The sequence below is a fragment of the Anomaloglossus baeobatrachus genome (genome assembly GCF_048569485.1).
Source record: "Anomaloglossus baeobatrachus isolate aAnoBae1 chromosome 1 unlocalized genomic scaffold, aAnoBae1.hap1 SUPER_1_unloc_5, whole genome shotgun sequence".
In the NCBI taxonomy this organism is placed as follows: Eukaryota; Metazoa; Chordata; class Amphibia; order Anura; family Aromobatidae; genus Anomaloglossus; species Anomaloglossus baeobatrachus.
In genome coordinates, this window is record NW_027441778.1 from 14,657 (window position 1) to 86,745 (window position 72,089).

General features: G+C 44.8%; 1 protein-coding gene across 1 annotated transcript; it reads left to right on the forward strand.

Moving 5' to 3' along the window:
* The first annotated feature begins 26,944 nt into the window (after positions 1-26,944).
* LOC142258681 (uncharacterized) lies at positions 26,945-35,932 on the forward strand. Its single transcript, XM_075331309.1, has 7 exons — positions 26,945-27,008; positions 27,206-27,301; positions 27,423-27,565; positions 28,230-28,497; positions 28,747-28,925; positions 35,379-35,437; positions 35,782-35,932. The coding sequence occupies exons 1-7, from the start codon at positions 26,945-26,947 to the stop codon at positions 35,930-35,932; spliced, it is 960 nt and encodes a 319-aa protein (XP_075187424.1).
* The last annotated feature ends 36,157 nt before the right edge of the window (positions 35,933-72,089 follow it).

A 72,089-nucleotide genomic window follows, 5' to 3' on the forward strand; every position in this document is an offset into this window, starting at 1 on the left:
GACTTTTGTTTTGTCAAACTGAAGGGCTTTTCTATAAAGAACAAACATAACATTAATTACCCTGAACTTGAATCTGCAATTAGGCCAGTTCCACATGATGGTACCTTGCCAGTTCCTGTACCACCATTGTCTGGATTGGATGAAAATGAAGTAGAAGACAATGGATACCTCAAGTCAAGATGACTATGTACCTGAAGGAGCAGACAGAACGCTTTATTCAACATGGATTAAATTATCTCATTAGAGACCTTTCATTGTCAAAAGATAAAGCTGAACTTCTTGCATCTAGGTTGAAACAGAAGAATCTTCTTCATGATGATGTCAAAGTGTGTTATTACTGAAACAGAAGTAACACTTTAACACAATTTTTCACAGTTGATGGACCAATGGTGTACTGTAACAATGTGAATAACCTCTTTGAAGAACTGAATCAAGAGTATTTTGTTGCAAATTGGTGATTGTTTATTAATTCATCCCAGAGATGTATGAAAGCAGTGTTGCTTCATAAATGGAAATATGAAACCATCAATCCTTATTGCTCACTCATGTCATCTAAAGGAAAGTTATCATAATCTGTCAGTTGTTTTGGATGCTATACAATATAAGCATAATCAATGGAATATCTGTGGAGATTTGAAAGTGATTTGTCTGCTAATGGGAATACAAGGAGTTTTCACAAAATATTGTTGCTTCTTGTGTTGATGGGACTGTAGAAATACAGTAGAGAATTATGTTCATCATGTTTAGGGACAGAGAAACATCTATGCTCCATGTAGAGACAATGTTCAGCATAATCCTTTAGTTGCTCCAACAAAAATCTTTCTTCCTCCTCTACATATAAAGTTGGGATTGATTAAAAACTTTTGTGAAAACCATGGCAAAGACCAATTCACAACAGTTCCAGTACAATTCACAGAAATTCTCCAGCATTTCACCAGCAAAACTGAAGGAAGGGGTATTTGTTGGTCCTCAGATCAGAGAGCTTATAAGAGATGATGTGTTGAAGGAACTCTTAATGATAAGGAATTGAGGTCTTGGAAAAGCTTCAAGTGGATCTGTGAAAACGTCTTAGGAAAAAATAAATCTACAGGATATGTTGAAGGTGTTTGAGGAACTGCTAAATGCAACCAGTGTCTTGGATGTCACATGTCTCTGAAAATGCATTTTTTGCATTCACATTTAGATTTCTTCCCTCAAAAACTTGGGGATATAAGTGATGAACAAGGCAAGTGGTTTCACCAGGATATTAAAGTAATGGAACACCGCTACCAGGGTTTTTGGAATGACTCAATGATGGCAGATTACTATTGGATGTTATATAGGGACAACCCTGAAAAATCGTATCAATAGCAGTCTAATGTCAAGCACTTTTAATATCTGCTCATATTTTGGTTTCTATTTTGCATGTGAAATTATTTTGGTTGAATAAAAACTTTTGTAAGGTGAAGCATTTTTTCTGATATGTAGAATACTGTTTCTTAACGTTGGCAGTATATTTCCTACACCTTATAATAATTACGCTGCTCCATGGAAACTATACATGCTACAGAAAAACTATATACATTTTTGAAATCAGGACAAAAAGATGATTCAGAAAAGTATAAAGTCACCTGCGATGATTGCAAAAAATATTTTTTGTAGACCTGTGTTATAAGAATTCAAAAATCAAGTGTACAGAAGCAGTCTTCGTATTTGAGGCCTCCTGGAATCGCTGCTGCTGCCCTTTTTAAGAACTACCAGGAATACTCAATGAATATCTATAGATGGATCGTATTCATCGGACTCCTAAGGAAGGCCCCTTTCAGACATCCGTGTTTAAACAGTTGCAAGCCCAACGTACCACCAGTATGGTCATCCATATGACATCTGTGTATCATACATGTGACATCCGTATGACTGGTACCAGTAAAAAATGTATGATACTGAAATGAATAGTTTTTTAATGTGTAAAAGATGGGCAAAGTCTGAAAAATTATAGATATAGAAAGAAAGAACAGATTAGGTAGATACAGTGGGTATGGGAAGTATTGAGACCCCTTTAAATTTTTCACTCTGTTTCATTGCAGCCATTTGATAAATTAAAAAAAAAGTTCATTTTTTTCTCTCATTAATATACACTCTGCACCCCATCTTGACAGAAAAAAACCCAAATGTTGACATTATTGCAAATTTTTTAATTAAGAAAAACTGAAATATCACATGGTCATAAGTATTCAGACCCTTTGCTCAGACACTTATATTTAAGTCACATGTTGTCCATTTCCTTGTGATCCTCTTTGAGATGGTTCTTCTCCTTCACTGGAGTCCAGCTGTATTTAATTAAACTGATAGGACTTGATTTGGAAAGGCACACACCTGTCTATACAAGACCTCACAGCTCACAGTGCATGTCAGACCAAATGAGAATCATGAGGTCAAAGGAACTGCTCAAGGAGCTCAGAGACAGAATTGTTGCAAAACACAAATGTGGCCAAGGTTATAAAAGAATTTCTGTGGTACTCAAGGTACCTAAGAGCACAGTGTTCTCCATAATCCTTAAATGGAAGAAGTTTGGAACCACCAGAACTCTTCCTAGACCTGGCTGTCCAGACAAACTGATCAATCGTGTGAGAAGAGCCGTGGTGAGAGAGGTAAAGAAGAACCCCAAGATCACTGGGGTTGAGCTCCAGAGATGCGGTAGGGAGATGGGAGAAAGTTCAATCAAGTCACTGCAGCTCTCCACCAGTCGGACTTTTATATCAGAGTGGCCCGACGGAAGCCTCTCCCCAGTGCAAGACATATGAAAGCTCGCATAGAGTTTGCAAAAAAAAAACCACGATGGACTCTCAGACTATGAGAAATAAGTTTCTTTGGTCTAATGAGACAAAGATATAACTTTTTGGTGATAATTGTAAGCGGTATGTGTGGAGAAAGCCAGGCACTGCTCATCACCTGCCCAATACAATCCAAACAGTGAAACATGGTGGTGGCAGCATCTTGCTATGGGGGTGTTTTTCAGCTGCAGGAACAGGACGACTGGTTGCAATTGAAGGAAAGATAAATATGGCCTAGTACAGAGATATCCTGGAAAAAACCTCTTCCAGAGTGCTCTGAACCTGAGACTTGGCCAAAGGTTCACCTTCCAACAAGACAATGACCCTGAGCACAGAGCTAAAATAACAAAGGAGTGGCTTCAGAACAACTTTGTGACCATTCTTGACTGGCCCAGCCAAAGCCCTGACCTAAACCCAATTGATCATCTTTGGAGAGACCTGCAAATGGCTGTCCACCAACATTCACCATCCAACCTGACAGAAGATCCCCAAATCCAGGTGTGAAAAACTTGTTGCATTATTCCCAAGAAGACTCATGGCTGTACTAGCTCAAAAGGGTGCTTCTACTCAATACTGAGTAAAGGGTCTGAATACTTATGAACATGTGATATTTCAATTTTTCTTCACTAAAACATTTGCAAAAATATCTACATTTCAGTTTTTTTCTGTCTAGATGGGGTGCAGAATGTACGTTAATGAGAGAACAAAATTAACTTTTATGAATTTACCAAATGTCTACAATGAAACAAAGAGTGAAAAATGTAAAGGGGCCTGAATACTTTCTGTACCCACTGTAGTTGAATAGATATATAACAGAACAGATTAGATAGATAGAATGGACAGTTAAAATAGAGATGTATAAAGATAGAAAATAAGAAAGAACACATATGTGACGCCCTGGCAAAGCCAGGTTGTCACAGAAAGAGTTAATCCTCCTTGGTAATCTGATCCCACATGGTGCAGCAGGACAAACCACCCTCCCCCAGTGTAGGAACAAGACAGAGCAGGAGGGGAGGGGCTAGGCAGAGTGTTTGGAGAGGCAGACAGAAGAGGAGTCTGGAGTTGTAGCTCCCAGGCTGATAGTGAAGCGTGCTCCGAGAGGGCTGGGACAGGCTGCGAGTGAGGAAGGGGCCAGAGGTAGCCGGGCAGGGTAGTGGCCGCCCGGTACCTGGGTGACCCGGATCACTACAGGGGAGTGGATTCCCCGTTCCCGGCTGAGGAGAAGGAGGAAGAGAGTGAAGAGAAAGGCACCTGGCTGCAGGGAAAGAACAGGAGCTGCTGCACCGTGTGTGGGACACTAACACCCCCGTACCGAAGGCTGCGGACACCGGCAATTCCTAGTTACCAGTGACCCTGTGTGAACTACTTGTGAGTACGCCCGTGCCCTCAGGCACCGCACCGCAGCACTGCGCCCTGCTCCCTGCTTACCCCATCACTGGGCCCCGGGACAACCAACCCCCTACCCACGGAGGGGAGATATAACAACCAAGCTGCTCCCTATCACTGCTCCCGGGATCCCCATAAAGAGCAGCGGTGGTGTCAACAAATCACCACAACCGTGGGTGGCGTCACGGACAATCTCCCTTAACAAAACCCCTTTTACTGTGGAGCCTGGGATCACAGACCGGGTCACGCTACCGTGATACCCACAGAAGTGACCTCGTGGCCCGGATCTGAGTAACCCCTGGTCCCCGGGCGACACATTTGGCGTCACGAACAGGATCGAACCCATCCAGTTACCTGGAGGAAGTGCGCCTTGTTCTGGACTGTCAGCGGTGATCCGCTGCAAAAATTTTGAAAGTCGCCATCTTTGCCGCCATTTTGGGCGCGAAAATCTCCCGCCCAGCGCCTTCTTCCCCAAGCGGTGGGCGCGAAAAAGAGGCTCCGCCCCCTGAGAACGCGGGCGGAAGTGAAGCTCCGGAGGACCGGAAGCGAAAGGAAAACTTTAAAAGTTTCTGGAAGGACTGCTCCCGAGTACCAAGGGGGAGCAGGAAGAAGGAACCGCAGTTCATGTGACCAGGACTGTAAAGGCAGGGACACCAGGACTTTGCCTAATTCCGTTCCTGGACAAGCAGTAGCCGCAACCCCGATGACATCTTACCCGGCTCCGGCAGTCCGCCCGGCCGCAACGGAGGTGGCACCCAATTGGAAGTCTGCCCCAGATGTGGCGCCAGCCGCTCCCAGGTACCCCGTCACGGCTGTGGAGCAGCCAGAGTGCACCTGCAGAGAGGAGGAGCAGGCCAATGAGAGATGGAGCCCTCGGCAGTTAGCGAGGCCAGTTATAGCCGGCGCCGAGGGCATCTAAGTGGGCCTGGCTTCTGAGCAGGACGCAGAGCACGGAACCCGTGCCCCGTACTGGGAGTGGCGGCAGCGGCAGCGGTAGTGGAGCATGGACGGCTACCCACAAGTTAAAAAGTTGACTGTGTTATGGACTGTCACCCCTGTTGAACGCCCTCAAGTTCAGGAGGAGGCCATCTGCTCCGCAGGTGTGGGGTGGCAGAACGGTTTAAAGTTTTAGAAAACGTACCTCCCGATGTGGGAAGATGTATGATTGCAATGTGTTGTTTTTTCCAGTTTTAATAAATGTTGGTGGCCAGACGGCCCGAGGACGGGCCGTGTTTTACCAAAGGGGTGTGTGACGCCCTGGCAAAGCCAGGTTGTCACAGAAAGAGTTAATCCTCCTTGGTAATCTGATCCCACATGGTGCAGCAGGACAAACCACCCTCCCCCAGTGTAGGAACAAGACAGAGCAGGAGGGGAGGGGCTAGGCAGAGTGTTTGGAGAGGCAGACAGAAGAGGAGTCTGGAGTTGTAGCTCCCAGGCTGATAGTGAAGCGTGCTCCGAGAGGGCCGGGACAGGCTGTGAGTGAGGAAGGGGCCAGAGGTAGCCGGGCAGGGTAGTGGCCCCCCGGTACCTGGGTGACCCGGATCACTGCAGGGGAGTGGATTCCCCGTTCCCGGCTGAGGAGAAGGAGGAAGAGAGTGAAGAGAAAGGCACCTGGCTGCAGGGAAAGAACAGGAGCTGCTGCACCGTGTGTGGGACACTAACACCCCCGTACCGAAGGCTGCGGACACCGGCAATTCCTAGTTACCAGTGACCCTGTGTGAACTACTTGTGAGTACGCCCGTGCCCTCAGGCACCGCACCGCAGCACTGCGCCCTGCTCCCTGCTTACCCCATCACCGGGCCCCGGGACAACCAACCCCCTACCCACGGAGGGGAGATATAACAACCAAGCTGCTCCCTGTCACCGCTCCTGGGATCCCCATAAAGAGCAGCGGTGGTGTCAACAAATCACCACAACCGTGGGTGGCGTCACGGACAATCTCCCTTAACAAAACCCCTTTTACTGTGGAGCCTGGGATCACAGACCAGGTCACGCTACCGTGATACCCACAGAAGTGACCTCGTGGCCCGGATCTGAGTAATCCCTGGTCCCCGGGCGACACACATACAATAGACAGAAAGAACAGATAGAATAGCTCAATAGATAGATAGCTTGGCTAGCTGTTTTGCAGCATGTTTATTTTTTAATTAAAAATTACTAACCCAGTAGTTGAAAGAAGAATAAAAACGTTTATTTGAACAACCCCCCCCGCCCCCGAGTCCAGCCCTCATTCACGACTTTATTTCTTTGTTTAAAAATAAAAAAATACAAATAAAAAAATGTTCCCCAAAAGCAAACCTGAAAAGACAAAAAAGATAAAATCATTCAATAAATAAGGACAAGAAATACCCTCTTTTCCAATTTATTTCACTTTAGAAGCCTTAATCCTGGTCCAATGTAATCCAATTAGGGGGACCCAGGTCGATCACATACTACTGGCACATTTAATGAAGAACAGAATGTTCCCCATTGATTGTGAGAGCAGCTCTGCAGACACACACACTGCTGTGTGTGCTTCCCTGCGGTGACCTGCATCTCATAATGTCAGCCCAGGTCACCGCATGGGAGCCTTCAGCAGTGTGCGTGTGGCTGCGGCAGGGACGTCACAGGTTAATGGGTTCATCGGAGTTCCCAATGAACTCTGATGACCGCCTGACAACATCTCCATGACACCCGCGCTACAGCGGGTGTCGCAGAAGTAACGTCACGGGTTTATCAGAGTTCATCAGAGTTCACAATGAAACTTGATGAACCCATGAAGTCACTGTTGTGACACCAGCGGTAGGCACGGATGTCACGGGAGTGTCATCAGGAGGTCATCAGAGTTGATTGGATACTCTGATGACCTCCTGACTTCACTGCACACACTGCTGGATACTCACCTGTCCCTGGCAAGGCAGTCCCCAGTGCTGCTGCTTCTGGCTCGAGGTGCCGTGCATAGCAATGAGCTTAATTAGTTGGAAGCAAGTGACAACAGTGCCGATGACTGAAGCAATGGAGACAGATGAGTATAGAAATTAATTTTATTTGAAAGGCACATTTTTCTCCGGTATGTGTCACTGATGTCACATGGATCACAGTGTGCGATCCGTGTGACACCCGTGCTGCTGGAGAAAAAATGGACATGTCTATGTGTGTGCCTGCGGGGCCACATGGTCTGTGTGAAAACTCAAATGTGTGAGTAACATCACAGAATAGCATGGGTATGTGTGTCATTCGTGTTAAAAACGGATGTCACATGTCCCTGAAACATGGACGTCTGAAACTAGCCTAAATACAATCTTGATGGCCCAGCGAGAGACTTCCTCCTTACTCTTCATTACTATTATACCATGTAATAACTTCTGACAGTGGCACTGAAAGCATCAACCTTGACGTTTGAAGGTAATGCATATAAATTGTTCCCAGATCTGGCTCCTAATACTATCTCCAAGCAGTCTGCCGTGAAACTGCATTTGGAGATTCCACATTGTAAGAACGTTAAATAAATGTTGGAGAATCCTATTTAAGGAAATCTTCACATATCTGGATATTGTTCACATGGTTCTTTCTCCAGATGGCCACAACCTTGTCTCATCATTCTTCACCTGATGGAGCAATCTCCCTCTTCCTCTCCATTGAATTCCCCCCCTTTCACAGCAACCCAACAATCGTTGCTCCAGTTACAAGAACACCCTTTCTCCACCTTTAACATCCAGGTAACCATCAGCTAGCTCCAAGTCTCCAGAGAAGTTTTAGACCTCTTGCCACTGAACAGTTTCCCTAGTTTACGTATTCGATAAACTATAATGCCTATACACTTTTTATGAATCAAGAGCACTGAACAAGTGGGGTACACCTCAGTTTGCAAATCCTACTCCAGTCACTGCTGGAGTAAGATATGTGGCATAGCGAATGCCGCTGCTCATTATGATTTTGACAAGCTGCAGTCGCCATGCTCCTATCCCACCCTGGTTCTACCCAATTTGTTGGAGCTTGGCGAAAATGGAGTGAGAATGCAAAAGTCGCTACATTTTATCACACCCTGAAGTTGCACCATGGTTTTGCAGCCTTTCACAGCTTGTTACGCCAGTATTCTGGTGTAACATGTTTGCTGAATGAAACCCTATGTTTTTGGCGTCCCTCAAGGACTGATCAGAACGCTTTTAGATACCCTTTCAATCCATCACTCTAAATTTAAAGACCTAAACCTTAAGGTCTCATTCACACGTCAGTATTTTCTATCACTATTTGTATGCCGAAACCAGGTGTGTCTTCAAAACATTACAGATGTCCATCTTTCAATTATAGTTTTCTTTGAGTTCAACTGGCTTTGGCATACAAACATTGATGCAAAAATACTGGCGTGTGAAGGAGGCTTAAGTCCCTACATTAATAACCAAATGTCCAACCTTAAATCCCAAAAAGCTGTCTGCAATTTCCTTATGTGTTTTATGTATCGCATTACCTCTCACAAGCCTTTATGTACGTGCTGCTGCTAAGCACTATGGGCTTAGCCATTTTCTTTATCTGTCAGTCCCCCTCCCCTCCAATATCTGTACTACACAGTATGGACCACCACAATAGTTTACTATGGCTTCTCATCCCTTCTCTCCTATTCTTTGGCACCTTGTTCAGTTGTATACTATATATCCCCACCCTGTCCTACCTTATTTGCTTGAGACAGAGTCTACCACACTAACTATCTTGAGGGATACCTACAGCCCCAGCTTTGCCCACATAAGCAAAATCAATTGATAATTCAGTGACTTATGTTGCCATGCCGTTAACTATGCTTTCAACTTAAAGGGACTGTGTCACCAGGTTTTTGCTACCTCATCTGAGAGCAGCATAATGTAAAAACATAGGCCCTGATTACAGTGATGTGTCCCTTACTGACCTGTTTGCTTTAATTTTGATAAAATCAATATTTTCTCTGCTGCAAATGTAGCAGTTATGCAAAGCTCATGAATTTGCTGGACTACCTGGCAGCAGGCCAAGTAATCCTCTATTGATAATCTACTGCTGATTAAAAAGAGATTTCATCAAAACTACAGTATGCAACCCAGTAAGTGACACATCGCTGGAATCAGGATCTCTGCCCCCATGTTATGCTGCACCTGAGAAGCATTTGCATTCAGGTAGCTACCCATAGTAATAAAAAGAATGGTTATCCAAAACAGCAGAACTGAAGAGTAATGCCTGCTTTACATGAGTCGATCTATCGTGCGATAGCACGAGCGATAGTACCTGCCCCCGTCGTTTTTGCGTCATGGGCAAATCGCTGCCCGTGGCGCACAAACTCATTTAACCCCCGTCACACGTACTTACCTTCCGGACGATCTCACTGTGGGCGACAAACGTCCACTTCCTGAAGTGGGAGGGACGTTCGGCGTCACAGCGACGTCACACAGCCGCCGGCCAATAGAAGCGGAGGGGCGGAGATGAGCGGGACGTAAATATCCCGCCCACCTCTTTCCTTCCGCATAGCCGGCGGGTGCCACGGGACGCAGGTACGCTGAGTTCATTGTTCCCGGGGTGTCACACAGAGCGATGTGTGCTGCCCCCCGGGTACGATGAACAACCGGCGCCATTTTAAAGAAACAATATTTTGAAACTGAGCGACGAGTACACGACTCACGATTTGTGAGCGATACTGCATCGCACAGAGGTGTTACATGAGACGACGTCGTGAATGATGACGGATGTGCGTCACGAAAACCGTGACCCCGACGATGCATCGCACAATAGCTCGACTCGTGTAAAGCACCCTTAAGGCTATGTTTACACACTGCATCTTTTTTCTGAGTGCATCTTGACTGCATCTTTTTCCTATGGTCACAGAAAATGCAGATTGTGGCCAAAAAAATGCATGAAGTTTTGCCGTGTATTTATAAATGCGTTTTTTTAAACGACAAACAAAATATGATAGGATAGGATAATTGATAGATAGGTAGATAGATAGAAAAAATACATAAAAAGAATAGATAGAGAGAAAGAAATTAGAACATATAGAATAGATAGAAAGAAAGAACATATAGAATAGATAATAAAAAAGAACAGATAGAATAGACAGAAAGATATAACAGAATAGCTGGATAGATAGAGGGATAGCTAGCTTGGCCAGCTTTTTTTTTTGGTTAAAAAAAAGATGTGGGGTCCCCTTAATTTTTCATATCCAGCACAGGAACAGCAACAGCTGCAGGCTGCAACCCTCAACTGTCTGCTGTACCTTGGATGGTTGTGAAAAAACAGAGGGGATCCCAAGCATTTTTTCTTTTTAAATTATTTGATTTATATTTAAAAAAAAATGACATGGGGTCCCCCCATTTTTCTAAAACTGGCCAAGGTACAGCAGACAACTGGGAGCTGATATTATTAGGGTGGGAACGGACATGGTTATTTGGCCCTTTCCAGCCTAACAATAGCAGCCCACAGCCGCCCCAGAAGTGGCACATCCATATGATGCGCCAATTCTGGCACTGGACCCGGCTCTTCCTGCACCAGGGCAATCGAGAAGAGCCAGGTAAAGTGCCGGAACTGTCGCATCTAATTGATGCAGCAATTCTGGGTAGCTGCTGGCAGATATTTTTAGGTTGGTGGGTGCTCAATAATCATGGGTATCCCCAGCCTGAGAATACAAGCCAACAACTGTTGGGCTTTATCTGTACTGGCATCATAATATGGGGGGATGCTACGCCAATTTTTTTAATTTATTTATTTTACTCTAAGATTTTGACCCACCCACCGGAGTCTGTGATTGGTTGCAGTCAAACAGCTGTCACTCAGAGTGGGGGCTCATCTGACTGCAAGCAATAACAGCCACCGGTCAGTAGGGGAAGCAGTGCATATTCAATGAAAGTAATGAGCGGTCCAGGAAGTGAATGAGCGGTCATAGGAGCAGTGTGACAGCAGTGCCGGTGATTCGGTAAGTATGAAGCTCTTGCTCCTACCCCTTTGTGCCAGATTCTAGTCCCCATAGTCTTGGTCAGAATTGTAAAAAAAGGCCTGGTCAGAAAAGTGTTTTCAGGCCTGGGGCTGAAGGGGTTAAAGGGCCGGGGTACTTTTCATCCGCCTTCTCTTTCTGGAGGGGGGAGTTTGGCAAAGCTCTTCCCAGGGCACAATCTAAGGCTGGAGTCACACTTGCGATTGACCCGCACGTGACTCATGCGAGCCTCACATCGCATCACCTGACATGGCGGCAGATTCTCCGGACAGGAGCGGGTCAGCTTCATGTATTTCTATGCAGCTGAGATGCTTCTGTCCAGAGAGAAGCAGATCATGCCAGGTGAGTCAATCGCAAGGGTGACTCTGGCCTAAGAGGCATTCTGCCAGTGTCACACTGACAGGTCTAACACATTATACCAGTGATCAGACTAATAAACATTAATGTCCCATAGAGAGGCTAAGTAAAAAAGTAAAAAAAAAAATAAAGTTAAAAAAATTGTAGAAATATTTAAAAATTTCCCAAAATTAATTACAAAACAAATGTAAAAAATATTAGACCAATAAACACGTATAGTTATGTACAAATAAAAATAAACAAAAAATGTACAGCTTTCAGAATAAAGCAATGCAAAAATAATTATTTTTTTTCTACAAAACAATGTTGGGTAAAAATGATAAGACATATAAAAAAATATATGGTAAATGTTCTATCACTGTAAATGTACTGATCCATAGAGTAAAGTTGTTATCACTTTTTACCACATTGTCAAAGGGGAAAAAAAACAATTCCTGAATCGAAGTTTTATGTCTATTTTGTTTTCCAATGATCATAATAAATAGCAATCCAAACATGTTATGTGCCCGAAAATGGTACCAATAAAAATATCAACTCATCCAGCAAAAATCAAGCCCCCTCCTTCTGAGCCCCAGTGTGCCTAAACCACATTTAGAATCCACAGAATCATGGCCTTTCTGTAGTGAGGAGAGCCCGCTTAATTTACAATGTGCATGTCTCCAGATGCCTGAGCTGGGGACAATGTACTGGGCACAATGTTGGCCCTATAAGGTAATGGGCAACATAGCGGCAGATTTGTAATTTTCACTCAAAAACATCCATGGCCTACAACCTGCCGTAACCCTCAGTCTGATACAGCGCGGCACAATCAACTCTACCCTAACCTACTGTATCCTCACCTATCCCTTGTAGACTGTTTGTCCTCGCGGGCAGTGACCTCTCTCCTCCTGTACCTGTTTGTGTCTTGTACTGTTTATGATTATTGTACTTGTCCCTATTATGTACACCCCTTTCACATGTAAAGTGCCATGGAATTGATGGCGCTATAATAATAAATAATAATAATAATAATAATAATAATGGCTGCTTGTTTTTCTGGAAAACACCCAAGGAGTCAAAATCATCACTACACCTGTAGATAAATTCCCAGAGGGATGTCTGAGCAATAATATGGCACTCCTTCCTGTCTGAGATTTCCACTGTACCTGAAAAGTAGTTCCCGATTACACAAAGGGTGTTTAGGAGAATTTACACCAAAAACTGTGCAGTCCATTTTTTCTATTAGTCCTAATAAAAATTTTACAATTGGGGCTAAACAATATTTTGGTGTTAAAAATGTAATTATTCTTTCTTCACCTCCCAATAGTATAAAATTCTGTGAAGCACATGTGGTGTCAACATGCTTATTTCACCCCTAGATGAATTTATTGAGGGGTGTAGTGCCTAAATTGGGGTCACTTATAGGGGTGCCTGCTTCTGTGGCATGTCATAAGCTCTGCCAATGTCACATGGCACCCTCAAGCATTCCAACAAAATCGGCACTCCAATATGGCGCACCTTCCCTTCTGAGCATTACACTGCCTCAAAAATAGTTTTCGACCATATATGGGGTATTGGTAAAACTCAGGCGACTATGTAACAAATTGTAGTGTTTGTTTTTTCCCAATTACTCCTTTTAAAAATTAAAAACTTGGGGCTGAAGAAACCTTTTTATTGAAAAAAATGAGAATTTTTCATTAACTCAGCACAATGTTAAATCTATGAATTGCCTGTGGGTTAAAAATCCACTCTACCTACTTATATAAATACCTTGAGAGGTGTAGTTTCTAAAATGAGGTTACTTGTGGGAGGGTTTCTACTGTTTAGGCACATACAGAGCTCTGCAATCACAACATCAAATCCACTTTCGATTCCAGCCAAAATGTCGCTCCAAAATTGAAATAGCGCTTCTTTCTAAGCCCTACCATATGCCCAAGCAGTAGTTTTCCACCACATATGGGGTATTGGTGTACTCAAGAGAAATTGTACAACAAATTGTATAGTACATTTTCTTATGTTACCCCTGTGAAAGTCAAAAATTTGGGGCTATACAAACATTTTGTGGGAAAAATATATTTTCTCATTTCCATAGCTCAAAATTATTGTTATAAAATTCTGTGAAGCACCTGCGGTTCTAGGTGCTTATCACACATCAAAATGATTTCCTTGAGGAGTGTAGTTTTCATAATGGGGGTCACTTATGGGGAGGTTCTACTGTGTAAGCACATCAGGGGCTCTGCAAATGCGGTATGGCATTCACTATCTATTTCAGTCACTTTTGCACTGAAAAAGTCAAATGCTTCTCTTACTGTTCTGGGCCCTGCTGTATGCCCAAACATTCGTTTTCCACCACATATGTGATATCGGTGTAGTCAAGAGTAATTGGACAACAAATTGTATAGTCCATTTTCTTTTGTTACCCTTGAGAAAATGGAAAATTTGAGGGTAAAGCCAGATTTTTTTTCTTCCTCATTGCTTTAATTCTTCTGAGCACCTAAAGGGTTAATAAACTTCTTGGGTGTGATTTTGAGCATTTTCAGGGGTGCAGTTTTTACAATGGTGTCACTTTTTGGTATTTTCTGTCACCTAGGCCCTGCAGTCACTTTAAATATGATGTGGTCCCTAAAAAAATTTATTTTGTAAACTTTGTTGCAAAAAATGAGAAATTGCTGATAAACGTTTAACCCTTCCAACTTCCTAACAGAAAAAAATTATTACAACAAATGCAATTTATTATTAAATTATTATTATTATTATTATTATTATTATTATTATTATTATTATTATTATTAAAACAAATGTTATTATTAACTATTAACTATTGTTTATTAACTATTTAAAAGTTATTTATTAACTAGTTATTTATTAACTATTTGCATGACATAAATCTGGTTTGAGGACATTAAATGTAAAGATTGAAAATTACCTAATTAACTGCTCCCATCAGCAGCTCTTTTACGAGATAGCAGGGCATCGATGGTTTATCATGACATCCAGGGGTCAGCCGATGATCCCTGTGTCTGTCATGATGAACTTCCTGTGAACACTGGCTGTGAGCCGAAGTTCATAGGAAGTGATCATTTCTGCCGCACAGAGAAGTGCTGATGCCTTGATCTGCTCAGAATAAGGCTGGGGCCACACGGGGATTACTGCGGATCCCCACGCATGACACTCGGCTCACGCTGGCAGTACAGCAGAGCCGAGTGTCATGCGAGTGACCCTGCGACTGAGTTCCGATCGTGCGACTGGACATCAGCTGCGGGGGGCGGGCTGGCACTGAGGAGGTGCGGGCCGGTGCTGCAGAAGGGCAGGAATTGCAACTGTGCAATCGCACTTTTTTTTAATTTCACCGCATTTAGAATTTTTTTCCCCATTTTCCAGTATACTGTGAGGAAAGAGTTAACCTTTTCCACTGACTTAGAAAAATAATAGAAATTCATTCTCCCTGGCAAGACCAAACCAGACTTATTTGCGTAATAAACTGTGAGACCAACTTCAAGGACGCAGAATGTTTTGACTTAGAGACGACTGAAAAACATCTTGTTATTGGAGTATAAGTCATTATATTAATTTCTCTTGCTGGGAATATGTAATTCACGCCTTTAATGAATATGTATGTTGCATAGTTACGCCCTAATCAACTTTGTATAACTTTGTAATGTAAAAAATACCAATACACTTTCTATTCGGAGCCGCACATCTCCAGTCTTATGTGTATAACGGCGTTCGCTTGTTTTCATTGAGACGGAGTAGCAGAGGGGGGGTCACCGGTACCTTCTCTGCATTCGGACATCGCTGGCAACAGCTGTGACCGTTAGGTCAACCTAACATTATCTGGCGCCCGAAAAGCAGGGACCCGTGTTTCTAATCCCAGGACGCAGTGGACTATCTTGCCATTCAGAGGAGGAGTGGACCAGACGTGGGGACCAGAAACACCTGGCCAGGTAAGAGTTGAACCTTATTCTTCTCTTTATGCTCCCCACATCTGATCTCCCCTCTCCTCAACGCGCAAAATGGTACACTGTGAGTAGAAACTGGGTTATTGGCGGGTTTCCACTGAACTCTGAGAGAGCCTTGCCAGCTGATGTTTTCTGTGCCTTGTTTGTTTGTTTCTCTGTGTTTCTCTGCCTCTCCGTGTGTCTGCTCTCCTGCGCTTTACTTCTGTGCCGTTGTCCTTGTTGGTTGTCATAGATCCCATACATCAGTGAGTGTTGAAAGGGAATAGTGTACCTGCTCTGTCCAATGGATGTGATATTCACTGCCCTAGTGTTAGTGGGAATAGCCCTGTTTGCCATTGCTATCGGATATAGAGTGTATCTCTGTTACAAGAAGGGTAACCCAGCGCCATTCAACATTCTCAGCCCCCTCTGAAGTTAGGACACCACCTTTCAGTAGGAATACAGATTAAGAGTCAGTCTCTGGGTACTTCCAGGAAAGGTGGTTCTAGACCTCACCTTAGGTAGGAATACAAAAGGAGTTAGTCTCTGAGTATCTCCAGGATAGGTAGGTTTAGTCCAAAGGACGTTCAAGGGTCTAAAAGCTGAAGAAGATAGACGAAGAATGGGGCAACGAATATCAAAAGACAGAAGAGCTGGATGCACCCTGCAACATCTCATTACGTGTTATCATGGCAAAAGAACAGCCAGTCAGTCCAAGGAAGTTTTCAAGACATTTGGATTGAAGGGGAAGGATCAATTGGACCCCAACAAATGGGATACAATAACAGCTACTAGAGCAGGAGTGATAGCAGATAAATCATGGACTGAACTAGTCAGAACTCTTTCTGACATGGCAAAAACAGCCCACGATCAAGGTTGGATATACCATGAAGAATCAGACACATGGGAAGAAGCTGCGAAGAAGGCTAATAAGAATCAGCAGCCTCCTCCGTACCTGTCAGCTACTCCTGGAACAGCTCCAAAAATAGCAGGATCCCCGGAATGGACCTGCACAAACTGTAGCCAACAAAATCCGGACTGGAGTGAAACATGCCTAGCCTGTGCAGCCCCACAGCACAAGCTACAAGCCACAAGCCACAGCACCAGTGCCTCTTTATCCCGTAGTGGAAAGAAGAGCAAAATGCTCCAGACCCGACTAGAAACCCAGTCAGTTTTTCACGTTACCTGAACCAAATACAGGTCTCCTACAGAAGCACTTGGTTGGACATGGAAGGTTTGTGTAGAGTTAAAATGTCTCCCGAACTGTATGCCAAACTCACTGCCCACCTGACAGGACATGCTCCGGACGATACCCGTAATGTGGAATCGGGCCAAGACTTCATGATAAGACTCAGTCTCTTCTGCGCCCAGGAGCAAAGAACTAAGGGCACAATGGGACCAGTGCATCAAGGTCCTGTGCAGAATGTCAGCTTATTTTACTACAGATTGATGCAGTCATTCGCAAATGAAGGGCTGGACTTACAAGCGGGTGCAATACGTCGCCTGATGGTAAGATCCTTCATGGATGGAATACATGCACCTCTGGCAGAAAGATTGAAAGCGTGCTGCCCAGAATGGAGGAACATAGAAGACATAGATCTTCTAGTCAACAAAGCAAGTGGCTTAGAAACCGACGCAAAGGATAAAAGGAGCAACAAGAAAGTTGTCATAGCAGCAGTGGACGGCCAGCCAGAAGGTACAAGAAAGAAGGCTCCGACCTGCTACTATTGTGGAGTCAGAGGACGTGATCAGAGACTGTAGAAAGAAGAAGAGGGACACTCAAAACCGACCCGAGAGTCAGGAGGAGAAGACTGCCTGACTTGCGGCAGCACGGGATAGGGATGCCAGAGGTCCATTTATACATGTCCCCCTTCACATTGGCAACAAGGAAATAAGAGCTTTGGTGGACTCAGGAGCCTCACGCTCCTGAACCCCAGGAACCTAGTGCCTGAAGGATCCATCTCATCTGAAGCTACTGTAGTATCCGGATTTGATGGACAAGCCCAGATAATCCCAATAACACATCCACTGAAGGTGAAACTGGGACCACACATGTTCGTGTCTAAATTCTTAGTGTCCCCCCTGGGTGGAGATGCCCTAGTGGGAGCCGATCTACTATCAAGACTACAAGCTCAGATTGTCTACAATGAAGATGGATCTGCTATCCTGCAAATTCCAAAAGATATCCCAGAAGAAGTCCTGTGCACTCTCCAGATGATAGAAGATCAACCAGAATCTGATGTTACACATGAAGTAAACACGGACCCAATACTTCTACAAGTTCCTGCAAAACTCTGGTCCACATCAAAAACTGACCTCGGCACACTACCCGTGCCCCCCGTAAAGGTTTCAGTCAAGCCTGGAATTATACCACCGCAGCTGAGACAATACCCTCTTAATGTTCAACAGGAAGCTGCCCTAGATTACCAGATAAAAGAACTGTTGAAGTCTGGAGCCCTCAGAATTACTAAGTCTCCTTACAACACTCCGTTGTTTCCTGTTAAGAAGAGACAAGTAAAAAAAGGTGATCCAGTTACGTACCGGATGGTACACGATCTGAGGGCAGTGAACTCAATACTGGAGCCCCTCACCCCTGTTGTACCAAATCCACATACGCTGCTTACACAGGTGCCGGCTACATCCACCCATTACACGGTCATAGACCTTGCTAATGCTTTTTTCTCAGTACCACTGGACCCAGCATGCCAAGATTTCTTTGCATTCACGCACAAGCAAAATCAATATACATGGACACGCCTGCCTCAAGGTATGCAACATTCTCCTACGCTATATACTCAGGCAATGAGCAATGTACTTCGGGGCTGGGAACCCCCTGAGCACTGTGTCCTTCTTCAGTACGTGGATGATTTACTACTGTGTTGCCCTAATGAAGAAATCTGTAAAACGGCTTCAATAAGTCTTCTTACCTTTCTGGCAGAAGTAGGATGCAAAGCGAGCAGAGATAAGTTGCAGTTCTGCAAAACGAGGGTCACTTTCTTGGGTCATTGCCTTTCTGCGGGACAAAAACACCTCAGCCCGGACAGACAAGAAGTTATCAGGAAAGCAAGCATTCCTAGAAATCTCAAACAACTCAGAGGATTTTTAGGGCTAATATCTTTCTGCAGACAGTGGATTCCCAATGCATCGCTACTCATGCAACCGCTGTATGATTGCACAAAGAATGTTCCTTTTTCCCTTACAGAAGAAGCTTGACAAAACTTTCAAAAGCTCAAGGAACTAGTGATTGATGCATCTGCTCTGGCACTACCAAACTATGATCTCACCTTCAATCTGTTCGTAGCAGAGCTTCAAGGATTTGCCGTAGGAGTACTCACCCAGAAGACAGACAAACATCACATAATCGGGTACTACTCCTCTCAACTCGACAACGTTACAAAAGCAGCACCAACCTGTGTCCGTGCCGTTACAGCAGTTTCAAATATACTGCAGAAAGCATCTGAAATCTCACTCGATTTCCCGACTACCATCCTTACCAGCCATGACATCTATGCTGTTCTCAATCAAGTGCAGTTGAAACACCTCTCCATGGCAAGACAGGTCAGACTCCAGTGCACGCTGTTGCTACCCCCAAACATCTCATTTGCTCGAGTTACAAGTCTAAACCTTGCTGATCTGCTGATCTTTACAAGTTTAGAAGGGGGGACAGAAGAGAGGACAGAAGAGAGTGACAAACGTACCAGTGCACCATTTGATCATGATTGTCAGGAACTCATTGAACATGAGGCAAAGCCCCTGCACAATATACAGGCAACACCGCTTACAAATCCAGACTTTGAACTTTTTGTGGATGGTAGCAGATACGCTGATGAAGCAGGCAAGTTCCACACCGGATTTGCAGTAGTGACTCTATATGCAGTCTTAGCCAAACAACCGCTACCTCCACGCATATCTGCTCAAGAAGCAGAACTTCTTGCCCTCATCTGGGCAATTGAGTTTCTGGAAGAACGAACAGCGAACATCTACACGGACTCAGCCTATGCACACGGCATTGTGCACGATTTTGGCACTATCTGGCAGACAAGAGGATTCCTGACAGCAACAGGAAATCCCATCAGGCATGGAGCCTCAGTGAAGAAACTAATGGAAGTAGCCTTGATACCAAAACAGCTAGCAATCATAAAGGTTGCTGCCCACACCAAGGCTCAAACACCCGAGGCAAGGGGAAATCGCTTGGCCGACCAAACAGCAAAACAAGCAGCCTTACTCCCTTTGAAGGAGACGGAAACAGTGTCAACGACGGAGGAAGAAATGCAGAACCTCTTTGAGACACAAGAAAACGCCTCTGAGGAAGAAAAGGCCGGATGGCGGGCCAAGGGGGCAGAAAAGGTGGAGGGGATTTGGCGCTTAAACGGACTTCCCGTCCTGCCACGCAGTTGGTTCCCTGCCATTTTCCAAGTACTCCACTACCCCACACATGGAAGCACAAACTCAATCATGAACCAGATGCAACCATATTGGGTAGCCCCCGGCTTCAGACAATACGCCTCCCAGAGAATAAAGGATTGTCACATCTGTCAACAACACAATCCAGGCCAGCTAACTAAAACCCCGCAAAGACACATGCCAAAGACGTTTGCCCCATTCCAAAGAGTACAAATAGACTATATACAGTTGCCAAGACATGGCATCTACGAGTTTGTACTTGTCTGTGTAGACCTCTTCTCAGGATGGCCAGAGGCCTACCCTGTCAGCTCAGCCACGGCCCGTATTACAGCAAAGAAATTGGCCTGTGAGCTGGTACCCCGGTTTGGACTCCCTGAAGTCATAGAGTCAGACCGAGGTACTCATTTCACTGGACAAGTTTTCCAGAACACCTGTGCCCTGTTAGGCATTCAGTCAGCCTTACACACACCTTACCACCCACAGTCATCAGGGAAAGTGGAAAGGTTAAATGGGACTCTAAAGCTCAAACTAGCCAAGGCAGTGGAGGAGACTGGTAGACCATGGACAGAATGTCTCCCCATAGCTCTTTACTCTATAAGGACTACCCCGCAGGGAAAGCACAGGCTCTCACCATTTGAAATACTCTTTGGTAGTGCACCCAGATTAGGATGCTACTTCCCGCAGGAGTTACACCTGCAATGTGATAGCCTAACATCTTATGTTGTTTCCCTGCAGAACAGACTAACTGAAACCCACCAAAGGGTCTACTCTTCTCTACCTGATCCTGATGCCATTCCAGGAACCCACTCTCTAAAGCCTGGTGACTGGGTCTACCTAAAGAAGCACGTGAGAAAGACCCTTGAGCCACGATTCGATGGGCCTTTGACTGTCCAGCTGACCACTCCAACCTCCGTCAAACTTGAGGGGAGATCGACATGGGTCCATGCCAGTCACTGCAAGAAGGCCTAATACTGCTGATAAGTATTTCTATGTGTACTCCCTTTTTGGGGCCTTCTACACCACGGCAGAATTCATTTGAGACCCATCATGAAGTGTTAGCTGAAAAACTTGAGATCACAGACTGCTGGATATGTACACACGCACTTGTGACAGCCTCTTCCATGCCATACTTAGCCATACCAGTCCCAATAAACAAAGTGTTTCAATGGGGAGGCTGTTACAACAGACTATCAGTGTTCCAAGTGTTACTCTGTTTACTAGTTGCTTATGTAGTGTTCAAGTTGCTAATGGCTTTGTTTTCCCGCTGCTTGAAGCAATGTAGATACAATGATTATTCAGCACCCGTAAGAAATCACTAATATGCCTTTTTTCTCTTCTCTACTCTTTCCTCTAGAAATCACCTTGGCGTATCATGATGAGACTCCTATCGAGAGGCATGCAGGCAGTCCTGGGTGACGGATGTGAGACGACACTCCCTGAGCACACCCGCGGCTCAGAAAGTATCTGGAGGCTAGCCTGCTTTCTCTATAGTCCAAAGCTTCTCGATGGCCCCCTGTCCATCAATCACGCCAATAGGGGGGATTGTGAGGAAAGAGTTAACCTTTTCCACTGACTTAGAAAAATAATAGAAATTCATTCTCCCTGGCAAGACCAAACCAGACTTATTTGCGTAATAAACTGTGAGACCAACTTCAAGGACGCAGAATGTTTTGACTTAGAGACGACTGAAAAACATCTTGTTATTGGAGTATAAGTCATTATATTAATTTCTCTTGCTGGGAATATGTAATTCACGCCTTTAATGAATATGTATGTTGCATAGTTACGCCCTAATCAACTTTGTATAACTTTGTAATGTAAACAATACCAATACACTTTCTATTCGGAGCCGCACATCTCCAGTCTTATGTGTATAACGGCGTTCGCTTGTTTTCATTGAGACGGAGTAGCAGAGGGGGGGTCACCGGTACCTTCTCTGCATTCGGACATCGCTGGCAACAGCTGTGACCGTTAGGTCAACCTAACAATACTATAGGGTAAAATTGAATGATTTTATGCAAAAGTACAACTTATCCTGCAAAAAAACAAACCCTCATACGGCTATGTTAACTGAAAAATAAAAACGTTATGGCTCTTGGAAGAAGGGAAGGAGAAAATGAAAATGAATAATGGAAAATCCACGGGTGGTGAAGGGGTGAATGTTATTTTGAAGAAATGTCAAGTTTTATATTTTTTCACTTTTGACATAGTGGTGGCTGGATGAACACCCTTTTTTCCTATTTTGAAGGCTATTAAACAACAGCCAAACAGTAATCGTTTACCAGTTATCGGTCGTTTAGGACCATCGTTTGATCAGGGTACATAGACTGTACATGGATATGACCGTCGATCGACAAACTTTTACCGATTGGCAGTAGTTTACACAGGCAGACCAAAGTAAATGATCGAGGGACTAAGTATTAGCAAATAACAATTCTATAGTCCATTTAAAGATATGTATGTACATAAAAAACCTCATACCTTTTTTTTTTGTAACGTAACAAAATGAATGAAGGATATTTCTCACTGTGGGCCTGTAAAATGTGATTCTGTGCAGCTTTCTATAAAGCCAACAGTTTAAAAAAAAAAATCAAGACGCTTAAGGCCACATGCACACATTGAGTATTTGCTGATTATTTTACCTCAGTATTTGTAGCCAAAACCAGGAGTGGAGCAATCAGAGAAAAAGTGTAATAAAAACACGTCACCACCGCGTCTATATTTATCACCCAGTCCTGGTTCTAGGCTACAAATACTGAGGTAAAAAAACTCATCAAATACTGAATGTATGCACGTGGACTAAAGGGTACTTTACACGCTGCGATATCGGTACCGATATCGCTAGCGAGCATACCCACCCCGTCGGTTCTGCGACATGGGCAAATCACTGCCCGTGGCGCACAACATCGCTTAAACCCGTCACACGCACTTACCTGCCTAGCGACGTCGCTGTGACCGGCGAACTGCCTCCTTTCTAAGGGGGCGGTTCGTTCGGCGTCATAGCGACGTCACTAAGTGGCTGCCTAATAGCAGAGGAGGGGCGGAGATGAGCAGGCCAAACATCCCGCCCACCTCCTTCCTTCCTCATTGCCGGCGGGACGCAGGTACGGTGAGTTTCCTCGTTCCTTCGGTGTCAGACATAGCGATGTGTGCTGCCGCAGGAACGACGAGCAACCTCGCTACTCACCTGTCAACGATTTTTGGTGTTGGAGCGACCTCTCCAATACCAATGATTTTTACCTCTTTTGCAATCATCTTAGGTCGCTCAGAGGTTACATGCTGCGATGTCGCTAACGACGCCGGATGTGCATCATAAACACTGTGACCCCGACGATTTATCGTTAGCGATGTCGCAGCGTGTAAAGCACCCTTAAGACTAACCTTTACGTGTCCGCTGTAGACTTTGATCAGCCGCAGTTTAGCTGCTGCAGCCAAAGCAGGCACATGACACAAAAATGTGACATCACCTCCGGGAACCACAGAAATCACACCACTCTGGAAGGCGAGATTTCATTGTTTTTTTTATAATTAGGATCCTAAACTGGGATTATCCAGTAGAGGATAAAACCTTTTAATGAACTTGATTGCTTATTAATGCAATGCAGTTCTTCTGTTCTGCAGTGTATAATGCTTTTCTGCAAAACACTGACAGGTATGCTATTAGACAATGTTTTTGACAGGGTGTAATGGAAGTAGTATGATGGCAGCCATGGAGGTCACCAGTAGGCCCTTAACTACGCCAGCAACTGATTGGTATAAATGATTGTGTACCGCCCCCATATCAGCGGCCGAGCCGCTCGGATCCGGAGCCGCAGTGGCTCGAGGGGTCTCCGGACCCGGGGGTCCACGCGGACACTGGAATTAAAAAGGAATGGGGGAGTATATACACGGGATTAGGAAAGTTTGTGACGCCACCCACGGTGCGTGGTAAGATAGGGTACCACCGCTGCTGTTTGGGATGCCCGTGGGTAGAGGGTTTTTGCCCGGTGTTGGTGGTGAAGGGTTGGGGGTAGGAGAAGTCTTTTCAGTATACTCATTCAGTACAGAAATAACCACACTAACAGCTTGTAAACAAGAGTTCTGAGCACCACTGCAGCTGGGAGGGAGCACGCTTGGGTCCATGTCCTTGGTGTTGCGGTTAGTCTGTGACCCTTTCCTTGGCACCTGTGTTTTCTTCTTTGGACCCTCAAGTCTGAAACTTTTCGGGTTCCGCTCACCCGTATGGCTAACGGAGTGAGCTTGCTCTCAGGGTTCATGCGTAGTATTTCTTTGGACTGTATTGGGAAAGTCCTATCCCATCGGTGTGCTAGCACCCCGATTTTGGAGCGGGTTGGGGATGACACTTGAAGTCTTCACCCCTGTCGGGTAAATTACCAGGACGCATAAAACTACTTCCCGGTCTAGGGTCCACATACCCCGTCGTGCCCTGGCCCCTGCCCGGTGATAGCTCAAGGCCGCCGGCCATCCTCCTCGGCAGTCCGAGCCCCCTGACACTATCCCCTGCGACCACAGTTCCAGCTCCTACCAGGCCCAGACCAACGTCTGCACCTAGTACTCAAGAGCATTGCTCCACCTGTGACCTCTCCTCATGAGAGTCACTTCACCTCCTTCTCCTTCCACTACCACTTCACTTCTCCTCTCACTTCCTCACTCTCCCCCACCAACCCCCCATGTGGGCGGCCCTATTCCCTTCAGGCCCCCCAATGGTGTGTCTGGTGGGTACAGTGTAAAGTGTTCCTAGGGTTTTGATTGGCTCAGCTGCTAGCAACACCAAAGAACCAGGACCAAGGAGGGTGGATACTGTGCTGAAGGGCAGATTGCACAATACCCTGGCCAGGGCGTCACAATTGCTTTGCTGGAGGCTGATGGGTATCACAGGGAGCTGCACTATGTTGAGAGTGAGGACACATGCACATGTGGAGTATTTTGTGAGTTTTTTACCTCAGTATTTGTAAGCCAAAATCAGGAGTGGGCAAAAAATGCAGAAATGGGGCATGTGTTTCTATTATACTTTTTTCCCCTGATGGTTCTGGTATAAATACTGAGGTAAAGAAACTCACCAATACTCAAGGTGGGCACGTGGCCTGGATCTGGACTGATCCCGGTAATCAAGGCCAGAGCCGGTTAAGTAATGCAATGCTGTTCCTGTCACTGATGTCGTGGGTGCAATGAGAGCGACCATAAGTCCAGCCAGATGAAAATATACTGGTACCTGACTGCAATGTACATTATTGTTGCTCTTCGAGATCCAGTTAAGTGAGTTGGCAATGGCGTGACCAATGATAGCAAATTGGTCTATCCTTAAGGTCCAGTCACACTAAACAACTTACCAGCGATCCCAACAACGATAGGGATCGCTGGTAAGTTGCTAGGAGGTTGCTGGTGAGATGTCACACTGCGACGCTCCAGCGATCCCACCAGCAACCTGACCTGGCAGGGATCGCTGGAGCGTCGCTACACGAGTTGCTGGTGAGCTCACCAGCAACCAGTGACCAGCCCCCAGCGCCGCGTGGAAGATGCTGCGCTTGGTAACTAAGGTAAATATCGGGTAACCAACCCGATATTTACCTTGGTTACCAGCGCACGCAGCTACACGTGCAGAGAGCAGGGAGCAGCGCACACTGAGCGCTGGCTCCCTGCTCTCCTAGTACAGCACACATCGGGTTAATTACCCGATGTGTGCTGCAGCTAAATGTGCATAGAGCAGGGAGCAGCGCACAATGCTTAGCGCTGGCTCCTTGCTCTCCTAGCTACAGCACACATGGGGTTAATTACCCGATGTGTGCTGCAGCTAAATGTGCACAGAGCAGGGAGCAGCGCACACTGAGCGCTGGCTCCCTGCTCTCCTAGTTACAGCACACATCGGGTTAATTAACCCGATGTGTCCTGCAGCTACATGTGCACAGAGCAGGAGCCGGCACTGACAGTGAGAGCGGCGGAGGCTGGTAACAAAGGTAAATATCGGGTAACCAAGGACAGGGCTTCTTGGTTACCCGATGTTTACATTGGTTACCAGTCTCCGCAGAAGCCAGCTCCTGCTGCCTGCACATTTAGTTGTTGCTCTGTCGCTGTCACACACAGCGATCTGCGCTTCACAGCGGGACAGCAACAACTAAAAAATGGCCCAGGACATTCAGCAACAACCAACGACCTCACAGCAGGGGCCAGGTTGTTGCTGGATGTCACACACAGCAACATCGCTACCAACGTCACAAAAGTTGTTCGTTAGCAGCGATGTTGCTAGCGATGTTGCTTAGTGTGACGGGGCCTTTAGTATACTACAGTTGCACTGCGATGAGTGTATATGTGCCAGTGGGGTTGACATCCCAGTCCAGTCCTGCCACACATGCAGGTCTCTCCTGCCAATTAATGACATCATCCAGCTTGTATAGTAGTGGTAGAAGGTTGGATATGCAATATTGCTGTGTATACCCCTTTCACATGTAAAGCGCCATGGAATAAATGGCGCTATAATAATAAATATTAATAATAAGAATAATAATGTATGTTGTGGTAGAAGGATAGATATGCGATATTGGTGTGTACTTTGTCCTCGTCATCTATAAGTTTTTTTTTTAGTTTATAGCATAATACAGGTCTATGTAACAAAATATAATGCTGGCATAACTCTTTTAATGCACAACTGTTGCTCCCTCCAAGTCTCAGTTTATCAAAAAACTGCTGTGAATGTAAACATTGAAGTGTCATCAAAGCCTCTTCTTAACTACATATAAAAGACAACTGAGAATTGAATAGCTTTTAAGTTCTTTTCTTCTTTTTCAAAGGGAGGAGACCTAAAGCTACTTAAGACTTCATTTGGCAATCACAAGTAGTTTAAGCTCACACCTCAAGCCGAGCTAGTAAATAAAACCAAAAGGTGACCCAAGCTTAGGGGACGATTTTGTATTTAAAACAACCCTTTGATGTGGACATTATCAATAGTCTAAAAGACATTTAAGTGGGGAAATTCAATTAGTTTAAGGGTTCCTGACACCACTTTTGTGTTGTATTAAGATTACAATCTAAGCAACCTCTTATTGTAGCCTTGGCCCCAAGATACATTTGACCTGTCTCCCCCATGGATATAAAAGTCTGGGCTGTAAATGTAGAGTCCATTCTGGAGGCAATATTCGGAATCAGACATGGAATACTCATTGTTTATGAAGTTCGTCATCTACAGTTCATGTTGCTTCTTGTGTGTTGCTTGTGAGTATTGTATTTTTTTCAGTCAAGAAATACATATTTATATTTTTTTCAATTATTAGCCCATGCGCTCATTCCCTATTGTAAATCAGTGGATTCAGCATGTTCTTCATCTAACCTAAACCATTGGAAAATATTCCATATACTATGCAATCCTATGTGCTTTCTTACACTGAACAAATGTCTTGCACCCTCCGCAGATGACGCTGTGATGAATAGGCCTCCTGACAAAAGGAATTTATTTACAGAGCGAGGATGCTGTAAACGACAAAGTAATTTTGCCTATATTGGACAGGGTAAGTAGACGGGTATGGAGTGCCTGGTGCTGCATGACTTGGTGATCTCTCATACACTCTTTGTTGAGTCTAATATAATATGATTTGTGCGTTTTACACTACTGTTCTTGTTTTTCTGCAGATATATCAGGCAGTCCTGTAAGTGTGGATGTTGGAATATGCAGATCTCACTGTGGAGTCCCTCAAAGATTCAATTCTTACAATTCTGGGTTTCCAGGGCTTCCAAAGCATTCATCAATGCTGGATTTCCTGAAAAATAAAAAGGTTAAAAATATTTTATGTACCTATTTGTATCATATTAGCTTTTTTCATGCTTGTGACCTTTTGTATTTAATATATCAAAAAGTAGATTGGCACTCGCCACATAGTATGATAAAATAGCTGTTTATTTTCTTTCCATGGCAGAGAGGTATACAAAAGGAAAAATATACGGCAGTTCTGTAGGCTATGGCCGTTTCCTGCATGGGGTGCTTTATCAAGGTAGCTGCGTATGTGAAAATTGCTATTTTATCATACTATGTGGTATGTATCATACTATGCATGCGTTTTTACCGCGATTTGGTGCGTTTTTGGCTGCGTTTTGCTGCGTTTTTGATCTCTGCGTTTTGCTGCGTTTTTCCAATGCATTGCATGGGGGGAAAACGCAGAAAAACGCAGGAAAGAATTTACATGTCCATTTTTTTTTTCAAGCTCAAAAACGCAGCTTAAAACTCATAGACTGTGCTGGGGAAGCAAAGTCATGCAGTTTTGAGGCCAAAAACGCACCCGAAAAACGTGCAAAAACGCCGCAAAAAACGCACTGTGCGCACATAGCCTTAGAATCTCACTACAAATTCATCAGTTCTTCTGATTCCATAGTTCTTTCAAACAACTAAATATATTTGACCCTCATTACAATCATCATGTACAATTCTATCTGGTGTTATAGTTACGAGAGCGAATGCCTGACACAACGCTGACATCAAGCTCGGAGCCATCGTGCCCCCACGAAACAAGCTGTCAACCAATAAAGGTTGGATTAGAGAGGATTTTGCTATTCCAGGGAATTAAAGAAGTGGAGGTGATTGAGGACTGTCAATGCAATCCCACCCCACAAGAGTGCATGCGAATGCCATTTCTGAAGAGCTTCTTCCCAGAAACACCCTTTGAGTCAACAGTGGATGTTGGGAAATGTTCGAGCCCTACAGTCAGTTCAGGTATGGTTAACGTGTGACAATACATATCTAATGAACTTTACATGCTTAGGTTTTTTGTTAGAAACCTAATGAATCATGAATATGCAAATGAGCATAATTTGTAACCAATATTGAGATGAGCATTGCAATGATTAAAAGATTACATTGCACTCGGTTCGAACAACAATTGTAAGCTACTGGCTTTTCACATTTGACTTCTATTGGTCTAAGAATATGGTGTAAATAATGTGCACTATATTCCTGTTACAGGTCTTCGATGTGCCCCAATTAAATTTGATACAGTAATTGTTGAAAGTCCAAATGGAGCTGTGGTAGCCCAGACTGTGGAAACGTGTGAAATAAATGAGATATGCTACAGGGTCACCTATTTTGAATATTACTATGAAGTTATATATAATACCAAAGGTATCAAAGAAGATAGACTTAAGGTAATGGATCTATTTAAACTCATTTATAGCAATGTATCATTAGTTGTCTGCAAAGAGTAAATACTGTACCTTTGTATGTTAGCAGATATGGTTTATTATGTGTAGCATATGTGGTGGCTGAGCTATATTTTACATGTAACCGTAAAAGGCTCATCTTAAACAGGACACAAAAGATATGCACCTATCCATCTATGATTCCATATATCTATCTATGATCTATCTATCCATCTATGATTCTATATATCTATCTATCTATGTATCTATCCATCTATGATTCTATATATCTATCTATCTATGATCTATCTATCCATCTATGATTCTATATATCTATCTATGATCTATCTATCTATGATCTATCTATCTATCCATTTATCTATCTATCTATTATCCATCTATCCATTATCTATCTATCTATCTATGATCTATCTATGATCTATCTATTATCTATCTATCTATCCCTCTATCTATCTATGATCTATCTATTATCTATCTATCTATCTATTATCCATCTATCCATTATCTATCTATCTGTCTATCTATCTATCTATGATCTATCTATGATCTATCTATTATCTATCTATCCCTCTATCTATCTATGATCTATCTATTATCTATCTATCTATTATCCATCTATCCATTATCTATCTATCTATCCATCCATCTATCTATCCCTCTATCTATGATCTATCTATTATCTATCTATCTATTATCTATCTATCTATCTATTATCCATCTATCCATTATCTATCTATCTATCTATCTATCTATCCATCTATCTATCTATCTATCTATCAATCCATCAAGCAATCAATCTATAAAATAAAAAATCAGAGCAGCACAGAACCAGCACTGTGAGTGGTAAGGCATATCAGACAATCACTCCAGTTGTTTCCAAGCTTGAAAAAGGTTCTTAGGGATTGAAACGTCACTAATTCATATCGACTAATACAATTCTTTTTTTCATTCAGTTTTTGGAGTGCAGCCTTCCTTATTATTCTTCTATCCATCTTTTTTGGTTCTGGTAGGCTTTATGACCTTAATTATGTTTGCTGCTAGTTCAATATTTTTCTTTAGATTTATGTATATAAAAAAGAAAAAAACTGCACCAGTAATATAAAAAAGGAGAAAATGGCCAAGCCTGAATAATAGTGACAACAAATGGATGCAGCACTCCAAAAATAGTGAAAACTATAGGAATTTAATGGCTTAGGCTTGAGAGAGACATCTATCTATCTATCTACAGTACCTATCTGTCCCTCTATCTATCTATCTATCTATCTATCTATCTATCTATCTATCCCTCTATCTATCTATCTATCTATCTATCTATCTATCTATCTATCTATCTATCTATCTATCTATCTATCTATCTATCTATCCCTCTATCTATCTATCTATCTATCTATCTATCTACAGTACCTATCTATCTATCTATCTATCTATCTATCTATCTATCTATCTGTCCCTCTATCTATCTATCTATCTATCTATCCCTCTATCTATCTATCTATCTATCTACAGTACCTATCTATCTATCTATCTATCTATCTATCTATCTATCTATCTACAGTACCTATCTATCTATCTATCCATCTATCTACAGTATCTATCTATCTGTTTGGACTGGTCAGTCTGTCTGTCTATCTATCAATCTCTATCTATCTGTCTATTTATCATCTATTATCTATGTATCATCTATCTATCTATCTATTTATATCTCTCATCTCACTATCTATCTACCGTATCTATATCTGTTATTTCTCTATCGATCATCTATCTAAGGTATCTATTTATCATATCACTAGCCATCTACAGTATATATATCTACTGTATTTATATCTATGTATGTATCTAGCTATCATCTCACTATCTATGTAGCAATCTACAGTATCCATCTATCTACACTATCTATATTTATCTATCTATCTATCTATCATCTCACTATCTATCCCTCTATCCATCTATCTATCTATCTATATATCATCTCACTTTTTACAGTATATATCTGTCTATAGTTCTGTCTTTTTATCTTACTATCTACAGTATCTCTCTATCTATTATCCCTCTATCGGTTTAGCAGCTATCTATGTATCTACGTATCATCTCACTATCTTATCTAGCTATCTATCTACAGTATCTAAGTATCATTTTATTTGCCATGTATCTTTTTACAGTATCTATCACTCATTTCACTATCGACTGTACCTATCTATATATCTATCTTTCTATCACCTTACAAACTACAGTATCTATGATCTCTATCGCCTATCTATTTAACAGCTATCTACCTTTTTATCAACTCGCTATCTAGCTATTTACAGTATCTATCTATCTATCTGTCTGCAGTATATATGTACCCTATTTATCATCTCTCTGTCTCCTATCATTTATCTATTTATCATCTCACTATCTATCTGTCTACAGTATTAATCTATGTATCATCTATCTATCTACAGTATCTATCTATATATGTATCATTCTATCTATTTATCATCTATCTATTTACACTATCACTCATCTTACTATCTATATATATGTGCCCCCACAGTCCCCACCTTGGATGTGCCCCATCCATCCTTCCTACAGTCCCCACCCATCATCCCCACTGTCTCAGTCCCTAATCTACACTTGCTTTGGCAAAACTAATTTGTATTTGGTCCTGCCAATAAAGCTTATTTGATTTGATTAGTATGTATTTTTCTATCATCTTACTATCTATCTACAGTATCTATAAATTATCTATGTATTTATCTATCTATCATCTCTATCTATTATCTATCTATCTATCATTTATATGTCTATGTATCTATCATCTCTCTATTTGTCTATCTACAGTATATCTATCTATGTATGCATCTGTCTATCTATCTAATGTATCATCGATCTCCAAAATGTTTTTATCTATTTATCATCTCTATCTACAGTATATCTATCTATCATACTATATATCTACACTGTGTTCCAAATTATTATGCAAAAAATATTTTTTCATATTTTCCTAAATTAACTTTATGAATTGCAGTCATTGTTATTTTCCGGTCATCTACTATTCGAGTAGAATTGAAATGTTTTTGATCAAACTGCCTATGAAAACAGTATATTTTTAAAAATAATAAACAGTCAAAATGCACTTAAAATGCATGTTCCAAATTATTACGCACGGCAGAGTTTTCAACCTTTTTATTTTTTATTTTGAAAAACAAAATGGTCAATTGTGAAATTCTAAGCATTATCAGCTTATTCCAAAATGAAATCAAACAGTTTTCAAGTCAAAACGTAATTCTAGGTGATGTTACATTTGCACATATGACCCCTTGTTTGAAAGAAGCTTCTGAACTCTCTCGTCCAGTGAATTTGTCAGTTTTTGGATGGTTTGTGCTTCAATTGTTTTGCATGTGGACAGAATACCCTCCCAGAGCTGTTGCTTAGATGTGAACTGCCTCCCGCCATCATAGACACTCCTTTTGATGATGCTCCAGAGGTTCTCAATGGGGTTGAGGTCAGGGGAACATGGTGGCCACACCATACGTTTGTCCTCTTATGCCCATAGCAGCCAGAGATGCAGATGTGTTATTTGCAGCATGAGACGGTGCATTATCATGCATGAAAATGATCTTGCTGCGGAATGCACGGTTCTTCCTCCTGAACCATGGCAGGAAGTGCTGTTTTAGAAACTCCATATAGATTATGGAGTTCATCTTTACCCCTTCTGGGATCCTAAAGGGACAATCTCTCTCCCCATGATTCCAGCCCAAAACATTACTCCACCTCCTCCTTGTTGGCGCCTTAGCTGTGTGTTCATGGGGTGTCCATCAACCAGCCATCCTCCACTCCATCCATCTGGACCATCTAGCGTTGTACGGCACTCATCGGTAAACAAAACAGTTTGGAAGTCAGTCTTCATGTATCGTTTGGCTACTGGAACCGTTTCTGCTTGTGTGCAGTGGATAGAGGTGGTCGACAGGATGGCTTACGCACAGCTGCAAACCTCTGAAGGACCCTGCATCTTGTTGTTCGGGGGACATTGGAGGCATCAGCAGCTTCAAAAACTTGTCTGCTGCTATGACAAGGCATTTTAGCAGCTGTTCTTTTAACCTGACACAATTGCCTGTTGGAAAGAGTCCTCAATTTCTCCTTATCAGCATGCACACGCGTGTGCTGTGAATCAGCGACGTACTTCTTGATTGTGCGATGATCACGATGAAGTGTCTTGGCAATGTTGATTGTAGTCATGCCTTGACCTAAATACTCCACAATTTGTTGCTTCTCAGCAGCCGACACATCTTTTCTCTTTCCCATTTTGGCAAAAAATGTAGACTGCTTAATAATGTGGAACAGCCTTCTTAAGTAGTCTTGCCTTTATTTGGACACACCTGCCAAACTAATTTGCACAGGTATCTGCAATTGCTTTCAGTGATACAAAGAGCCCTGACACACATCACCAGCAATGAGTTTAAATGACAAACAAAAATTTTCTGACCTTATCACTCCTAAACTCTTTTTGCATAATAATTTGGAACACAGTGTATTTATCATCTCTTTATAAATCCATGTATCTTTCTATCATACTAGCATACTATATATATATTTATCATCTATCAATCTGTATCTACTTATCTATTTAACATCTCTCTATTTATCTATCTATCATACTATCTATTTTCTATGTATTATCTATCATCTATTTATCATATCTATATATATGTCTTTTTGTCCTTATTCGTTTTTTTGTAGAATTCATTTCTACCTATTGGTGTTCCTATATACGAGGGGCGATCCAAAAGTAATGATAATCAATAATAAACACAATGAATATATTAAAAAAAATATATATTTTTCTACATAGTCTCCTAACAAGTTTATATATTTAGTCCATCTCTTTACTAACCTTAGAATTCCCTTCGAAAAAAATTCTTGATCTTGACCGTCAAAAAAATCCCCAACAGCGGTTATCACGTCGCTATTGTCGTCAAATTTCTTGCCCCGGAGGTGTTCCTTGAAGCGAGGAAAGAGAAAGAAGTCACTGGGGGCTAGATCTGGCGAATAGGAGGGGGGGTGTTCCACCAGTTCAAAGCCCGCTTCTTGAATGGTTGCCATGGCAACTGCAGCTTTGTGAGCCGGCGCGTTATCTTGGTGAAACAGCACTCCAGCCCGCAGTTTGCCGCGCCTTTTCTCTTTGATAGCCTCCCGCAATCTTCTTATTTGTTCTGCATAGTAGGAGCCCGTAATAGTGGCTCCCTTCTCCAAATAGTCCACCATAATAATTCCTTCAGCGACCCAAAAAACGGACGCCATAACCTTCCCTGCTGAGCTTGACACTTTGAATTTCTTCGGCGTCGGTTCGTCGGCTCGTTTCCATGTCATCGATTGTTGTTTAGTTTCGGGATCACAGTGGTGGATCCAGGTCTCGTCCATGGTCAAAAAACGTGACAAAAAATTCTCCTTGTCTGCTTGGAACTTTTCGAGATTTGCTATTGAAATGTCAACTTGTTTCTTCTTTTGCTCGTCGGTTAACATTTTTGGCACCCAACGCGTGGAGACCTTTCTCATATGCAATTCTTTTGCAAGGATTCTTTGAATACTGCCATATGAGATCCCTGTGACCTCAGCTACATGCCTGATAGTCACTCTTCGATCTGCCAATACAACTTCTTCAACTTTTTTCACGTTTTCTTCATTGAGAGACGTGGATGGGCGTCCTTCAGGATGTTCATCTTCCGTTGATGTTCTTCCCAGGTTAAATTCCTTGGCCCAGCGTGCAACTGTGGAATATGGAGGAGAAGAGTCCCCCAATGTTTCCACCAAGTCGCTGTGTATGTCTTTGGTAGTAATTTTTTTTCAAGCAGAGGTATTTGATGACAGCTCTGAGCTCGTTTTTTTCCATTTTGATGTTCACTCCTTGGCAGTTCATATTCAAATGAATGTAGCTCCCGGGAATCGTGGCCTATTTAAGTGTTTTTTTTTTCCTGGACTAGTGGGTACCTAAGAGAGAAGAAAACATTTTATTTTAATTTCTGTCTGCAATAGAAATAATCGATTATCATTACTTTTGGATCGCCCCTCGTATATGTCTACCTATTCATCATCTCACTATATATCTATTTCTCATTTATCTATCTTCTATCTATCTATCATTCTATTTATCATCTCTATCTATCATCTGTTTGTCTATAATCGATCTATCGTGTTTATCATTTAGCTAACAATCTTTTTGGAGTCCGCAGTGGTCAGAATGCTATTACATTAGAAATTTTATTTTTTGCTGGATAAAGACCTTTTTTAGCTGGATTTTGACAATGCTATCTCTGTTGGAAGCATTTTGGTACTGTGCAAACAGTGTTTGATATGTAGAAAGGTTTCTACTAAAGCAAATGAGTCTTTTGTAGTTGTTCTTTCTATTGTGTGCAGTAATGGAGATTTGGTTTCAATGACTTTGTCTTGTAAATCCTCTAGGAAATTGATGTAGGACGATGCTTAGGAGGTTGTTCATCAGGAAATCACTGTCTACTCAGGTAAGCATAGCTTGACTCCCTCCCATTTCTAACAGTGTCTTATTTCCTTTACTACCTTAATTCATCAACAGGAAGCAAAATAGTTTTTAAGGATCAATGTTGAATAATAGTCTTCAATGTATCTATCTATTATCTATATCTATCTATGTATTATCTGTCTATCTATGTATTATCTTTCTCTATCAAATCAATCTATCTATATCTAATCTTAAAATGTATTGAGCTTTTTATTACAAGCTATAGTTTCCATATTGTGTTTTGTATATTTTTGGCCCAACTTCCTGGAGTGGAGGTTTCGTATGTTCCAAAGCTTCCTAGTATCTTAACATTTGTCATTCTTTTAGGGATTCTCGAAACAGGGACCACTGTTTGGTGTGGGCTGAAGGATCAGGCAGTGGTTGTCTACCACAGGAATATGAAACCCATACTTTCAGAAGCAGAAATGGACACATACGCTCTGTTCTAGCCATTAAGACGTGCAAATGTAAAGTGTAAAAGCTACAATACCATTTATTGGGCATTATACATAGAAATGAGTGGAACGGTTACACTGTTTAGCTCATGAAGCGGTGTTTTACCTTCTCTTATCACCAAATATACAGAAAAGATGCTGCTACCTTCTGTAAAGTGTGAAGTTTGGGAACTCCAAAGACTCACTGATTTAGCACTGTTATTAGTGGTATGAGATATACATGCTCAGATACTGTTGCTCTATACAAAGGCACTTAAGTCTAGGTGCCTATATGTCAATACAACATTTTTGGCTGGCACTAGATGTAATTTCTTACAGCAAACATCAGTTGTGGTTTTTAGATACTAAATTCATTGGACACATTTATCAGAGCTAGTTCTTATGTACGGCTCTGTTCACATCTGCACATTTGTTTCCATTATAAATATAAACCACAGTTCAATAAGGGTTGTGTCACGCAAAAAAGTCCTGGATGTCATCAACAAACCTTACCGTCTTAGAATGGGACCCATTATGTTATTCAAATATACCAGTCATTTTAACGGGCAAAATATGCATGAAAATAAGCTGCACTATTTTTCTTGTGTAAAATAACTGATTATTTAATTGAGGCTCCTAACAGGGTTTCTAATGCTTATCTCAGCAAAGTGTACACTAAAATATTGTAAATATTGGAATTTTTAGAGGTAAATATAAAATGTAACATAATTAAAAAGTGTCCAGTTATATATTTGTGGATCTCATTTTATTATAGGGCTTTGTTTTGCTGAATTAATGAAAATCTGTTACTTGACATGAATCTATAAAGTTTCTACCTGACCTAAATGCCACTGTTCTCCTGAATTTGGTGTTCTTTTTTTCATGTGCCTCCTTGTCATACAAGGCAACATGATCCTCAAGAAGATCCAGAAAAGAATTTAGAATCACCACCCTGGCCATCTGACAATTCTGGCATATGCCAGAAGGACCGGTGCCTGTAATGGGCCGATCGATCTACAGCCATTGCCACTCTCTCTTCTGCAGCATGCTGCCTTGAGCTCACAATCGTGCTGCGCTGCAAAGCTAAAATCAGTAGGACCAGGAGGCAGTGCGCTGTGCTGTTATGCACAGTACAGTGCTTCTGATTTTAGCTGGGAGTATGATGCTGCTCCCTCCTTCCTAATCAAATGTAAAAACGTATTTAAGACATGAATACATTTGATCAGAGATAATGCCGGGACTGTGGCCCTGACATGCAGCAGCGTGATGTGGTCAGTACACTGCTGACGCCATCACGCTGCTGGTGCACAGAGACACGTTGAGCAGCGGTAAGCGCTCCATGGAGGAGCCGAAGATGACATCTGTTATAATTTGGATGGGGATTAGGGCACAAAGTGGTTGAAAGGGGACACAACTTTGCGAGTGAAAGTTGAGGGAGTACTTTATCCAGGGGGCAGTGTGTGTGTGTGGTGGGGGAATATGATGGAAAGGGGCAGCGTGGGGGCAATATGATGGAGAGGAGGAGCCTGGGGGGGAATATGATGAAGAGGGGTAGCATGGGGGGACATGATGAAGAAGGGCAGCCTGGGGGGGAATATGCTGGAGAGGGGAAGCCTGGGGGGGAATGATGCAGAGGGGCAATGTGGGGCAAATTTGGAGAGGGGCAGTTTGTGGGAGAGATATTTTGTGATGGAAGCACAGCAATTATTTATTCAGGGGTGCATCATGGGAGATATTTATGGGCCAGTATAATGATACTTTTATTTTTAGGAGCACCGTGTTGGAAAGTGCTGATGAAGGCGGAGAAGAGGTTAATCTGGAGAGACGAGCTCTGGGTGTGAAATCTCATCATGATGTCTGTACTTCATGGAGACAAAAGGGATGGAGACAACTCCATTCTGAGATTACGTTACCTATAAGGTACCTGCATGTAGATATTTATTGGTGATACTGCCTAAAGGTACCGTCACACTAAGCAACATCGCTAGCAACATCGCTGCTGATGCACAACTTGCTAGCGATGTTGCTTAGTGTGACATCCAGCAACAATCTGGCCTCTGCTGTGAGGTCGTTGGTTGTTGCTGAATGTCCTGGGCCATTTTTTAGTTGTTGCTCCCCTGCTGTGAAGCACACATCGCTGTGTGTGACAGCGACAGAGCAACAACTAAATGTGCAGGCAGCAGGAGCCGGCTTCTGCGGATGCTGGTAACCACGGTAAACATCGGGTAACCAAGAAGCCCTTCCCTTGGTTACCCGATATTTACCTTCGTTACCAGCGTCCACCGCTCTCAGCTGTCAGTGCCGGCTCCTGCTCTGTGCACATGTAGCTGCAGTACACATCGGGTAATTAACCCGATGTGTACTGTGGCTAGGTGTGCAGGGAGCCAGCGCTAAGCGGTGTGCGCTGGTAACCAAGGTAAATATCGGGTTGGTTACCCGATATTTACCTTAGTTACCAAGCGCAGCATGCTTCCACAATGCTCCAGCGATCCCTGCCAGGTCAGGTTTCTGGTGGGATCGCTGGAGCGTCGCTTAGTGTGACATCTCACCAGCGACCTCCTAGCAACTTACCAGCGATCCCTATCAGGTTGTATCGTTGTTGGGATCGCTGGTAAGTTGTTTAGTGTGACTGGGCCTTAAGTCTCATCAGTACTGTGGTTATGTATGGTTCACAGTCTTGATAATGACTCATAACAACAACTCCCAGCGTCTCCATACCATTGTTCAAGACATACTGGGAGTTGTAGGTTCATGCAATACTTTTATACATGGGGAAAAGCTTGTTGATTTAGTCATGTACTAAAGGTAGTGCTGGTGCTTTATTCATGTGCTAACGTTGATTCTGCCACTGCATTTATGTGATGATGGTGGCTCTGATGCTGCATTCATTTGCTGTTAGTGGTTCCGGTTCTGCATTCATGTGCTGTCGGTAGCTCTGATGCTGCATTTATGTGATGATGGTGGTTCTGCCACTGCATTCACGTGATAACGGTGGCTCTGGCATTGCATTCATGTGCTGATGGTGATTTTGGTGCTGCCTTCATGTGTTGACGGTGGTTCTTGCGCTGCATTCATGCACTGACATTTCTTGTGCTGCATTAATTTGCTGATCGTAGTTCTCGTGCTGAATTCATGTGCTGACGGTGGTTCTGCCACTGCCTTCATGTGTTAACATTGATTCTTGAACTGCATTCATGTACTGACGATTCTGTTGCCACATCAATGTGATGATGATGGTTCTACCACTACATTCATATGATGATGGTGGTTCTGTTGCTGCCTTCATGTATTGATAGTGCTTCTAGCACAGCATTCATGTTCTTGCAGTTCTAGTGCTGCATTCATGTGCTGATGGTGGTTCTAGTGCTGCATTCATGTATTGATTGTGGTTTTGATCTTGTACACATTAAACAATTCAAAACAAGCTTCATGGCTATGTTAACTTAAAAATCCTCAAAACTTTGCTTTGAGATTATAATTAGAATATAATAGAATTTTTCTGCTCCAAAAACTGTGTAAATTAGCATATGTTGATACTTATTTTTTAAATAAATACTCAAAACTTGGTTTCAGTGATATATTAATGTACTGATGGTGGTTCTGCTGACGTATTCATCTAAATACCCCTTACATGATGCTGGTTGCTCACATCCTCTTGATATCTGATACTTCCTTTTTGTTATAAAACACAGAAACTGCTGTTGCATCTGGTGTCTATGATTGTCTATATATCTGACATCACATCAGCAGCGCTGTAGCCAATCCATTAGCTGCTGAGCTCCTTGATTGATTGAAGCTCTGTCATTGTGATGTGACTTCAGCTCTATAGACAATAGCAGACATGGGGAGAGTGAATAAAACAAACAAGAAAACAGTGCAGGGAATGAGTTTCTAAAACTGGAAAACCACTTTAAGCCTATGTGCACACAAGCTATTTAAAACTCAAGCAAAACTCCTAAGTTTTCTAAGCAAAAGTTTTTTTTCCCTGACACATCCTCTGTGTAGTATGACAGTCTTTTCCTAAGCATTTTTTATATGGTTATTACCATTTTTTTTTACTGCTTTCCCATTGTTTTTGTCACATATTTGTTACTGCACTTTTAAGAAAAAGTGCTGGTAAACACAACAAAAGACGTCCGGGCATCTTCTGAGCCTTCCCATAAAGAGCATTTTCAGAAGAATGGACCGATCACTTCTTTTAACCACTTGATGGTTTTAGAAACCTGAAGTGGTTAAAATATGCTCAAAATCCTGAACTTGTGCACAGCGAGTAGATGCAGATGGTCATTCATTTTGAGTATGTTTCAGAGAGGTTTCCATGGTGAGAATTGCCCCCCAAAATGTCATTGCACATTCCGTAAGTGATATGCACCCAAAATTATCACCAGTGAAAATTACAGCTTTCTTATCACCTATCTGTAGAATAGGTCACCAATATTAGGTCAGGGGTGTCTGATTTTGTATCCCTGCCCATCAGCTATGTGACCGCAGCACTATATGGAGAGCAGCATCCTCTTCATTATCTGTGAGACCCAGCTCTGTAAGGAAAATAGCGGCTTCACCAGATCCTGCTACTAAGAGCAATAAATAGGACTGAGCTGTAATACTGGACGCAGCCGTGACTGCATGTTATATGTATACAGTATATACACAATCTACAAGTGCACAAAGATATTACACATTCACCACGCGAAAAGTCGGCCTGTGTACCCCCAAATGCCAGGGCTGAATATTAGTTCCACTCCAGCCCTGTTTACATACCTAGACCAAAAAGAAAGAGGCCGCCATATTCTAGAAATAGGAAGGCATGGGAAGGAAAAAAAGAAAGAAAACACCAAATTGCAGAGAACTGTAGCATTTAGACCACTTTGGTTTTAAGAAACTTTAGGAATTTAAACATTTGTTGAAAGTGACTGATCATCTTTGTGTGCCGCCCCCACGTCATTAGCAGCCGGGCTGCTCGAATCCGCAACCACGGTGAGGCACGAGGAGCTCTCCGGACCCGGGAGTCACGCGGACACTCCGAATAAAAGGGGGGACGTATTTGTACGGGATTTGCCGTACGCAGTCTGTGATGCCACCCTCGGTGTGTGGTGAAGTGTAGCACCACCGCTGCTGTTGCGCGACACCTGGGGGTGATGGGACGGCAGCTAGTTGTTAACCCTTCCGTGGGTAGGGATGGTTGCCCTGGAGCCCGGTGACTCGGTGCAGGGAGACGGTGGTGGCAGGGGCCGGCACGCTTGGTCAGACCAGGGAGTCTCAGTTTACTCACTATTAAATGAATCAGACAAGTCCAATGGTTAACCAAGGTGCTGGTGGCCGGCCGCCGCGGCCGGGTGTATTCTGGTCCCTCACCCGGGGTGATGGTCTGTGTCACTTTCCTCTGCACTGTGTGTTTGGTGTGCGGACTTCCCGATGTGGAACATGGGAGTCCGCTACCGGTACTTCTGTTGGGAGCCTTGCCCGCTGACTCTGACCCGTGGGATCTACTGGACCCTGGTGGATGCCCTATCCCTTTCGGTGGGTGGTTGTCTGCTTTTGGTACTTTGGTTGGGACAGGACCTGTAATCCTGCCCTCAATTGGTTAATTAGCTAGGCCGTTGGTTCCGGTCCTGGCTTCAGGGTCCAAGTACCCCCTCTGTGCATGGTTTCCGGGTTGGTTCTCCGGTGTCGGTACCGGCAGGCTCCAACCCTGCCCCGGTCCACCTCGGATCTCTGGCAGCCGTCTTCCCGTCTCCTGTCAGACACGGACCACCATCTGCCACCTAGCCAATATGCCGCGGCTCCAACCCCAACGCCACTGCTCTTTGTGCCTGAGCTTCAGACTTTCAACTCTGCCTTTCAACACTGACTTTCAACTTCAACTCTCAACTACTACTTCCCCCCCCCCCCCCCCCGGCTCTCTAGACCCTTAGGTGGGCGTTCTCCATCCGCCTGGTCCCACCCACTGGTGTGCCTTTCCTTTCCTGGGGGGGTGACTAGGATTTGGTTGGCAAGGTTTACCTCTGTGAGGGAAAGTATTGTGTGGGGGCCTACACTGTGTGATTACCTGGCGGCGCCAGGGCGTCACATTTGCAGGGTTATTACCTGTGCAAAGGATAGGTGATGACTTAAAAAATAATAGTGGGCCTAACAAATCAGAAGGATGGTGCTCTGAATTGCTCATCGGCACGGTGCAGGGGCCACCAACATTTCTGTATGGGACTTCCAAGCAGTCAGACAAGATCTCTACTTGGGATAAGTAATAAATCATAAATTGATCATGATAAGTTTGGAAGATATTCATAGGATTGAGGATAATTTTCTGATCAATGGGGGTCTGATCACTGGGACTCCTAGTGGTCCTGGGAACGGGGGATCTGAGTGGAGATAGGGTTAAGCATGTGCTCCTCTGCTCTATTTATTCTTCATTGGAGTGTCAGAGACCAGCCGAGTGCAGTGCTCAGTTTTTGCCAGTGGTCCTATTTAGATTGAATGGCGCTGAGGTGCGCATGTTCACAAACAGTAGGGATCCCAGTGGTTAGACTTCCAATGATTGGAAAGTTATCCATTTCTGGGACCAGTGCTGGCTCACCTTAAGTGACATGAGCTGCTGAACTCATTGACAGTGGTGATGTGCCCTGTTGAGGTGATGTAACCACTGCAACCAAAACAATGAGCCAGAGCAGCAAAGACTAGGCGCTGTACCCAGTGGAGGGTGAGTACTACCTGATTTAATTATTTTATATTACAGGAAATATTTGGGGTTCACTTTTCTAAAAATAGAAAAACCTCTTTATTGTATTCAGCATTTGAAAACCTTTGTTTGTGGAACACCTTGGCTGTGAATCAGGCTATTTTTCTCGTAAAAGGAAGATGCCACCCCCCAAAAAATGTTTTCTACAATAGAAAAAAATGTAAAACATTGATTTTTTTTTTATATTATCACCTGTTTTTAATGTAGTAAAATATAAGTGATTTTAAAAGTTTTGATGTTTTCCACTTTAAACACTAGGTGGAGCAGCTGCTGAAATTTGATATGGAAACCTATATATAACTAGTCTGCTTTAGCACTGCAGTAAATTTGATCTGGATCTGCTCACATGTGTCTGTCACTCCTCCCCTCCCCTTCTGGGTGTTTGCAAAAGGATAAGGGGGATTAAGTTTAGGATCATGTTGTGGTGCCATTTTGTTGGTGTCTAGAGATGAGCAAATCCAAAGTTCTGTGTTTGTACGGAACACTGATTTTACAAAACGAAAAACAGTTCGGGTTAGGGAGATCGGGGGGTGTAAGTATGGAAACGACTCGCACGACCATCACTGTGCTCAGGTATGCTCGGTGCTTAGCCCAGTGGGAGTTGCTGGCAGTTTTTGATCGGCTCGCAATGGAGGTAACAACAGCATGATTGGATATAGTGTGCACCCCAAAAAAATGAAAAAAGTCCACTCACCTGCCCCTGGAAGTGTTTATGGCTGGTTGCATGTGGGAGGAGACCTGAACTGCCCAATTACTGACTACTATTGAGGTTCAGGTCAAGTCCGGGTTCCAAAGTAAGCTTTTCCAAAAGTCCAGCTGTACCCACCGAACCAAATCCATGTGTTTGCTCATCTCTGACTGCAAAATGTTATTGACATGTGGAAAGTGTCACAGAAAGAAGATGGGGGCAGCGCCTATTCTGTTAGTTGATGCTGCTCACTGTATCATATGTTTCGGTTAGATATGCAGAGTATATCACGTGCTGTAAGTGGAGTGTAACACGCTGGGATTACATACATAGTTCAGTGCAGTATATCACATGATAGACAGTATCTATTGTATGTAATGCATGACCCTTGCTGCATCCACTTCTATGTGGGACCCCCGCTCTGCCCACTTCTATGGGAGTAGTGGTTAATGTTTGACCCCACACTCTGTCCACTTTTATGAGAGCAGAGGTGTAATGTGTGACTCCATTCTATCCACTTTAATGTAAGCAGTGGTGTTATCTGTGACAGCACTCCAACCACTTTCATGGGAGCAGTGGTGTTCTGTGACACTACCCCATCCACTTCTATGAGAGCAGTGGTGTTCTGTGACACTACCCCATCCACTTCGATGGGACCAGTAGTGTAATGTGTGACACATCTCTGTCCATTTCTACAGGAGCAGTGGCTTAATGTGTGACAACCCCCTGCATCCACTTTTATGGGAGCAGTAGTTAAATATGTGACACTGATTTATCCACTTCTATGAAAGCAGTAGTGTAATGTGTGATCCCGCTCTGCACATTTCAATGGGAGCAGTGGTGTAATTGCCACCGCTCCATCCACTTCTGTGGGAGAAGTTGTGTAATGTGGGATCCTGCTCTGTCCACTTCTATTTGAGCAGTGGAGTAATATGTGACCCTGCTCCATCCACTTCTATGTGGTGTAATGTGATGTGCATATGATGTATGGCTCTTGGCGTATCACACATGATGGGCATTAAATACACATCTCTGGGGCGTATCATGCATGGTAGGAATTAGATAAATGTTCCTGGGGTGTGTTACAGATGGTGGGCATTAAATACATAGCCCTTCGCATATTACAGATGGTGGGCATTAGATACATAGCCCTTCGCATATTACAGATGATGGGCATTAGATACATGACTTTCTGCTGAGTTTCAAACTTTCCAGAAATTCCAGGATTATCCTTAAAAATAGGGCACTTTTTTGTCCTGTCCGTTAAAAAATTTAAAGCATCTGATTTTTTTTGATGCTAAAAAACATCAGATTATTCTGACTATAAATGTACAGTTTACAGTGAATGCAGCTAATGTCTTCATTTCAGAATTATCAGCGGTACACATGTATCTTTGATAAACATAATGATTTATTATGGTTTTCCAAGGTGTCCGTAAAAAAGATTGTGTGTCCATGAATTTTTGATAAGCTGTCCAGAAACAATAAAGTCAAGTTGGCACTGCTGGCTCTATAGGGTATCGCACAAATAAGTAAAAAAAATTATGTGGGTCCCCCTATTTTTGATAACCAGCGCAGGTAAAGCAGACAGCCGTGGGCTGCAGTCCTTAGCTGTCTGCTATACCTTGGCTGGCTATCAAAAATAGAGGGAATCCAACGTCATTTTTTTTTTTTTTACATATTGTGTCCATCTCCTTACACATGATTGGCATTAGACACTAGAGATGAGCGAATCGGTCCCGGTTCGGCTCGAGGCCGGTTCGCCGAACGGGGGTCCCGTTCGAGTTCGGTTCGTCGAACGTTCGACGAACCAAACTCGAACGTATAGGCTATAATGGGAGGCAATCACAAACACATAAAAATGCATTATAAATGTACACAAACAGTTAATAAACATTGCCATAACACTTACCGGTCCCCGCGATCCCTTCTGCACTCTGTCTCCTGCCGCTATTCCATCCGATGATCGCTTAATCCTCCCGGTGACCTGCACTGCCAGCAGAGATGCAGGACCTATCGTGACGTCAAAATAGCCATGTGGCCAGTCACGTGGCTATTATCTCATTGGCTACAGACTGGTCACATGACTATGACGCGTCATGTAGGACCTGCGAGTGCATCTCTCCGGTACACGGTGCACATATGTGTATCGCCGTGTACCGGCGACATGCTCTAGCACACGGTCAACTCCCCGTTCCGTTAGGGACCGGCTGACACAGCCGGTCATTAACGGAGATCACCGTTGCCATAGCAACGCAGTTAGCGGTGACGTCACCGCTAACCGCGGCTCCGAGAGCACCGTTGCTATGGTAACGCGTCTGTCAGCGTTACCGCTGTTACCGCTGACAGCCAGCACTGATCACTCACGGAGTGAAGGCTGCACGCTGCTTCCCGATTGGAATGAGGATTGTAGTGAGGATGAGGTTCCCCAGCCCCAAGTGATGAGCTGGTGAACCTCATCCTCACTACAATCGTCACTACTACTACACTAGTGAGGATTGTAGTGAGGATGAGATGCCCCAGCCCATGATGGGCTGGTGAACCTCATCCTCACTACAATCGTCACTACTACTACACTAGAAAGAAAGAAGACAGAAGAGCAGGATCGTGGAGGGCTGACAGGGGGTAATAAAGATGGAGTCTCTAATGTGTCTGTGTATTTATTTCTATTAAAGTATTTTTTCTCTGTGTGGTGTTTTTTTAACCCTTTATTGGAGATTCTTAATGGCCGGGTCAAACGTGCCTGACATTAAGAATCTCTGGCTTAATACTGGCTAGTAAAACAAAGCCAGTATTAACTCATGATTACCCAACAAGCCACCCGGCTCCAGGGCTGTTGGAAGAGTTGGATACAGCGCCAGATGATGGCGCTTCTATGAGAGCGCCATTTTCTGGGACGGCTGCGGACTGAAATCCGCAGCAGAGGCGCCCAGAAACCTCGGGATAACCTGTGCTGCGGATTCCAATCCCCAGCTGCCTAGTTGTACCCGGCTGGACACAAAAATGGGGCGAAGCCCACGTCATTTGTTTTTTAATTATGTCATGAAATAAGTGAAATAATTAAAAAAAAACGGGCTTCCCTATATTTTTGGTTCCCAGCCGGGTACAAATAGGCAACTGGGGGTTGGAGGCAGCCCGTGGCTGCCTGCTGTACCTGGCTAGCATACAAAAATATGGCGAAGCCCACGTCATTTTTTTGGTGGGCAAAAAAATTCTGCATACAGTCCTGGATGGAGTATGCTGAGCCTTGTAGTTCTGCAGCTGCTGTCTGCTCTTCTCCATACAGACAGACAGCAGCTGCAGAACTATAAGGCTCAGCATACTCCATCCAGGACTGTATGCAGAAGTTTTTTGCCCCCTGAAAAAATTATGTGGGCTTCGCCATATTTTTGTATGCTAGCCAGGTATAGCAGGCAGGTACGGCTGCCCCCAACCCCCAGTTGCCTATTTGTATCCGGCTGGGAACCAAAAATAAAGGGAAGCCCTTTTTTTATTATTTCATGAATTTCATGAAATAATTAGAAAACAAATGACGTAGGCTTCGCCCCATTTTTGTGTCCAGCCAGGTACAACTAGGCAGCTGGGGATTGGAATCCGCAGCACAGGTTGGCCTGAGCTTTCTGGGCCCCACTGCTGCGAATTGCAGTCTGCAGCCGCCTCAGAAAATGGCATTTTCATAGAAGCGCCATCTTCTGGCGCTGTATCCAACTCTTCCACCACCTGCCTGCTATACCTGGCTAGCATACAAAAATATGGCGAAGCTCACGTCCTTTTTTTGTAGTTTTTTGGCAAAAAAAATAAAAAATGCTTCCCTGGATTTTCCATTGCCAGTGAAGGTAACACCAAGCAGTGGGGGTTAGCAGCCAGTAGCTGCTTGGATTACCCTTAGCTAGCAATACAAAAAATGCAGCGGGAGCCCATATATATTTTTTTTAATTATTTATTTAAATAACTAAAAATAAAATGGGCTTCCCTGTATTTTGATTGCTGGACATCACAGTGCTGTAAAAATAAATCTTTAAAAAAATGACGTAGCGCTCCGCGGTATTTTTGATTCTCAGCGCAGATAAAGCAGACAGCTATGGGTTGCCACCCCCATCTGCCTGCCGTTACCTTGGTTGGCAATCAAAATAGAGGGAAGCCCATTAATTTTTTCTATTTAAAAAATAGTTAAACAAAAAAATGACGTTGGGTCCCCCCATTTTTGATAGCCAGCTAGGGTAAAGCAGACGGCTGTAGCCTGAAAACCACAGCTGGCAGCTTTACCGTGGTTGGGGATCCAATGTGGAGGTCCCCTCAGGCTCTTTTTATAATTATTTTATAAATATTAATAATTACACAATAAAAGTAGGGTCCCCCCCAAATTGGATCACCAGCCAAGGTAAAGCGGACAGCTGTGGTCTGGTATTCTCAGGGTGGGAAGGTCCATAGTTATTGGGCCTTCACATCCTAAAAATAGCAGGCCGCAGGCACCCCAGACGTGGCGCATCCACTAGATGCGCCAATCCTGGCGCTTCACCCCAGCTCATCCCGTGCCCTGGTGCAGTGGCAAACGGGGTAATAAATCGGGTTGATACTAGCTGTAAAGTAACCTGAGATCAAGCCCAGCAGTTTGTGATGTCATGGCGTCTATTAGATACTCAACATCATAAACTGTCAGTACTAACAAAAAAAAAAAAAAATCGACAAAAGAAATTTATTTGAAAAAACAGTCCCCAAAACATTTCCTCTTTCACCAATTTATTGTAAGAAAAAAAATAAAGGGGTCCCACGACGACTCTGGACCGTCTAGAATATGGGGGGGACACACTCAGGGAACGTATCCCCCATTTTCTAGGAGTGCGGACCCTTCATGTGAGGAGTGTGGGTGCAATGAATCTGCACTCACTCTCCCCGGGTCCACAGCAGCAGAGTCCATGTCGTAATGGTTGCTACCAAAGCTGCAATGCCCTGTTCATGAGGTAAGGGCATGCCTAATCAGGAGAACTACTGTAGAGGAAGCACTGCTCACTGGTATATAGGTGCTCAGAGGTAATAATAGATAAAATTAGTGAGTAACCTCGGCACTCTAAATCTCCCAGACTAAGTCAGTAAGTCACAACGGATAGTAATGCAAAATCACTCTTTATTGGTCCGTATTAAGAAAAAATTTTTTTTCATAAGCATATATGTTTTTGTCCAAAACAAGTTACAAATGACGTTTCGGCCTGAGCCTTCGTCAGATTGGACTTATCTGCATGTAATCATGAAAAATGACAATAATCAGTATCACATAAGAGTGAGAGAACAATAACAAACTTGAACAATGTAGAGGTACAATTGGGATGCAGCAAAAAAATTGCAACACAGCAAGAAATGAAACACATGATACAAATGTCATAATACAGTACAAGGACAATATAGTAATGACATATATGGGGTCAGAGTAGACTTAGACAGCTCTGGTACGAAAGAGATGTCAATCATAAAGTAACATGTGCAGTAGGTGTAGAGCTACAGTATGCATGGCAGAGCTAATGGGTAGACCGACCATAGAAAAAGAACGGAGAAAAAGTGGAGAAAAAGTGGAGAAAAAGTGGAGAAAAAGTGGAGAAAAAGTGGAGAAAAAGTGGAGAAAAAGTGGAGAATAAGTGGAGAATAAGTGGAGAAAAAGTGGAGAAAAAGTGGAGAAAAAAATGGAGAAAAAGTGGAGAAAAAGTGGAGAAAAAGTGGAGAAAAAGTGGAGAAAAAGTGGAGAAAAAAATGGAGAAAAAGTGGAGAAAAAGTGGAGAAAAAGTGGAGAAAAAGTGGAGAAAAAAATGGAGAAAAAGTGGAGAAAAAGTGGAGAAAAAGTGGAGAAAAAGTGAAGAAAAAGTGAAGAAAAAAGTGGAGAAAAAGTGGAGAAAAAAATGGAGAAAAAGTGGAGAAAAAGTGGAGAAAAAGTGGAGAAAAAGTGGAGAAAAAATGGAGAAAAAGTGGAGAAAAAGTGGAGAAAAAGTGGAGAAAAAGTAGAGGAAAAAATGGAGAATAAGTGGAGAATAAGTGGAGAATAAGTGGAGAAAAAGTGGAGAAAAAGTGGAGAAAAAGTGGAGAAAAAGTGGAGAAAAAGTGGAGAAAAAAATGGAGAAAAAGTGGAGAAAAAGTGGAGAAAAAGTGGAGAGAAAAAGTGGAGAAAAAGTGGAGAAAAAGTGGAGAATAAGTGGAGAAAAGTGGAGAAAAGTGGAGAAAAAGTGGAGAAAAAGTGGAGAAAAAGTGGAGAAAAAGTGGAGAAAAGTGGAGAAAAAGTGGAGAAAAAGTGGAGAAAAAGTGGAGAAAAAGTGGAGAAAAAGTGGAGAAAAAGTGGAGAAAAAAATGGAGAAAAAAATGGAGAAAAAGTGGAGAAAAAGTGGAGGAAAAAGTGGAGAAAAAGTGGAGATAAAGTGGAGAAAAAGTGGAGAAAAAGTGGAGAAAAAGTGGAGAGAAAAATGGAGAAAAAGTGGAGAAAAAAGTGGAGAGAAAAATGGAGAAAAAGTGGAGAAAAAGTGGAGAAAAAGTGGAGAAAAAAGTGGAGAAAAAAATGGAGAAAAAGTGGAGAAAAAGTGGAGAAAAAAGTGGAGAAAAAGTGGAGAAAAAGTGGAGAAAAAGTGGAGAAAAAGTGGAGAAAAAGTGGAGAAAAAATGGAGAAAAAAATGGAGAAAAAGTGGAGAAAAAGTGGAGAAAAAGTGGAGATAAAGTGGAGATAAAGTGGAGAAAAAGTGGAGAAAAAGTGGAGAAAAAGTGGAGAAAAAAGTGGAGAGAAAAATGGAGAAAAAGTGGAGAAAAAGTGGAGAAAAAGTGGAGAAAAAAATGGAGAAAAAGTGGAGAAAAAGTGGAGAAAAAAGTGGAGAAAAAGTGGAGAAAAAGTGGAGAAAAAGTGAAGAAAAAAATGGAGAAAAAGTGGAGAAAAAGTGGAGAAAAAGTGAAGAAAAAAATGGAGAAAAAGTGGAGAAAAAGTGGAGGAAAAAGTGGAGAAAAAAATGGAGAAAAAGTGGAGAAAAAGTGGAGAAAAAAGTGGAGAAAAAGTGGAGGAAAAAGTGGAGAAAAAAATGGAGAAAAAAATGGAGAAAAAGTGGAGAAAAAGTGGAGAAAAAGTGGAGAAAAAGTGGAGAAAAAGTGGAGAAGAAGTGGAGAAAAAAGTGGAGAAAAATTGGAGAAAAAGTGGAGAAAAAGTTAAGAAAAAAGTGGAGAAAAAGTGGAGAAAAAGTGGAGAAAAAGTGGAGAATAAATGGAGAAAAAGTGGAGAAAAAGTGGAGAAAAAGTGGAGAAAAAGTGGAGAAAAAGTGGAGAAAAAGGTGGAGAAAAAAATGGAAAAAAAGTGGAGAAAAAGTGGAGAAAAAGTGGAGAAAAAGTGGAGAAAAAATGGAGAAAAAAATGTAGAAAAAGTGGAGAAAAAGTGGAGAAAAAGTGGAGAAAAAGTGGAGAAAAAATGGAGAAAAAAATGTAGAAAAAGTGGAGAAAAAGTGGAGAAAAAGTGGAGAAAAAGTGGAGAAAAAATGGAGAAAAAAATGTAGAAAAAGTGGAGAAAAAATGGAGAAAAAGTGGAGCACCCTTTGGTGCCTTTCATGTGGCACTAAGGGGTGCTTAGCTTTGTATTTAGCCAAAAAAATGAAAAAAAAAATGACGTAGGGTTCCCCCTAGTTTTGTAGCCAGCTAGGGTAAAGCAGACGGCTGCAGCCTGCACACCACAGCTGGCAACCTCACCTTGGCTGGTAATCCAAAACTGAGGGCACCCCACGCTGTTATTTTAAATTAAATAAATAATTTAAAAAAAAAATAAGACGTAGGGGTCCCCCAAAATTGGATCACCAGCCAAGGTAAAGCAGACAGCTGGGGCCTGATATTCTCAGACTAGGGAGGTCCATGGTTATTGGACTCTCCCCAGCCTAAAAATAGCAGGCCGCAGCCGCCCCAGAAGTGGCGCATCCATTAGATGCGCCAATCCTGATGCTTCGCCCCAGCTCATCCCGCGCCCTGGTGCGGTGGCAAACGGGGTAATATATGGGGTTAATACCAGATGTGTAATGTCACCTGCCATCAAGCCCTGGGGTTGGTGAGGTCACGCGTCTATCAGATACCCGACATCACCAACCCAGTCAGTAATAAAAAAAAATAGACGACAAACACATTTTTATTTGAAAAAACACTCCCCAAAACATTCCCTCTTTAACCAATTTATTAGAATGAAAAACAAATCCAGGTCTGCTGTAATCCAAGGGGTTGCCATGACGATCCACACTGTCCCAGTCAATGAAGAGCAGGATGTTCCCCATTGGCTGGGAGAGCAATGCAGTGACCTGAGCTAACATCAATGGGTCAGCCCAGGTCACTGCAGGGGGGTGACAAGTGCTGCTGTCAGCGAGGTACATTACCTGCGTTGATCTCCAGCACACTGACAGCCCCTGTCACTGAGTTCAATGACCGGCGCCTTCACACAAAGTATCGCGAGAGGCCCGTGACGTCACCGCTAGTCAGTCTCGGGTCGGAAGCGAGAGGTGATGTGACAAGCGGCGGCCATGGAGGACAGTGACAGCGCTGAGGTCGGGATGGCGGGACTTCATCACCGCAGGTAAGCCGAGCAGGACCATGTGTGTGTGTGTGTGTGTGTGTGTGTGTGTGTACATGTGTACATGCCGCGGGCAGGAGGGGGCGGAGTGAGCTGAGCGGGGAAGTGTGGGCTTCCTGCACGTAACTAAGATAAACATCGGGTTACTAACCAAAGCGCTTTGCTTGGATACCCGATGTTTATCTTGGTTACCAGCTTGTGGCAGGCTGCCAGCGATGGCTCCTGCACACTGTAGCTGTAAAAAGCCCTGCTTTTTTCTGCTAGAACCGTTCTCGAACGTATCTAGAACTATTGAGCTTTTGCAAAAAGCTCGAGTTCTAGTTCGATCTCGAACAGCCCCCAAAATCACTCGAGCTTAGAACTGGAGAACCGCGAACCGCGCTCAACTCTATTAGACCCATGCGTCTGGGGCTCACAGATGGTTGGTATTAGATACATATCATCCTGAGGCTGAAAAAAAAAGAAAAAATCCATCAGAGAGATAGCAGACATGCTTGGAGTAGCAAAATCAACAGTCGGGTACATTCTGAGAAAAAAGGAATTGACTGGTGAGCTTGGGAACTCAAAAAGGCCTGGGCGTCCACGGATGACTACAGTGGTGGATGATCGCCACATACTTTCTTTGGTGAAGAAGAACCCGTTCACAACATCAACTGAAGTCCAGAACACTCTCAGTGAAGTAGGTGTATCTGTCTCTAAGTCAACAGTAAAGAGAAGACTCCATGAAAGTAAATACAAAGGGTTCACATCTAGATGCAAACCATTCATCAATTCCAAAAATAGACAGGCCAGAGTTAAATTTGCTGAAAAACACCTCATGAAGCCAGCTCAGTTCTGGAAAAGTATTCTATGGACAGATGAGACCAAGATCAACCTGTACCAGAATGATGGGAAGAAAAAAGTTTGGAGAAGAAAGGGAACGGCACATGATCCAAGGCACACCACATCCTCTGTAAAACATGGTGGAGGCAACGTGATGGCATGGGCATGCATGGCTTTCAATGGCACTGGGTCACTTGTGTTTATTGATGACATAACAGCAGACAAGAGTAGCCGGATGAATTCTGAAGTGTACCGGGATATACTTTCAGCCCAGATTCAGCCAAATGCCGCAAAGTTGATCGGACGGCGCTTCATAGTACAGATGGACAATGACCCCAAGCATACAGCCAAAGCTACCCAGGAGTTCATGAGTGCAAAAAAGTGGAACATTCTGCAATGGCCAAGTCAATCACCAGATCTTAACCCAATTGAGCATGCATTTCACTTGCTCAAATCCAGACTTAAGACGGAAAGACCCACAAACGAGCAAGACCTGAAGGCTGCGGCTGTAAAGGCCTGGCAAAGCATTAAGAAGGAGGAAACCCAGCGTTTGGTGATGTCCATGGGTTCCAGACTTAAGGCAGTGATTGCCTCCAAAGGATTCGCAACAAAATATTGAAAATAAAAATATTTTGTTTGGGTTTGATTTATTTGTCCAATTACTTTTGACCTCCTAAAATGTGGAGTGTTTGTAAAGAAATGTGTACAATTCCTACAATTTCTATCAGATATTTTTGTTCAAACCTTCAAATTAAACGTTACAATCTGCACTTGAATTCTGTTGTAGAGGTTTCATTTCAAATCCAATGTGGTGGCATGCAGAGCCCAACTCGCGAAAATTGTGTCACTGTCCAAATATTTCTGGACCTAACTGTATGGTCTACTATGTCAGTGTAGTCTCCTGCTGAGGCTGTACAGTGATCTAGTGGAGCTGAGTGAGTGTTCAGAGCATTCACAGCAGCGTGATGATTACAGTGCTCTGCTTGGAACTGCAAGCTGACAGTGACAAGGGGCAGTGATAAACAGCTGGGTACTGGACTACTAATCCCAGGCTGCTGATCACCGCCGCCTCAGATACCTCGTCCTGGACCTCCGCTCCCCACATGTTCTGTCACACTCACAGATCCTCCTGTCACTGGTTACTCTTCAATCTCCTCCCACAGCTGTGACATTAGAGCCCAGGGGAAGGGCCCAGGTCCTAGCTGGAGGCAACCACAATGAAGGAGATGTGGTCAAACACTGACCGCAGTCTCCTTTGTACAGGGGCTGCCATTTTTGAGGTGTGTAAGTGTTGTGCTCAGGCACTTACAAACCAGCAAATGGCAGCACTTAGGGGCTTCAAAAAATAAATAAATAAAACTTAAAATAGTGCATGTTTTATTTTTGTATTAATATCAATAATTTTTAATAAACAATTGTAACATCTCCCCTTTAAAGAATAATATTAATACAATCCAAATTATTTTAAAGCTTTTGTTAATGTTTTCTATCTTGTGATATGTCGGAGCTGAAATACTTGTAAATGTCAATATTTAAATTGTAAATAAATCTTATTTTGAATAAATCTGTGTAAATTGGAAATAAAGTGGTCCCTCAACATATACTGTATGTATGTTAGATACTGTATGTGAAAACTGTTCCTTTATAAACAACTAATGATAGGTTTAACATCCCAAATGTGCACTTGATAGTTTAAGGGTCAATTAAGTCTCTTGATTGTCATTTTTATTAATAGTTGGTTGGCCAACTATGGACTTTCAATTAGAATTGAGTTCAGTGTTCGTATCAAGCACAGGCTTGAGAAAAAAAAAACAGAGTTCATGTGCTTTATGTACGCTAACCATATGCGCGAGCATCGCTGTGCTCGAGTACACTCGGTGCTCAGCCCAGTGCGAGCTGCTTGCAGTGTTTGATTGCCTCGCACTGGGGGTAACAACAGCGTGATTGGGTGTAGTGTGCAGCAACAAAAAAAAGGAATGCTGGATGTGGTGTGATGCCCCTGGGCTATCGGGTTGTCGCAGGGTATTGTGAAATTTGCCCTTCTGTGCAATATCCCCATCCTCCTTGCTTTTGGGTCCCCAACTACATGGTGTTGCCTACAACAGCTAATAAAATCCTAGGTACACTCTGCACCACACCCACCAGACACACCAGTGGACGGCGTGAGTGGAATAGGGTCGCCCACTTGGGGAGTTGGTAAGGGGAGGTCAGGAGTGTCAGGAGAGTTAGAAGAAGAGAGGGAAGTGTAGGAGGTGAAAGAGAGGAGGTCAGGAGCCGGGCTCCTTGGAAGGAACTATGTGGCAGACAGTGGTCTGGGCCTAGTAGGAGCTGGACCCCTGGTCGTAGGAGATCGTGACAAGAGGCATGGAACTGTCGAGGAGGACAGCCGGCGGCCTTGTACCATCATCGGGCTGGAACCAGGGCACAAAGGGGTACGTGGACCCTAGGTCAGGGAATAGCTTCAGGCAACCTGACAATTTATCCGTCGAGAACGGAGCCTTCAAGATCCGCTCTCCACCTACTCCAAAATCGGGGTACTAGTGCAACGAGGGGGGTAGGACTTTCCACTAAAACGGTCCAGAAAATCCCAAGCGTGAACCCTGAGAGCAAGCTCCCACAGTTAGCCACACTGGGGAGCGGGACCCGACTAGTTCCATACTACCGGGACCAACTGACAAGTGAGCTTAGTGCCAGGATGAAGGTCACGGATCACCAAGCAGCACCATTGGGGACGGGACCCAAACTAGCTCCCCTCAGCGGCAGTGGTGTCCAGAACTTTGGTTTATCCAGTTGTCGGTGTCAGCTTTATGGACTGTGTGAGTACGCAAGTGACCCCTTCACACCCAACGGCACTCCCCAAACACCATCACCGAGTCCCGGTGCATTCCCACTACCCGTGGAGGGTTCGTTCCAACACCTGGCTGCCCCACTCTATTGCACCCGGGTACTCCCAACTGCAGTGGTGGTACTCCATATTACCCCATACCACGGGTGGTGTCACGAACTCTAAATATAATCCCCTGTAAATACCCCCCTTTCATTTGAGTGGCCGCACAACACCCGGGTCCAGACGCCCCTCGAGCCACCACGAATCCGGATCCGAGTAGCCTGGCTGCTGACACAGAGGCGGCAAATGGGCGCAGACCGAACTGCCCAATTAGTGACTTTCATTATGGTTCAGGACAAGTCCAGGTACCAAACCAAAATTTATCAAAAGTCCAACTACACCCACCGTACCGAACTTCCACGGGTTCGCTCATCTCTACTTTCAATACAGAACAATATTTTAGGTTCAAAACATCCTAATCAGCTTTGTATGTTTTTTTTTTATATATATATATATATATATATATATATATATACAGAAAAACAAGTACACTAGATCAATATCAGACACAGGCTGAAAAAGGCTCTTGTGTAAGAACAATACAGTATATTGTCCCTTTGCAGTCCAATATCGCTATGATTCTTTTTTCTTATAACGTCCTTCAGCATCGATCTTTAGCCATGGCGACTTGATGGGTGAAGGTTTGTGAGGTTGATTTGTGCAAGTCTAGATAGATCCGCCAGGGTCTTTTCTTCAATTATCCTGATCGCATCAAGCCATCTGGTTGATTGGCTTCCTCTTCACCTTGTTCCATTTTTCCTACTATGATATCCTTCTCCAGTGATTGCTTTCTTCAAGTAACATGTCTGACATGTTCTCGCTATGATAGAAGCTGTTTACTGCTTTGGAGGGGGGCCCTTACACAGAGGCGTTTCTAGGGGGGCTGGTGGGGCATCTGCCCCGGGCCAGCTGTCAGGGGGCGCTGTGAGGCTGCCTGATCTATGCTCTGAGAGTCTCCACCATCCTCTGTAGTGGGAGCTATTCTTGGAGTCCAGCAGTCATGCTGACAGCTGGACTCAAAGAAAGTGTGGCGCGTGGCTCCCTGTGATCAATTGCATGGCACAGAGTCGGCCGCAGACTGCACTGGGGGGGATTTCCCCCCTGGCCTCTGGCTCCTGCACACTCCCGTCAGATTGAAGTAGAAGGTGAGTGATGGAGGAGGGGCCTTCACAGCACTGAGGAGGCTGCATAGTGCCATGTATTCAGCCTCTCACCCTACCGTCCTGTGCACTCAGGCCTCTATGAGCGGCTGTTCAGCTCTAGCACTGCAGAGGAGACAGGAGACGATGAAGCCAGCGCTGATTGGCCACACATTAACCACTCAGTGCCTGACTGCTTTCTGCCGTAGCCCTTGAGCTCAGCTGGTGCATTCATCTTACATGAGGAGGGAGCGTCAGTCAGGAACTTGTGCTGCACCTGATCTTACAGGGGCAACTAAGCAGCAGGTATTTCTATCTGAGCTAAGTGTGTTTATATCTAATATATGGTTGTATATATCTAATATATTAGTGACTTCAATGTTCAGTGTATGTGTGCTGTATATGTCCAGTGTCTGAGTGCTATATATGCGGTGTGAATGCTGTATACGGGGTGTGAGTGCTGTATACGGTGTGTGACTGCTGTGTATGGTGTATGTGAGTGACGTGTACAGTATACAGTATGTCCAATGAATGTGTACTGTATATGGCCAGAGTGTGTAATATGCGGTAGACAATATGACCAGTGTGTCAAGGCTGAGTGCAGTATATGCCCAGTGTGTGAGTACAATGTGCAGTTTGCAGCCAGTGTGTCGGGGCTGTGTGCTGTATACTGCCAGTGTGTCAGAGCTGTGTGCGGTATACGGCCAGTGTGTCAGAGCTGTCTGTGGTATACGGCCAGTGTGTCAGAGCTGTGTGGGGTATACAGCCAGTGTGTCTAATTGGCCGGTGTCTGGTGACACGCCCACGGGGTCAGGGTTTACTCGTCACTGGGCCGCGTTGCTTCTCCTGGGGCGCCGCGGTGGCCTTGCCCAGTTTCGTGACCCCGGGTGTCAATAAAAGGCTGGAGATGTGGATGATGGGGGTAGTTGTTCGTGATGCCACCTGTGGTGTGCAGCCAGTATTAGCCGTTGCTGCGGGACATCTCTGCTGGGGCGGATGACAATGCAGCTCAGATGGTTAGCTCTCCACAAGCAGAGCTATGGCCCCAGGGAGAATGGTGGTGGTAGTAGTCTCTCTGGCCCTGTTGGCACGGTGGCGTGATGGGGATAATGCCGGCAGTAACAAGACAACACAGGCAGAACAGTTCAAGGTCTTTTATTCACTGGTAACACACTGCTGTTGGAGCACTGGGCTACGCTGTGATAGGCCTCAGCTGATCCCAGATACTTCGGAGGTCGTGGCAGGTCGTTCCTTCGTTGCGTCTCCCTTCAATAGTTTCCATCCACCCCAGCTCCTGGGCCGTGGAATGGGTTACGGGTGCCTTCTGCACTCCCCGCGAATCCTGGGATCCCCCTTTCTTCCTCAAAACCCGGGTCGAGCCTCCGGCTCCAGACCACGGGCCCCGAACTTTCCGTGTCTTTGGTTGCTTGGCTGTTCCGGAGTCTGACCTGAATCGAACGTCGTCTGCTGCTAACTGCTCCTAGTATGTCAGATGGCTTCTCACTTCCCCTGTGGGTGCCCCGCCTCCTAAGTCCCTGAACTAGTGGGAATGAGGTCCCATACCTCGTGATGGCCACCCCAGTACCTACACTAGCCCGGTCCCAGTGACAGAATCCCTGTGTTATGTGTTGGTTGATTGTGGTTTGATTGTTACCAGTGATGACTTCCTCCGCATCCGCGATGAATACTGCACATCGTGTGAGGTGCAGTACCCTGTGGCGCCTGAGGCCGCAGGGGCACCACACCGGCACCTGGCACCTCGCCAATCATCTGTTTTTGGTGCCGGTGGCAGCTGTAGACGGCCAGAGTGCTCAATTCCAGTTCTTCTGATCGTGGTCGTGGCTGGGTACTGTACATCCGCTCCTATCCAAATCAATGAGGCAGATATGCAGTGCCCAGCTTACTTGAGCTCACATGACTGTCCACTCTCGCCACTGGCATGGGAGAATCCTAAGGATGCAGAGCATGCGCTGTGAGAATTCAGAAGCCTGCAGTCACCTAGAGTGACTGTAGACTTTCATCAAAAACCTGGACAACCCCTTTAACTATAAAATTAAGCAATGTAGCCCAGTCTTAACAGCGTGTATTATACTCCCTGTAAGGGTATGTGCCGACAATCAGGATTCACTGCGTCCTGGACGCAGCGGGTCCTGACCTGCGGGGCCGCGCGTCTCCTCCGCATTAGTACACAGGAGACTGCAGCTGCTCGTACCCACGATCAGGGTTCAATGCACTGCGGTCTCTCTACCGAGGACATGTGACGCCCTGGCAAAACCATGTAGTCACAGTAAGCCCCCGCATAACACCTTCCCTCACTTAGGAAACACACAGCCGACCTGAAACACTAGTCACCCCCCTTAGGGAAAGATAGACACACCAGTGGGCGGGACCAGGCGGTTGGACATGCCCACCCAGGGGTCTAGACAGCCCGGGGCGGGAAAACAAGCAGATTAAGTTTGTAGATGAAGTGGAGAGGAGTGTGGCTGGAGCTAGGTGTACTTCCAGCAAAGGAAGTTCAAGTTGAATGGTGCCAGGGTAGGAGCCCTGGTGCCTTGGCTAGGTGGCTGACGGTGGTCTCCGTCAGCAGGAGACGAGAAGACGGCTCGGCAGAACCGAGGTGGACCAGGACAGGGTTGTATCCTGCCGGTACCGACACGGGGAACCGACCCGGAAACCGGAGCACAAAGGGGGGTGCTCGGACCCTGAAGCCAGGACCGGAAACCAGCGCACTGGTTAATTAACCGATTGGGGCCAGGACTAGAGGTCCTGTCCCACCCAAAGTCCCTCATAGAAGACAACAGCCCACCGATAGGGATAGGAGGTCACCGCCAGGGCCCATAGATTCCATGGGCCAGCGTCTGCGGGCACGGCTCCTCAGGCTACATCCAGCCATGAGCGGACTCCTGAGTTTCAAACTAGGAAGTCCACCTTACACAAAACTAGTGCAGAAGAGAAGGACAGTAACCACCAGCCTGGGTGGGGGACTTGAATGCAACCGGCCGCGGCGGCCAGCTACCAGCACCTTTGGTTTACCAAAAGACTCGTGTGATTTATTTACTGTGAGTAACCAACCATCCCCCTGCTTGCTCTGGCGCGCTGGCCCTTGCCATCGCCATACCCTGCAAAAAGACACTGGGTCCCGGGGCAACCATCCCTACCCATGGAGGGGTTAACATCCAGCTGCCACTACATCTCCCTTGGGTGCCCCATAACAGCAGCGTTGGTGTCCCACTTTACCACACACCGTGGGTGGCGTCACGAACCTACTACGGCCTAGCCCGTACATCTACGTCCCCCCTTTTTATTCGGCGTGTCCGTGAGACCCTCGGGTCCGGAGACCCTCGAGCCACCCCCTTAGAAGGTCCGAATCCGAGCAGCGGCGGCTGCTGGCACGGGGCGGCACAGACACATGCGAATCCGCAGCAAACAATTGACATACTGTGGCCTGGAAAGCCGCATCGCAGGTCAGTGTTTGCTGCGGAAAAAAACAAGAAATCCCCTCCACTATGCTTGTACTGTGCAAAGCTGCATTTTGGACGCAGCGAAAAATGCTACATCCAAAATGCTGCAAAGTAGACTTAGGATTCAGCTCTGCAATCTGGTTCCAGCAGTTGCATGGCCACGCCACTCATATAATTTTCATATTTAGTCGTAACAATTCGCTTCTCTTTCTACTTCTGTTTTTCATCGAGCATTGAGAGAGTTAGGATAGCAGCTCGTCTGCACGTGACTGAGCGAGCAAATGATATATGAATGAACGTTCACATGACAACTATCCTAAACTATCCAAACCGTGTGTGTGTGGGGGGGGGGTTGGGGCACCAAATAGAAGTCTTACCCTGGGTGCCAGAAAGCCTAGATACCCCTCTGCCCTTACCTCCAGGGTCCCTGTGTGGCTACACCAATGATGTGCCTGCCCCTGCACCTAAGTACAACAAAAATAATTCTCAGCTCAACCACAAGGAGACGAATAGAGCACCTCTCCAATCTCACATATGCTGTCTTCCTCCCCCATTGGAAATAAACTTCCAAACAAACTTCAGGATTACTCTCTTCCTGCTGATAATGGTAAGCACACACACTGTAGTCACCTAATTCATCATTTTATGTCATGTCGTTAGTTCTGGCATACACATCAACATGCACAATCAGCATTTAAAAGCTTATAGGGTTGTAAAACGCCAGCACTTCTATAGTGTTCAAGGGTAAACGCAGCAGTGCACACACCTTTCTGTCTCTAAATCACAGTTCACACTCTGTTGTAACTTCTAACAGGTCACAGCATACCTACAGATTGCACACTGTCAAATTCATCTCACTCTTAAGGCTACTATCACACTTGCGTTGAACGGCATCTGTCACAATGCGTTGTGTGATGCATGTGACGGATGTGTTGTAAATAGTGTGATATAAAGGCAACGGATTCCTATTAAATAGCCAAGAGAGAGAGCGAGCGAGCCCCCATCATCACCGCACACACCCCGTCACTACCGCACTCATCATCATCACCACACACACCCCGTCACTGCCGCACTCATCATCATCACTGCACATGTGGCGCCCTGGACAAGCCAGGTCGTCACAGCACAACACCAACACACCCCACACTCCTGGTCAGGCACACTGAAGTCAGACAAAAACCCTTGTTGCCTTCCTCCAGGGGCTGATGTTCACACCAGGGGGTGGGCCAGGTGGTTGGCCCCGCCCACCGAGGAGTTCACAGTCCTGGAGGCGGGAAAAGTAGGGCAGTTTAGTGTGGGAAGTGGAAGGAGGGAAGTGGCAGTAGAGAAGCCTGAAGTTGGTCCGGGTGTGTGGCCCGGACGGATCAGCAAGGTTGGCAGACGGTGGTGACCGTCTGCAGGAGAGGCCTATTGGAGCTAACCGTAAGGACCGTGGATGGGCGGTGGCCCGGCGGTACCAGACCGGTACGCAAAGAGAAGCCAGCACCATCCGGCAGGGGCTTACGGACCCCAGCAAGGCTAGGAGTCGCCGTGAATTTGCCAAATCCGTTAGCGAAGGGAACCTCCTGGGTTTCCCAGCAGCCAAGTCCCGTCAGAAGGCCACAGTCCAACCGAGAGAGGGAAACACAGTCACCGCCAAGGCTAAAGTTCCCAGGGCCAGAGCCTGCGGGCAAAAGGGGCTCCTTCAGCACCCATCCAAGCTGGGGAGCGGTTTACCGGTGGGAACCCATTGGAACCGTACACGTTACACAGGTGCAGGGAAAGGCAGTCACCATCAACCTGCAGGGAGGAGAAACACCGCAGCCGTCTGTGGGACCCGTCCATCCAGCCGTGTGTTTTACCGAGAACTGTGTCCTCATCATTGGCTGAGTGAATACCACCGTGCCGTGCGGCACAGCGCTGCCCCCGCGACCCTGCACCTCGCCAGGCCCCGTAACCCGCCTGCCATCCATCCCTACCCCATCACCGGGCCCCGGGACAACCAACCCCCTACCCACGGAGGGGAGAACTAACATTCAGGCTGCTCCCAGTCATCGCTCCCGGGATCCCCATCCAGAGCAGCGGTGGTGTCACCAATATCACCACAACCGTGGGTGGCGTCTCGGACAATAACCAAATCCCCACAATCCAATCCCCACCCTTTTCACTCACGGGCGAGGAGCGCTGCTCGAGTCCCCGGGATCCGGCCCACCGCTCGAGCCACCACCGAGCAGCAGCAGCCGCAGCAGCGGCCGGACCCGAGCAGTGGGAGAGTGCAGCATCCGCTCCTCCTCCCGCGACACACACACCCCGTCACTACCGCACTCATCATCATCACTGCACACACACCAGCACTACCGCACTCATCATCATCATCATCACTGCACACACCCCGGCACTACCGCACTCATCATCATCCCTGCACACACCCCGGCACTACCACACTCATCATCATCACTGCACACACCCCGGCACTACCGCACTCATCATCATCACTGCACACAACCCGGCACTACCGCACTCATCATCATCACTGCACACACCCCGGCACTACCGCACTCATCATCATCATCACTGCACACACCCCGGCACTACCGCACTCATCATCATCATCACTGCACACACCCCGGCACTACCGCACTCATCATCATAATCACTGCACACACCTAGGCACTACCACCCCCATCATCACCGCATATACACCGGCACCATCGCACTCATCATCACCGTACACACCACAGCACTACCGTACTCATCATCACCGCACACATACCGGCACCACCACACCCATCATCACCGCACACACGCAGGCACTACCGCACTCATCACCACATACACACCGGCACTACCGCTCCCATTACCTCAGTGATGTCCCCGCTGACAGCGCGACTCACTTCAGTTGCTGCCTGGAGTTGACAGAGAGCGGCGGTGTTCTACAGCCACTCCTGTCAGCTTCATGTAGCAGAGCTGTATGCGTCGCAGGACCTCGTGTGGATTACGCCGGACCTGGAGTAGTATTTGGGGATTAATAAAGTGGTGAAAGAGTGTTTTTTTTTTATCTTTTATTCCAAATAAAGTATTTTTTCGGGTGTATGTGTTTATTTACTTTCACTTACAGGTTAATTATTGTGGGTCTCTCATAGACGCCTGCCATGATTAACCTAGAACTTAGTGGCAGCTATGGGCTGCTGCCATTAACTCCTTATTACCTCGATTGCCACCGCACCAGGGCAATTCGGGATGAGCCGGGTAGAGTCCCGGAACTGTCGCATCTAATGGATGCGGCAATTCCGGGCGGCTGCTGGATGATATTGTTAGGCTGGGGGGCTCCCCATAACGGGGGGCTCCCCATCCTGAGAATACCAGCCTTCAGCTGTGTGACTTTACCTTGGCTGGTATCAAAATTAGGGGGGACCGCACGCTGTTTTTTTAATTATTTATTTATTGTACTGCACGATATAGACCCGCCCACCGGCGGCTCTGATTAGTTGCAGTGAGACAGCTGTGACTCAGCGTGGGGGCGGGTCTGACTGCAACAAAACATAGGCGCCGGTGGGCGGGGGAAGCAGTGAATACTAGATGGAATAATAAGCGTCCGGCATTTTCAAAAGAGGAAAAGCCGCCGGAGCTTTGTGACAACTGTGCAGCATCGTGCCCGTGATCGGTGAGTATGATAGAGAGGGTGAGAGGGGGGAGAGAGACCAGGAGTGATTTTAAACGATTTTCATCATTCTGCTGGACATGCTGAGCAGAACGTGACGGAATCCGTCAGCAGATTCCGCCGCTTAGCGCATGGAGGCGGAATCCGCCACCATAGACAATTATTAGACACCTTGGGTGATTCCAATGGAATCCGTCAAGGTGCGTTTTTTTAACGACCCAAAAAACGCTACATGCAGCGTTCCATCCGCTTGACGCTGCGTCAAAATAACGACGCAGCGTTATCCAGCGGATGAAACGCAGACACTTGCGTTACAGTGCGTCGTCAATACAAGTCTACGGAGAATAGCGCAGTGCATTAACGGACTGCGCTATTCTCTATAGCGGCAGATTGCGCTGAACGCAAGTGTGAAAGTAGCCTAAAGCAAAGTTGTTTGATTATTTGTAAATGCAAGGCCCAGCTAGTCTCCAGTGTGTGTTACTTATGAGTTACAGCCAGAAGTCAGAACAGTTTTGCAACTTTCCCTTTGCTATGGCACTCCCGATGCCAGCTCCTTCTACTGTATAGTAATGCAAAACTGGCTCGGACTGGTTGACAGGGGAACAGGGGAATCCTCCTGGGGGCACCAGTGCTGGGGTCAGCCACTTACCCACTAATATGAGCACTATTTGGCCCCATTACTAGAGTTGAGCAATGTTCGAGGATCGAGGTTCGCCAATTTCATGTTCGAGTGATTTTGGGGGGTGCTCGAGATCGAACTCGAACTTTTGCTAAAAGCTCGACAGTTCGAGTTAGGTTCAAGAACGGTTCGATCACCATAAACGTGGCTTTTCACAGTAAGGCTATGTGCACATGTTGCTATCTGCATGCGTCCTGCGTCCCAGCACAATCCCTCTCCCTTTCCTACTCACCGATCACGGGCACCTCGCTCCACGTCTGTCACAAATCTGCGGTGTCTTTTCCTCTTTAGAAAATGGCTGCCGCTTCATTAGTCAATTAGTTATTCCGTGCTTTTCCCGCCCACCGGCGCCCATGATTGGTTGCAGTCAGACACGTCCCCAAGCTGAGTGACAGCTATCTCACTGCAACCAATCACAGCCGCAGGGGGAGCGGGTCTATATCGTGCAGTAAAATAAATAAATAATAATAATAAAAAATAAAAAAAATGCGGTTCTCCCCATATTTGATACCAGCCAGGATAAAGCCACACGGCTGGGGGTTGGTATTGTCAGGATGGAAAGCACCACGTTATCGGGAGCCCACCACCCTAATAATATTGCCCAGCAGCCGCCCGGAATAGCCGCATCCATTAGATGCGACAGTCCCAGGGGACTCTACCCAGCTTATCCTGATTTGCCCTGGTGCGGTGGCAATCGAGGTAATAATGAGTTAATCATGCCAGGCGTCTCCCTGAGATACCGTCCGTGATTAAACTGAAAGTGAAAGTAAATAAACACACAGCGAAAAATCCTTTATTTGGAATAAAAGACAAAAAAACACCCTGTTTCACCCCTTTATTTATCCCCAAATACCCCTCCAGGTCCGACATAATCCACACGACATTGTCAGCTCTGCTCCCTGAAGATGCAGCAGCACCGTAGAACACCATCGCGCTGTATCAGCTCCACGTAGCAATGAAGTGAATCGCACGGTCAGCAGACTTCAGTAATGCTGACTTCAAGATTACCAAATGTGCCTGTTGTTATCAATAGAGTCAGTAGCTCAGTGGATAGTGGATAGAGTGCTCGCCTCAGAAGCATTAGGTTGTGAGTTCTAAACCCGGTCCCGGTAAAAAATTTAATTTTTTTTATTTTTTTATTTTTAAATTATAATTATTAGATATTTATAATTATAATTTAATTTAATTATGCACTAAGGGGAGGAGCCGGACATCAGCTGTGATCCGCGGGACACAACTCTAAAATCGGAGCAGTTCACGGAATGAGGCTGCATTGCTCTCTCCCCTCTCTCTTCTCTCTCTCTCTTTCTCTCTCTGTCTCTCTGTCTCTCTCTCTTTCTCTCTTTCTCTCTCTCTCTTTTTCTCTCTCTCTCTTCTCTCTCTCTTTTTCTCTCTCTCAGTCTCTCTTTTTCTCTTTTTCCCTCTCTATCTTCTCTCTCTCTTCTCTCTCTCTTCTCTCCCGCCTTTCTCTCCTCTCTCTTCTCTCTCTTTTTCTCTCTTTCTTCTCTCTCTTCTCTCTCTCGCCTTTCTCTCTTCTCTCTCTTCTTTCTCTTTTTCTCTCTCTCTCTCTCCTCTCTCTCTTTTTCTCTCTCTCTTTTTCTCTCTCTCTTTTTCTCTCTCTCTTTTTATCAGTCTCTCTCTTTCTCTTTTTCCCCCTCACTCTCTCTCTCTCTCATCTCTCTCTTCTCTCTCTTTCCTCTTCTCTCTCTCTTCTCTCTCTCTCTTCTTTCTCCTCTCTCTTCTCTCTCTCTCCTCTCTCTCTTCTCTCCTCTCTCTTCTTTCTCAGACCTCGCGATGATTAGCTGACGCGGTCACCTGACGGGATCAGCTGACACTATAAGTTGAGCGTTTTTTACCGCCTAGTCGGCTAAACAATCAGCTGATGCTGTCGGACAGGAGTCTGCACTGAAGTGTGTAGTTTTTTTTGCACTGATGCATCAGCTGATTGTATAAAAGCCGTTTATACAATCAGCTGCTGTGTCATGTGATTCAGCCCTTGAACCTGACACATGATCTGATCACTTTGCCTTCCAGCAGACCGATCAGATGATATTGGATCCGGATTGGACGGCGCGGGACCCTTGACCCTAGATTACTGCGGAGGGGGGTTCTTTATTTTAATAAAGATGGAGTCACTAATTGTGCTGTGTTTTATTTGTAATAAAAATATTTTTCTGTGTGTTGTGTTTTTTTTTTATCTGTACTAGAAATTCATGGTGGCCATGTCTAATATTGGCATGACACCATGAATTTTGGGCTTAGGGCCAGTTGATAATATACAGCTAGCCCTAACCCCATTACTACCCAACGAGCCACCCGTCACCAGGGCAGCTGGAAGAGTTGGATACAGCGCCAGAGGATGGCGCTTCTATGAAAGCGCCATTTTCTGGGGCGGCTGTGGACTGCAATTCGCAGCAGGGGTGCCCAGAAAGCTTGTGCATCCTGAGCTGTGGATTACAATCCCCAGCTGCCTAGTTGTACCTGGCGGGATACAAAAATTGGGCAAATCCCATGTCATTTTTTTTTAAATTATTTCATGAAATTCATGAAATAATTAAAAAAAGGACTTCCCTTTACTTTTGGTTCCCAGCCGGGTACAAATGGGGGTTGGGGACAGCCTGTAGCTGCCTGCTGTACTTGGCTAGTATGCAAAAACATGGCGAAGCCCACGTAATTTTATTGTAGTTCTGCAGCTGCTGTCTGTCTGTATGGAGGAGAGCAGACAGCAGCTGCAGAACTACAAGGCTCAGCATACTCCATCCAGGACTGTATGCAGGAGTTTTTTGCCCACCCAAAAAATGACGTGGGCTTTGCCATGTTTTTGTGTGCTAGCCAACCCCCAGCTGCCTATTTGTACCCGGCTTTGCCATATTTTTGTATGCTAGCCAGGTACAGCAGGCAGGTACGGCTGCCCCAACTCACAGCTGCCTATTTGTACCCGGCTGGGAACAAAAAAAATAGGGAAGCCCTTTTTTTAATTATTTCATAAATTTCATGAAATAATTAATTTATAAAATCGACATGAGCTTCGCCCAATTTTTGTGTCCAGCCAAGTACAACTAGGCAGCTGGGGATTGGAATCCGCAGCACAGGTTGGCCTGAGCTTTCTGGGCCCCTCTGCTGGGAATTGCAGTCTGCAGCCGCCCCAGAAAATGGCGATTTCATAGAAGCGCCATCATCTGGTGCTGTATCCAACTCTTCCAGCTGCCCTGGTGATGGTGGCTCGCTGGGTAATAATGGGTTAATACTAGCTTTGTTTTACTAGCTAGTATTAAGCCAGAGATTCTTAATGTCAGGCAAGTTTGACCCGGCCATTAAGAATCTCCAATAAAGGGTTAAAAAAAGACACCACACAGAGAAAAAATACTTTAATAGAAATAAATACACATACACACTTAGAGACTCCATGTTTATTACTCCCTCTTATCCCTCCATGATCCATGGTCTTCTGTCTTCTTTCTCCTTCAACCCATGCAGCTCTGCTACATCAGCAGAGCTGCATGGGAGGAAGACGCTGCTGCTCCCCGTGCAGTCTTTTCACTCCGTGAGTGAGCTGAGGCTGCTAACTGTAAGCGGTGACGTCACCGCTGACAGGCGCGTTACTATAGCAACGGTGATCTCAGTTATTGACCGGCTGTGGCAGTCGGTGAATAACGGAACGGGGAAGCAGAACGGGGAAGCCGACCGTGTGCCAGAGCATCTCACCGGTACACAGAGATACACAAACGATCACCGCGTACCGGAGAGATGCACTAACAGGACCTAGCATGACGTCATAGCCATGTGACCAGTCTGTAGCCAATAAGATAATAATTGCCTCCCATTGTTTTCAATGGGGTTCGAGAGGTTTGTCGAACGGCTCGCCGAACCGAACTCGAACACGGCCTCCGTTCGACAAACCGAACCGAACTCGAGCCTCTAGAGGCTCTCTCATCTCTACCCACTACATTATTCACTATGTACAGAAAAAAGCAGCTTCTCATCAGTCACTCAACAAACTACTCAGTGCATTATAACATAGAAGTACAGATAACTGTGTGAATGAGGACAGTGAATGAACAGTTGGCCCCCTTCAGTCAGTATTACTGGTAGGCCCTTGGCAGCTCTGTCCAACACTGATGTTACATAGTCTGTTGCTTAAAAAACTTGGCTTTATAACAGAGGTCTCAAACTCGCGGCCCGCAGACCCCGTTACGATCGCAGCTCTATGACGGGAGCCAGCGTCGGCAGGCATGGTACAGTTGAATCATTTGCTGTGCCGCGCAGATGCAGGTGCTGTCTGCACTACACCAATGGATGACACGGCCAATCAGATGCAAGGAGGTGATGTCGCTGTATGATGTCACCTCCTTGCATCTGACTGGCAGCCGGCAGCCATTGGTATAGTGTTCAGAGCTCCTCTGCGCAGCACCGCAAATGATTCCACTGTACCTGCCAACTCTTGGCTCCAAGCATAGAGCTGCGATCGTCACGAGGTTTGCAGGCCGCAAACAGCAGGTGTTGTGAATGTTAGTTATGTTTTGGCTGCTGGGAGGCTCCCTCTGGTGGCCAGAAATGGTTTGGACTTGGACTAGTTGTGTTGTGCAGTGGGTGTTTCCTTTGCTAACTCTCTGCTTATTTAAATCCTGGTCTGATTGCAGGCTGTTGCGGATGTCAGTTGTTCTTTGTATCTCCAGCCTGCTTAATCCTGCTCTACACCACATCTTCCCCAGATAAGTGCTTGCTCTTTATTTATTGTCTGGTTCTTTTGTTTATCTGGGTTTGTCATTTGCTGTGGTTGGTTTCAGGTTATTTGCTTGCAGGAATTTTCCCATTGGATTGTTGGGGAACTCCCTGCAGTTCCGTGTGGAGTATAGCTCCTTTGGGTCCATGTGTTTGTGGCTTGTTGACTTTGTTATGATTCTTGTTTTCTGTTCATTGGTATGACAAGGGCACCTGGTATAGGACGGAGTTCAGATCGTGCGATCTGAGGGCCTTTTTGTACTATCAGGAAGTTGGTATTTTGCAGGGTTTTTCTCTGGCCACCATCAGTCTCTTCCTGTCCCTTCCTATTTTAGTCAGCGGGGGCCTCACCTTTTGCTAATCCTGTCATCTACCTGTGTATTGTGTTTTTCCTATATCACCGTAGTCTTTGAATGTGGGGGGCTAGCTATTCTTGTCTATTTTCTGAGGCAGAGAGTTATTCATCTTTCCTACCTTTAGGATAGTTAGTTCTCCGGCTGGGTTCGCGGTGCACAGGATGTTAGTTCACCCCTCGGCTACTTCTAGTTGTGATGGTTAGTAAGGGGATGGCGGCCAGATTAGTTGCCAATGCTCTTGTCACCTTTTGCCAATGATTTGTGGTGGTCTTCCATGGTTCCGGATCATAACAGTACATCCGTCCCACAAATTTAAAGGGTACTCTTAAGAAGGAAGAAAAAAAAAAAAAGCTGCTGAGAAAATTTTTTTTTTTGGTGTTTTTCCTCTTCTTCTTTGGGTTCTGTGGAAGATTTCTTTTGTCTAGCATGGATGAATTAGAGGAGCGTGTTGCTCATCTTGATGCTAAGGTTCGTCGTATAGTCTTTTCTTGCACAGACTCCCCTTGCAGAGCCTAAGTTTCCTGTTCCTGAATTTTTTTCGGGAGATAGGTCGAGATTTTTGAGCTTCAAAAATAATTGTAAATTATTTTTTGACCTGCGCCCTAAGTCCTCAGGGAATCCCATACAGCAGGTTAAGATTGTCATCTCCTTGCTGCGTGGTGACCCTCAGGACTGGGCCTTCTCTTTAGCGTCTGATGATCCGATTCTCAGTGATGTGGACTCCTTTTTTCAGGCCTTGGGTTTATTATATGACGAACCCAATATTGTGGACCAAGCAGAAAAGGTCTTGTTGTCCTTAACTCAGGGTTTGGATTCTGCAGAAATGTTTTGTCAGAAATTTCGAAAGTGGGCGTTCATTACCAAATGGAATGATGATGCGCTTGCAGCTCTTTTTCGGAAGGGTATTGCTGATGCTGTGAAGGATGTAATGGTAGGATTTCCCGTCCCTTCTGGTCTTGATGCCTCTATGACCTTGGCCATTCAGATTGATAGGCGTTTACGTGAGCGCAGGAAGATACCTGCTGGTTTTGTGCCTGTGGAACAGCCTTTGGAGCCTATGGAGTGTGATAGGGTCCTTTCTAATGCTAGTCGGCAGGGGTTCAGGCGGAAGAATAGACTGTGCTTCTATTGTGGAGACGCTTCTCATAACATCTCTGTCTGCCCTAAACGTGAAAGGAGATTGGCTACTTCTGTTACTGTGGGTTCTTTGCAACCAAAGTTTCTTTTGTCTGTCACATTGATTTGCTCATTGTCTTGCTTTTCTGCATTTGCCTTTGTGGACTCAGGGGCAGCGCTCAATTTGATGGATTTTGGGTTTGCTAGGGATTGTGGTTTCCCCATGGTTCCTTTGCAAACTCCTATTCCTTTAAGGGGCACTGATGCTACCCCTTTGGCAGAACATAAATCCCAATTTTGGACTCAGGTGCCTATGAGAGTTGCACCAGCGCATCAGGAAACTTGTACATTTTTAGTATTGCATAATCTACAGAATACCTTGGTGCTGGGATTTCTGTGGTTGCAGACCCATAATCCGGTTCTTGACTGGAGATCCTTGTCGGTAGCTAGTTGGGGTTGTCAAGGTGTGCATCAGGACCTTTCCGTGTCATCCACGTCTGCTCAGGCAGTTGATGTTCCGGCCTTCCTGTCTGATTTCCGTGATGTATTTAATGACCAGGAATCTGATTCTCTGCCCCCACACCAGGACTGTGACTGTGCCATTGAGTTGGTGCCCGGTTGTAAATTTCCCAAGGGGCGGATTTTCAACTTGTCTGTGCCTGAACATGATGCCATGCGGTCATACATCAGGGAATCCTTGGAGAAGGGGCACATTCGGCCCTCATCTTCTCCTTTGGGTGCCAGCTTCTTCTTTGTTGCTAAGAAAGATGGTTCATTGAGGCCTTGTATTGATTACCGTCTTCTTAATAAAATTACGGTCAAATATCAGTACCCTTTGCCTCTGATGTCTGATCTGTTCTCTAGAGTGAAGAGTGCCAAATGGTTTACGAAACATGATCTCAAGGGTGCGTATAATCTCATCCGTATTAAGGAGGGTGATGAATGGAAGACGGCTTTTAATACTCCTGAGGGGCATTTTGAGTACCTAGTGATGCCTTTTGGGCTCACTAATGCACCCTCCGTCTTCCAGGCTTTCATAAATTATATTTTTCGGGACCTTATTGGTAAATTTTTGATTGTGTATTTGGATGACATCTTGATTTTTTCTGATGATTGAGACTCTCATGTTGGGCAAGTACGGGATGTTTTTCAGATACTTAAGGATAATGCACTGTACGTTAAGGGGTCAAAGTGCCTCTTTGGGGTGCAAAGAATTTCCTTTTTGGGCTTCATCCTGTCTCGCTCCGCTATCGAAATGGACCTGGTTAAGGTTCAGGCTATTTACGACTGGGTGCAACCGACTTCTCTAAAATCCCTGCAGCGGTTTTTGGGGTTTGCTAATTTCTACCGTAAATGTATAGCCAATTTTTCTGCCATTGTCAAACCTCTGACAGA

Excerpts from the sequence above, each read along its gene's own strand:
- LOC142258681 (XM_075331309.1), top strand. The coding sequence starts at position 26,945 with ATGGAATACTCATTGTTTATGAAGTTCGTCATCTACAGTTCATGTTGC. Across the intron at positions 27,566-28,229 it reads ATTTCCTGAAAAATAAAAAG|TTACGAGAGCGAATGCCTGA; the intron begins GTTAAAAATATT and ends CTGGTGTTATAG. Across the intron at positions 28,498-28,746 it reads GAGCCCTACAGTCAGTTCAG|GTCTTCGATGTGCCCCAATT; the intron begins GTATGGTTAACG and ends TTCCTGTTACAG.